This window comes from Neopelma chrysocephalum, unplaced genomic scaffold (genome assembly GCF_003984885.1).
Source record: "Neopelma chrysocephalum unplaced genomic scaffold, ASM398488v2 Primary Assembly neopelma1_138, whole genome shotgun sequence".
Classification (NCBI taxonomy): domain Eukaryota; kingdom Metazoa; phylum Chordata; class Aves; order Passeriformes; family Pipridae; genus Neopelma; species Neopelma chrysocephalum.
In genome coordinates, this window is record NW_020897800.1 from 1,598,160 (window position 1) to 1,666,810 (window position 68,651).

Here is a 68,651-nt window from a genome sequence, read left to right on the forward strand (position 1 = left end):
CATTAAGTTCAGAATCAGTGCCCAGTGTGAGGGCTGGGGTCCATTTGCATCCCCGTTTCCCCTCAATTATAATATAACAATTAACAATTTTATATATAGATATATATATTATAGAACAATTATAATGCTTGGGAAACACCACCAAGCAACAAGAGCAGAGAGGGCACAGCTCCTGAGCTCACTGACCAAAAACCAGCAGCTGGTCACTGAACGTGGCCAATCTTATTCCTCTGGTGCCAATAACTGATTATCTCAACCCAGCAACACAAACATCTCGGGCTGGATTTCAATCTCTGTTTAATACATCTCTTTACTGGGGCTGTTTGAGAGCCATTACACGGGAATTTCATGGCTTTTTAAAGGCAGGACAAGGTACCCCGGAGGGATTTGCTGCCAGTGAAACACTGGCCTGAGGAGGCTGAATTTAGTGAGTGAGTTCTGCTGGCCTGGAACTCTGTGGAAGAGCCATCGCCTCAGCAACAGTGTTCCCTCAAAGTTCATAAAAAAAATTATGATTGCAATAAAAGCCAATGACTAAATATCATCTGCCATAAAAAAAAATAAAATTAAAGAATAAAAAAGGGTGGTTTGGGGAAGGACACTCAAAACTCGCAGCTGCCAAAAGAACACTGCAAAGGAGAGACAACATTTTGGCCTGAACTCACCATTTTTGCTGAAGAAAGGAGAGTGTCAGCTTTGCCAGCAGATGAATATTAGCCCTTCCTGTTGCAGGTTTGACCTAAAAACCCAGTATTTGGTCAGAATTGAGCCATGGCCTTTGATTTAAAGCTGAGGCACTTGAGCTGCTTCAACTCCTGGACTTTGAGGGAATAATGAGGGAGAATATGAGAAAATGAGAGAATAACTGTGAATAGCCCTAATATTGGAGCCAGCCCTGAGAAAACAAGGATGAGGCAGAGGGGGCAGAGGAGGGAGAGGGAATTTGCTGGCAGGTAGGACTGGCAGGAGCAGCAGTTCCCTCCCTGACTCTCAGCCCTGCCCCTCACCTTCAGAGCTGTCCTGGGCTGCCTTGGGTCTCAAACTCCATTCTTGGGACTTAGAAGGGGTTGGATTTTTTTCTGAGGTCCATCCTTAGGAATTCTGGGACATTGTGGCCCCATCCTCTCCTTCAGGGCTGGCTTGGGAGGCTCTGTGTGAGCACTCAGGGCAGTAACTCCCTGCCTTGGTCCTGCTCAGGGCTTGGGGAGGTTCATTCCCGCTGGGGCTTTCCTGGAGGGAAGGAATTTGCTGCTGACTCAGCCCTTGCAGGTGAGGAAGGGGAGGATGCCACAGCAGGGTCGTTCCTGGGTGGTGAATTTGGGGCACTCACCTCACCCACCACCCCCCTGCCCCTCAGAGCTGCTGCTCAGCCAGGGCTGCCCCCCTGACAGGTTTTATGGATTAGAAGGCATTTAATAAACTCTGAGTGCAGGTCACCGAGAAACACAAAGGGCACTGCTTTCCAGAGGCTGCCCCAGTTTGTTCCAGGCTTTTCCCAGGAAAATCAGGCCCTGCCTTTCCCGGGCTCAGCTCCAGGCAGCTCCCTGCACCCCTGCACACCATGAGCAGCTCTTGCTGATCTCCCAGCCCTCGGTTCTGAACCCCCTACAAACCACCCCAGCCCCAGAGCAGGTCCCTGCTCGGGGTTTCCCGAGGAGGCAGAGGCTGATGGGGCTCAGCAGCAGCTCCTGCACGTTCCCCTGTGCTCCCAGAGAGCAGGGAAGGAGGGAGCTGTGCCCGGGGAGGGGGGGGGGGGCCGCTCCAGAGGTGAGGGCAGGGGATGCTGCTGCACCATCGTGGTGTTGCTTAGCAACTCTGCACCTGCAGTTCGTGGAATTGGGATGTGTCTGAGGCTCTGATGAGGATGGAAAGGTCGCTCCTGGTCCTGCTCCAGTCCCACCCACTCCAGGCTCCAGAGCTGGGGGTGAAGCAGCTACAGAGCTCCCCTGCCCAGAGCTGGGCTCACACAGGAGCACAGCACAGTGTCCCTGCAGCCAGGCAGCAGCCAGGGCTGTTCAGCACTGCTGCTGTTCAGCTCCACATCTGGAGAACTGCTCCAGGCTTCTCCTTTTCTCTGGAGGGCAATTACTGCTCTCAACTGCAGAGCTGCCTTCCCACAGCAACTTCCAGAGCAGGGCAGAATAAAACCTCTGAGCTGCTCTAACCCTGGCCAGCAAACCGTCCTGGACAGACCAGCCCTATCCACCACTGCTCCCACCTTCCAGCAGGTTTTGGGATCCCCTGGGAGGCCCTGGCTGGAGGATGCCCCTCCCTGTCCCAGCACATCTGCAGCACGGGCAGGAACAGCTCACCTCACCCACGCACTGTCACACACTCCAGATGGATAGGCAGTCACTCCCACTCCTCAGGAATGATCCAGATTACTCTCCCCTTCTGGGTTTAATGCTTAATCCCAAACATTTATCATATTCTACTCCAAGCCTCCTACTTGTGTGCGTGTTCATTCTTCCCCAAAGCTGCTTTTTCTTTCCAATCTCTTTAATTATCTCCTCTGCAGCAGCGTCTCCAGCTGGTTCCTTCTGCTCTGCTGTCCTGGGGATTGAGCATTCCTCCAAGGGGGGCACCAGACCTCTGGAGCAAGAACTCTTCCCTTCCTGGGGCAGTGGGAAAGGATAATTATGACATCCTTGAAAACACAACGTGCCTCGAGCTGCATCCTGGCAGGTCCCACATTTCAAACGGATGCAAAGGAGACTCCCCTGTTGAGGGGGTGTAAAGGGACTACCATGAAGAGCTGACTTAGCCACCCACCTCCCACCCCAGCCCCCCTTGCAGGCTGGAGGGCAGGGAAAGGAAGATCTGCTGGCACAGCCACCCAGGGCTCCCCATTCTGTGCCAACCCCAGAACACCTTGTTTTGACCTCACTCTCAAAGATTTTCCACTCTTTTCCTTGCTTTTGGGGCCATTTCCCCCAGGAGAAGCAATAAGAATCTGGTAAGAGCAGGGAGTGGTGTTTTGTGACAGTTTGAATCACTCTGACCCTGCAGGAACAGGCTCAGGCAAGGACACGCTTCCCGTTCCTTTACCAGGAGCAGCAACACAGAACAAATCTGCTCTTTTGCTTTCAGGACAACACAGCTCCATGTAACCACTGCCTGCTTGGGTTCCCTGCAGTTTTATTGCTGCTCTGCCCAGGGTTTCTTAATACAGAGGCTGAAAATCGGGAAAATCCAAGCCTTTTGTGAAGGAATAACTGCAGAAATAACCAGCTGTAGCTGCAAAAGCAAACCTGCAGGATGCTGGGACAAATTTGGGCTACTGAGCCCATCCTTACCCAGTGTGGAGAAGCCCCCAGGATCCCTATTCCATTTTCTTTCCAGCCTGTACCAGAAAGGGGCCGAACACGGTGCTCCGGGGGGTTGCCATGGTTACAGCACGGTGTTGCATAGCAACAAGCTAAGCTGAGCATCACCGAGGCATTTTTCCTTTCTAAATTCCTTCCCCTTGTGGATTCATCCAAGTGAGTTAGATTGATCTGCAGCCCCAGCACAAACACACAGCAGGGAACAGGCACCGATTGATTTCGTGGCAGGACCGTCCCTGAGGGGTGGGACAGAACGAGGGATGTGCCCCAGGCACAGGGAAAAGCTCCTCTGCCCGGTGCCTCTGCCCAGGTGGGACACACCTGGATGGGGGGGAGAGGCTGGCACGGCCTCAGGGGGGTGGGGATGGGAATTCCATGGGGAATTTCTGCAAATAGAGACTGGAAATCCTGCGTGCAACAGAGCATTTACACCTCCCAGCACAGCTCTAGCAGTCAGGGCTCAGGGGCTCACTGGCACTGGGCAGTGCCAGTGCCAACCTCCCCAGCACAAACAGGCATCCAGCACCTCCAAAGCACTTTCCTTCAAGCCCAGAAAATTTTTCCCCGTGCTTTTCAGGCTGCAGAGCTTTCCAGCATCACCATTTCTGGCACGGGAAACATCTGTCCTCCTCCTGCTCCAGAAGGGAGCTGGCAGAGCCTGGCTGGCACTCAGGAATGCAGCTCCGGCTCCTCCGTGCCAGGGGAGGAGTTTCTTTTCTCTCCAAGGCTTGTGCCCACCCCGTTCCCTGCTCTGACACCCCCAGACCCATCCCCACACTCTGCACCCCTCATTCCTGCACTTCACCCGTCCTCAGACATTCCCAGGAGTCCTGCTGGGCACATCTGCACTCCTGCCATCCTCTGCCCGAGCACAGGAACATTCCTGCCTGCATTTCTTCACCTCTGGGCACATCTGGAGCCTCTGGCTGCCAGCCTGCCCCCCCTGCCATTCCCGGGATGGGGAGCATGTTACACACACATCCCAGCTCAGTCACTTGTTATCTTGGTCAAGAAGCTGCTGTGGCAGAGGTTTTTACTCCATTCTCCTGTTAGTTCTGCTGCTGTGAGGGGCTGTCTAACCAGATATAACTCAAGAATAATGGTGAGCATTTCCAGGGATTATTTCCTCTGCCATGCCAGAGCTCACCTCTGCTGACCCCCAGCCCTGTCCCCTCAGCCAGGGCTATGCTTTGCTTTCCCTCTGTGCTGTATTGACTCTTTCCACCTGCCTTCTGTTCCCTGGGGAAAAAAAAAAAGGAGGATAAGACTTCCTTCTGCAAGCCTGACATGGAGAATCAGCTGAGTTTCTTCATGTTGGTGTGAGGGGGGCACATCAGGGCTGAAGTTCTGGGTCCCTGTTGCTGATGGGATCCATGTGCAGATAAAGCCCTCCCTGTCCCAAAGCACCCACCTCTTTGCTGTGCCAGTCCAGTGCTGGGTGGGTAAAACCACCCCAAATTTCCAGCTGTAACTGAGACAACAGGGTTTGCTTTGTGCTTCCTCTGATGGATCATTTTTTCCCAGATTAAAAAAAACAAAACAAAACACCACAAGATGACAAACAAATTGTTATAATCCGACAAACAGGTGGCAAGGAAACAGCTTGCCTTAAATTCTTATTTGTAACTAAGTAAATCTCCTGGGATTGGGTTTATTCTTGCCAATATGAGAAGTTTATCTGTGATTTTCCATCCTCGGGGAGACTGAGCTGCATGGAGACCAAACCACAGCTATTGTTTAGTGCTCCCAGCCCCAACTCCTCCAGAAATCAGCAGGGCCAATCTCCTGATTGCACAGATTAGCTGAGACTGAGCACTGCACAGAGCCCTGTGCTGACCCCAGAGCCCTTGGATGTGCTGGATTCGGGGGCCATCACCAGGCTCCAGCCCAGCAGAGCCACTTGAGGGGAGCAAACAACCCACCAGGCAGCTCAGTGAGAGCAGATTGCCCGGGCAGCAGCAAAGGATGAGCAAAAAAAGGAGCAAAAACCAAGCTGTGCTTTCCTGAGGGCTGTGCTAAAACCCCAGCACAGTCAGGGCTTGAATCACAGCTAGTGGGACTCGGGGGGAATGTTCAGAGATAATTTTTGAGGGTCTGCTGTGGGTGTTTGGAGCAGGGGAGCACATCACGGGCATCCTGGAGGGCTCCTGTCCTGCACGCCTGTCCAGGGGTGCACTGGGATGCTCCGAGTTCCCACTCCCACCTCCCCGCAGATGATCCCGGCTGCTTCAGCCCCTCCTACATCCCGGCTTCTCTCCTCCTCCTGCGGGCTGAAATCCAGCTCCTCTGCCCCGCTGTCCCCGGGAGGGGCCGGGTGTGAAGTGAATAATCCATCCTGCGGGGATGGAACAACGCACCGCCCGTGACGCGCCTTCATTCCCAGGGATTCCCTCTCCAGCACTGCCCTGCTCGCTTTCCCTCGGCTATTTTCAGCCTCTTCCTTCTCCCCTCGGGGTAAATTAAAGGCAGCTTCTCTCAGCCTCCTCCCAGCCCTGACACAAACACTCCCGCTCTGCGGGGAAAGCTGGAATTCTATCGAGAGGTGACGCGTGCCTTCAGTCACCTCTGCACAACATCCTTCAGCCACCTCTGCACAACCTCCCGTCACTCAGGGCACGGTCCCAGGGCTCTGCCATCGCTCCCACACCTCCCAGCTGGGCTGGTTTGCTCCGCTTTTGGGCACGGCAGCGCACAGCACGCTCTGCTGGCGGGCGCAGCATCCTTCAGGGCACGACCTCCGAGGTCATTCCGTGCCAAGCAGCGCTAAAAGCTCCACGCCCTGCAGGTTTCCCCCTCCTGGAAATCAGAAGGTTTAACACAAGGTGCTCGTCTGGCCCTGCTCTGACCTCAGTGCATTAACACAGCATCCATCCGAGCAGTGGCACTGAGCATTTGCCTCCTATAAATTATTGGAGAACAGCAATAAACCCACCACAGGTTTAATGTTCTGCCCTCCCTCCCGCCCAGTGGTTACTAAAATATTTATTGCAAGCATTCACACACAACTATTAAGAAGTATTTCCTAATGAAGGGGCTTTATAATGCACAGCTTTGGCCCTGTTCCCTTTCTTCATCACCTGCAATGCAGGACGAGATTCCAAGCAATCCTGGGAGCCTTTAGTTAAAATGGGATTGGTTTCTTCAAGCTCAAATGTTGCTGCATCCAGGCTTTTAAAGAGAAACTTTCCTGTTACCATCTTCAACCTAAGGCAGCAAAATCTAATGCAGCTCCAAGGAGGGACCAGCTCAGGGCAGGGGCCCTATTTTTTACCAGACTGTTGGTGACTGAAAAAAAATCTTTACAGTTCATAGTGAACCTTATTTTGGAGCAAATGAGGACTTCTTGAGGGAAGCTGCATAATTGCTGACAGAGAAAAGCTGGGCCTGCCTGTAATACCTTCTAGAAACAAGCTGTCACTGAAAGCTGTCTGACACTGCCAAAACTGTGATTTCTTAGAGCTCTTCACTTCATCACATCATCAGGATATTGTGCAGGTTCCTGATGGTTGGTTTCCATTGCTGATTACTGGGGAATAAAAGGCAATAAAGTAAATCCAGTGACAGGTTCCAGCACCAGGCAAACACAGCACGAGAAAAACTGATTAATCAGGTTGTTGGGGGAAGACAAATAATTGCTGCATGAATTTATTTGAGACTCCTGGAGCACTTGGCTAATTCTCCCTTTTTATCAACAGCAGTTTCTCTTCCCTTCAAAAGCTCTTACAGGGGTTTACCCTCATGGAAACACTCTCTAAACACTCCAGCTCCTGCCTTTCCCATGCACTTACTCATCCTCCATCAGCCTCAGTGGGTTTTGTTAACTGTTTTTGTGTCTGGTGTGCACCAAACCCCAGGAGGTGAAGCTGTGCAGGCTCAGATCAGGGATTCCTCATTGCTGGGACAATATTCAATGCACAGAACCCAAAGCTTATATTCCATTTGGCTCAGAAAGCCAAAGGACTCTGTACATCCACCTGCCCACATTTTACACCCAAGTTCCTGCTCATGTCTTACATCATTTGGAGCAGAGTGTTCCAAATGCTCAGCAGAGCAGAGCTCATGCTATTCAGAAAACCAAATTGCTCACTTGGCCCTGCTTTTTCTTGTCCCCCAGGTCTCAGGACCTTTGCAACCCCGATGGGATTAACCCAGGTTAAACAAAACACGCCCTGAGTCCCAGTTGTGTTTGGCAGGTTAAACCCCAAACCCAACCTCTCTTCCCTGGGACTGTGTCAGAGTTAAATAATAACACATCAGCACGTGGGATTAAGCAGAGGTTAAACAATCGGGGTTTTGTGCCAGTTTAGCTTTTCTGACTGATGTGTGATCTCTGTCACCCCTCCACACCCACCTCTGCAGGAGGGACACAGCCTGGGCTGCAAACACCAAGGCATTTTCTTCCAGAACAAGTTGGAAACCCCCAGAGAGTTCCCTGAGCAACGGCCCTGATGTGATATTTATGCTCCATATTTGTGTCATTTACACAGAGATGGCACTGAAACAAACTCTCACACTTCGGTTCCAGAGGCTTTCCTGCTCTCCAGCCCTCTGGGCAGCTGGGATTCATCCTGGTTCAGCTGGGATTCATCCAGGAGGGAACACCCCACTCATTCCCTGGGTTTGCTGTTGGTCCTGTTTGACATCCCCACTGCACAGCCCAGGGACACTCTGCACTGAAGGAGCTCTGCTCCAGCTCTTTGCTTTCCTCTGGCTCCATCAGGAGCTGGATCCTCCACCCCTTCAGTCTATTTTGGGTGTTCCTCTGGCATCTGATGCTGTTGCTCAACAGCTGCTCCATTGCAAGTGCCGACCTGGGCTATTTTTATCTGTATTATAGTGAGAGGGAGCTCAGAGGAGGCAACTGTCTTCATTACAGTCTCAAGAGCAATTCCCAGGCATCAGCCATTGTCTACATCAATACTTTTATTAATTTGAGTGCAGCATTCAGAGCAGGGAATGTGTGCAGGCACTCTTACTGCATGCTGGCCTCAGCTTAGAGCCATTTAATTACCTCCATTAATAAGCAATAAGGCTCTTAAGAGTAACAATTTCCTTCTCGGGCTCCAAGACAGAAAATGCTGTCTTTTAACTGGTCTGAGAGGATATAAAAAAAAAAAACCAAAGCTTTTCAAAGCTGTGGATCATGGAGGAAATTGCAAGTGTTTTAATGGGCAGGATATTTTTAATGCAAATTCTGATGCACTTTGCCGTTTTAATTGCACGAGAAATGTGCATAATCAAGCTCAGAGTGGGAGACTGTGATGAAGGGGGACTGTCATCATCACCAGAGCACGTGCACTGCTGACAGGGGCCATCCCAAACAGTGACAGAGAGGAAAAGGTGTGGAGGTGGAGTCTGTGGCACTGACAGCAAAAGAAAAATCCCATCCCGGGGGCCCAAACCTGGACAAGCCTTGGGGGGATTCTCATCAGAAGGAATTTACCCAAGACATCTGTAATTATACAATATCTGCTCCCTTTTAAATTATAATGGCACCAGGAGTGGTTGATCTGCAGCTCATACAGCCTCTGGAAAATGTTTTTAATGGAACAAGACAAGAAAGGTTTCAGTTACTGTAAAATTCATGAGTGTTTTCGAGGCATAAGAGAGTTCAATGGCTTTTAAGTCAATTTAAAACTATACTGGTTTTCATGGCAGTGAAGAATCTCTCTCCATGATGGAGAGCACATAAACCCAGATAAAACAGAACTCAAAATGCTCCTGTTGGAATTTATCTCTTTTGTGAAGCCGAGAAAACACGAAGCATTGGCTCAAATTAGATTTCTAGGGCGTGTTTGTGTCTGTACCAAGGCTGCTCAAAAAAGCAGCCAGTGCTGCTCCTCTGGACCCCTGAGCAACTCTGAAGAATTTGGGGTATCCTGTGTGACAGTGGAAGAGCCTCGGGGCTCCCGGGAGACGGAGCTTCCCTGGAACTCCCAAGTGTGTGGATTTGAGGGCTCCCAGACCCACCTGTGTGCCAGCAAAGTGAGTCCTGGCAGGAGAGGGAAACCTCCTGCTTCAAGGGAGGTTTTCAGAGACAAAACAACTGCAGGGCTTGGGGCTTTGTGCCCCCGGGGAAGGTGCCCGTGCGTGGCCAACGCCGCCGGATTCACGCTCGGCTGCGGGAGTTCAGCAGCAGCCACTGGAGCAGCAGCTCCTTCATTTGTTGCCCTGTGTTTTCATTTAGTTTTCCCAGCAACGACAGCACCGAGTATCGGGGCAGTGGCCCGTGAAGGAACACAACAAATGGTGAGGGAGGAAAGCAGAACGGATTCCCCCAGCCCCGCTGGTGCCGGGGAAGGGAGGGGAGGGATGGTGGGAGGAGGGATGTGGGCTGAGCACTGGTGGGTGTCCCACTCCAAAAGCACTGTTCACAGGGAACTCAGAGCACTCCTTGGCACTGCAGCCAGGAAAGGGACACAAAGGCTTAGGGATTTGACCAAAGGCTGTGTCAGAGCAGTGTTCCCAAGTTAGCACATTCCCAGTCCTACTGGAGGTGCTCTCTCTCTCTTGGCTGCCTGTACTGGAGCTGTTCCTCTCCTCAGTGGTGAATTCTGTGTACAAAGTCTCCTCAAATGTCTGCAGATATTCTGGCACCTTGTTTGCCTCCTCTCCCAGTTTATTAACCTCAGCTCTGTCCCTTTAAAGGCTCCTGCCCAAGGCATACGAGAAGAGCAAAAAAAAAACACCACCAGCATTTCTTCCCTTCAAATTAATGTTTCAAAGCCAACTGACTTGGAGTCAGTGCAGCAGAGCTGTGAATTATGCATGGCAGGGAACCTGTGCATCCCCCCTTGGAGTAGGAGCAGGAGCAGGAGGAGGGGGAGGATTTTGGTGGAGTCTCTCCCCCAAAAAACCATCCCATGCCTCTCTCAGAGCCCCCTCTTTCCAGGCTCCTTCTCACTCCTTGGGACCCACCAAACCCTTTTCTTGGGAGCTGCTGGAAGCTCCAGGTGCTGGATCTGGGTCGTCTCGTCGTGGGCGGGGGCTGGGGGTGGATTTCCAGCTGCACTTCCAGGAGCACCTCCGGACCCTCGGGAGCTGCGCGGGCAGGGAAGGGGGAGCTCCGGAGGAGCCCGAGCAGTGCCTGGGCAGGGATTGCCATCTGCTGGCACCGAAGGGAAGCCCCGGAGCCCTGGAGCGGGGCTGCGGACGAGGAGAAACCGTGGAATCACCCTTTGGGTGGGGGAGAGACCTTCGGGCGTCATCCAGGGAAGTTCCAAGTGAACACGAGGAAGAACTGTACTGGGAGGGTGGCTGAGCACTGGGACAGGCTGCCCGGAGGGCAGATATTCCGAAGCCAGCTGGACACAACCCTGAGTGACCCTGCTGGGGCAGGAAGGGGGGATTTGGGGACCTCCAATGGTCCCTTCCATCCTGTGATGCTCCATTCCAGCCTCAGCAGTGCTGGGCTGGAACAAGGACCTCCAGCTCTCCAGGCTCCTCCAGTGCTTCCTTCAGCAGGAGGGACTGAGCTCCCACTGAATCAATCCCACCCACAGAAACAGAGGGAGCCATGTAAACCATTCCTCCCCTTCATCAGTGGTTCCCAAAGCAGCTGAGAGGGCTGAGAGAGCTGGATCCATCTGTTTTACAAAAGGGGAAACTGGGACATGTTGCTCAGCTGGGCAGGGTGGGCCTTGGGGCTGCTCCCAGCTCCTACTGTACCCCCAAAACCCCAAACCCCTGAGCCTCTCTGGGCTCCTCACCCTCCAAACCACCCCCCAGGGGGGCAGGGAACAGCTGGGAGTGAACCCATGGATGTGGATGGAAGCAGGTTGCCATGGTGATCCTCTGGCAGCCAGGACACAGAGGGGCAGTGGAAATGGCCGTAATTAATTTAAGGCATTAAGAACAATTAGCGTGTATTAAACGGGGCTTATTGAAATCAGCACAAAGCAAACAAATCAGATTCTTTAACCCATAAAATAATGAAATCTGCTCTTTACAGTGCAGGTCATGTTCAGTGGGGGAAGTGGTCCACGGGGAGAATAAACTGTACTAACAACCATAAACAAACAGCAAATCTCATTCCTCGGCATAACAATTTATCTCCTGTTCATCTGAAGTGAAAACCACGGCCTGTTAATCCATTTCATCCACACCAGGCATTCCTGAAGATTAAGAGGCTGAGGAGTGAGTTAGTGCAGATAAACTGCCTTGGATCGTGGCCATAAGCGACGATCCCCGTGGTCAGGATTGACAAAGTGTTCCCAAGGAGCAGGAAATCCATCTGTCACTCTCTCAGTCGTCAGGAACTATTAGAGGCAGGGTCTGGAGGTGCCCTCCAGCACAGGGAAGTCCTTAAGACACCGAGTGTGACAGCAGCACAGCACAGACCCTGCTCTGCATCCACCACTAAACATTCTCTGTTCGTTGCCAGATCAGGGGGGAGATCCAGTGCAGAAGTTCTGAGCACTGTCTGCTCATCCCCTGGGTTTAAGCTGGGTTTAACAGCACCATTTCTCTGCAGAGGGTGTGATGGTGGAGTGGGTGCCAGGCTCACTGTGAGTCACCTCAAAGGGATTCACTTGGAGCAGCTCCTGTTTAACCACCCCATGGGCCTGTGCACAGAGAGGGCTCAGCACAGGAGCATCAAACCCAGCCCAGCCCAACTCCAGAGCTGGAATGGCTCGTCCTCAGTGCTCTGCACACACGTGGGGGCTGGAAAATCCCACCCCCCTGAGCCAGAGGGATGGACATGTCCCGGGGGGGGCTCAGCTGGACAGCAGCTCTTCCTTGTAGCACCTTCCAGTGGGCAGCAAACCACCCCTGCAACACTTTGGAGAAGGTTTGTGCTGCTTTATTCCCCAAATCCTCTTCTTGGGGCCTCCCTGGGCTTCACCAAAGGGGATATTTTCCCACCACTCTGATGCCTCAAAAGCAGAAATCCGAGTGTCCAGTCCCAGCATAAACTGGAATTGGATTGGGTCGCTCCCTGGGTACGTCAACCACAGATGTCCAGATTCCAGAGATTACAGATTTATTGGGCATTGATTAAATGAAAAAAAAAAATCCCATAAGGGCTGGGAGAGTCACAGATGAGTGCTGCAGCCATGTGCCAGCTCTCCCTGAGGGCATCTGAAGCAGGCTATAATTAATATTACACAGCCCTGACAGGCAAGATAAAAGTCCTGGCCGGGCCAGGGTGTAATTTAGGATCTATTTATTCCCCAGCATAATTCATGAACTCGAACAAACGCAGTGCAGGGCAGATTTGTGGCTGGTACCTTGTGGCAAAAGTCCCACAGAGCCCAGTGAGCCGGAATTCCAGCCTGGTTCCCAAAACCTGGTGCTGCAGCATCTGCAGCTCTGCCCCAGCCCAGCTCTGCTGCTCCCAGTGCAGCCTTGGAGCCCCATCCACGATGGATGTGGGCTGCAGGGAGCTGGGATAAATCACCAGGAATACCTGGACAGGAAAAGGAAGCAATTCCCAGCCAGCTTTCCTGCCCTTTTGGGACAGATCCCATTTCTTCTGTGTCATTCCAGAGGCATCAATTAGTCTGAATCCTGCCACAGGTGCCACCTGCATTTAAAAAATGACAAGTCAGTGATGCACATCCCTGAGGAGTCATGAAGTGAAATGAAAAATGTAATGTAAAAAGAAAAAGGCTGTTAATATGGGGGAAAAAATTAGGTAGATTTCACTGGTTTGCCTGCAAAAAATCACCAGACAGTAACTCAATCTTTTTTTTCCCCTCACAGAAGATGGTAGGACAAATTTAGCCAGATATTTGTGTTAAAAATACAAACTGGCCAATGACACTTCCTTCAAACAGAACTCAGGGATAAGATGACTGAAGGCAGCAACGTGCTCCCTCAACAGTTGTATTTTTATTTAGGAGAAATAAAACCAGCACATTATTTTTACACCTCTGAGGTGGGGATCGGGCACAGCTTGGACTCGATGGTCTGGGAGGTCTTTTCCAACCTCAGTAATTCTCTGATTCTGTGGAAAGAACTCTAAAGATCATCAAATTCCAACCCCCAAATGCTCCTGGTCGTTTTAATACCAATTCTCCCTGAGCTCACAGTGAGTTACTGCCTGGAGTTACCCCAGAGAAGACTTGGCTGCAGGAGGGATGTTGGGTTTTGTCTCCAGAACAAAGAAAGGCATGTTTGGCAGGGGTGATGAAAACATTTCTCAGCATCCTGCCTTACCTGGGCACGGGGTAAACGTGTGTTCACCTCCCAGTGACACCTTGGCAGGGTTACAAGGCACACAACTGGCACAGCCAAGGGTTGTTCCCCGCTCCCATCAAACCCTTTGTGAGCTGATAAGGAAGAACTGGATGCCAAGGAGCAATAAAGAAAGCTTGTTGAGACAGGACTGAGCAGGAGGTCTCTGATGAAACGGGCTCCTGCCAACACCCCCTCCCTCGGGCTGTGCTGCAAAGCTGCAGCTGAAGGGGCTGGGCAGGGCAGGGCCAGAGCTCCCAGCCACGGACTGGGCTGGAAATGATGGCATTTATTTCAGTGCCCAGTGCCTGCTCGTTCCCAGCAGCTGGAGCACCTTCTGCCACCCCACAGCCAGCCAGGCAGCCCTGCCCTGGGCCAGGCAACAATGAAGGGGTTAATCAGCAACCCCGACATTGCTGCTGCTGGGACATGAAGTCCTGGGAGCTGCTGAGTGAGGCAACAGGGAGCAAAAAGGTTGGGAAGGTCCCTGTGAGCAGTGTGAGTGAGCTGCTGAGAGAAGCTCCATCCCTGTCTCTGCCTCAGAGTTCCCAGGGTTTTCCCTGCTGTTCCCATCCCTGGTTTTCCAGGGCTCTGCCTGCAGAGACACAGACCAGAGGCAGGGGCAGCCCAGGGAGGCTCCAGCACAGTTCCCTCCTCCTGCAGACATCCTTTAGTCCACCCAGTAACCACCACACTGGGCTTTAAAGCTCTTTGGGGTGTTTGCTCCATCCCTGGCTCCCATTGCCATCGATTTCCAAGTGGAAGCAGAACATAAGGGCACAGGAAAAGTGATGGTGAAGAGAACAAGAGTGTGTGTGTGTGGGTGTTTAAGGGGCATTTTGTGGCTCTTCCCCTGCACTGAGCTTTAAGGGGGTGGGCAGGGCCAGCACTCCCAGCCACGGACTGGGCTGGAAATGATGGCATTTATTTCAGTGCCCAGTTCCTGCTCATTCCCAGCAGCTGGAGCACCTTCTGCCACCCCACAGGCAGCCAGGCAGCCCTGCCCTGGGCCAGGGGCAGTGCCCTGGCACAGGGGGGCACTGAGCACACAGGCTGTGTGAACAGGGGCACTGCACCCAGGAGGGAGGGTTTGGACACTCCAGGTGTTCCCTGGGCTCCTGCACACAGGATGTTTGTTTGCTCCTGGCCTTGGCACTGCTCAGGCTGTTCGTTGCTGGGTTTGAATTCCACTCATCCACGGACACTCCAAGGTCTCCAGGGCTGGAAATGTCTCCTCTGGTGGCTTTATCCATGAATTAAAAAAACCAGGCTTATGCCTTTCTCGATCTGGGACATAAAAGGAGGTATCTTAGCAGTAAAGGTGCTACTCCTGAAGAATATTCCTGAAGAAATGCCTCAGGGGAGCACGAGGGCTGGCCTCAGGCACCCAAGAGACCCGACAGAGCATCAGTGTGTTGTCATCCCCGTGTTCCAGCCTTCCCACTGCTTCCCCGAGCTGAGCTGAGCTGATCCCGGGGTGGGAGGAGCAGGGCTGTGCCTCTGGGTTGGTCTGTGCCTGGGGGAGCTGAACCACCAATTACACGAGCTTCACTGCTGATAACAACAACAACAATAATTATCATTTACAGGCGTCTTTGCGTTTCCAGAGCTCTTTAAAACCATTAACTAATTAACACCGTTAAAACCTTTGCTTAGTTTAGAGCATCTTCAGATGGAGGTCGTGCCTCCAGCACACAACTGCTGACATGGGATGGCTCTGAGAGCAGCTCTGCTCATTTATTTATGGGCATTTATTTATGTTCCCACCCCCTTCTCCCCTTGGGAGAGCAGGAGGAAAGGTGCCAAACAGATTCAGATACAGCTGAGACCACAACTGCCTTTGCTGGTTTTCTGTGGGCTCCACGCTCGCTGAGGAACTGTTAAAGTGGGGGTTTTTTTAGAGTAAACTGATGCTTTTATGATGTATTTAGCTGAAAAAGAAAAGAAATCTCCCAAATAATTTAAGCTGTTCTAAGGAACACGAGCCAAGCCAGGCTGTTCTGTGGGAATGTGGGTTAACTCACAGGAGCACAAACGTGCTGACTCAACCCTTTCCTGCTTCAGCAAAGAGTTTGGAGCCGGTCAAAAAAAATCCTTACATTGGAGTGGCACCTTCCTCCATCCACCAGATCTCCTCATACTCCTCCTCCTCTCCCACAGTCACCTCAGGTAGTTTTATCAGTTTTATACTGATAAAACTGATCAGTGTGTGTATATATATATATATACACTGTATATATACACACACATATACATATATACACATATATATGTATATATATAAAAATATATACACACTGTATATATTTATACAGTATTATAATGTATTTAATGTATTTATGTATTTAATGTATTTAATAATGTATTATAATGTATTCAATGTATTTAATAATGTATTATAATGTATTTAATGTATTTGTACATTTATATATGTATATACAGTATATATACTGTGTGTTTATATATATATGTATCTGTATATATATGTGTATATATATATATGTATATATATATGTGTGTGTGTGTGTATATATATATATAAAATATATATATATATTATAGCAGGGCCCACTTCCCTCCCCTGGTGGCTCCTGGGGATCCTCAGCCTGGCACTGGATCCCAAGTGACATTTCCTGGCCCAGGAGCTGCCTCTGCTCTCACCTGCCTGGTGTGCACAGGGCACAGAGGGAGCAACCCCTGGATCTGCAAAGGATGCAGGATCCTTGGAAACCTCGGGTATAATCCAAGGAAATCCCCCATCTCTTCTTGCCACGCAGCACTGGGGTGAGCCTTCCAACCACTGCAAAGAACAGGGGTTACTCCCACTCAGGGCGGGTCCTGGGGAGCTTGGACAGCCCAGGATGGGATGTAGGGATGGGGAATCCTCTGCCCAGCACGGGGAGCTTTGGGACAGCAGCTGAGGGAGCTGGGCAGGAGCAATGGGATGGAGCAGCAAACTGAGTGCTCTGAAAATCAAAGTATTTAATTTAGGGTTAGGGTTAGGAGCACTTTGTCACACACTCTGACTCCATGCCTGGTTTTCCTGCTGGTCAGGCATCCCTGCCAGCCACCCCTTGCACACACATCCTCCCCTGGCTCCGTCCTGCATGATTCATGCAGCATTTAAATAATAAATCGCATGGACATTGTGGATTTTACACCACTCAGGGAAGGCTGTTAACTAAATCACTGGATAATTCATATAAATGAACCTGGATCTTGCAGTGGGAGGATTTCATTAGGGAGAAAAAAAAAAACAACAGCCCACAGAGTTTATAAAATGAAAGGATTGTCAGGGATTTGCAATATTTAAGCACTGTGTATAGTTAGAGTAAGAAAATGAGGGTGATTTATTCAGGATGACACCTTGGCTTGCACTGTCTCAGCTGGATGTCCCTGGCTCTGTCCCCCAGCCTGAAGGAGTCTCATCTGGACAAATCTGAGGGAAACAAACCCTTCCTCCCTAAATCCTCCAGCAGGAATCTTACAGTGGCCTTTCCTAGAGCTGCACAGGGACAGCAAGGCACAGGAAATTGGGATTTTGTCAGGGAGCTCCCCCCGGGCTGTGCCTTCACTGGGAGCCCATGGGGTGGGAAACTCCAACAAATAACTCAGAAAAGGGTCAGAACAGGTGCCAGGGAGGGCAGGCCAGGAGGGAGGGACAGGTTGCCTCCAAGATCAGGGCAAAAAGTCACAAAGCACTCAACAAAACTCCTGAGGAATGAGCTTGCAGCTCACAGCAGCTCAGGAATGATCACTGGAACATAAAGAAATGGCAAGAGCTGAAGTTTAAATAAGCATGTCTGGTCAGAAAGAACTGCTTTACCTGCACACCCCCAGGTCAAAGCAATCAGGAAAGAAAACCCAGGACAAGGCAAACTCCCCTTTCCTCTAGGACATGACAGCAAGTCAGAAATGCCTCCCAGGGAACAGGAGCCAGCACCTGCACCCTGCACAGCCAGGCTGGGAGAGCTTCATGTCACATTAATAGAATCCTTGGTACATAAACAACTCTGGGCCCTCTTCAGCTTTGATAAATGGAGAACTGGTGCCCACCCATGCTCTCCAAATAGCACCATTCATTAGTTTGTCATTCCTGGATGCTTCCAGAGGAGATGCTAAATCTTACCCACAGGCAGGAGGCTCAGCCCAGCCAGCTCTGAGCGGCCAGAGCTGCTCAGCTGGAGCAGAGGGATCCCACTGTGCCAGGAAAAGCACAGGAGAGGGACCAGAGCAAGTCTCAGAGCTCTTCCTTCTTCTCTTCCCCCCACTCTTCTCCATCCTAACAGAGTTTTAAACTCCATCTAAACGATCCTTAATCAGCAGTGATGGAAGCCCCAGCTGGTGGGAGGGCTGGGCACTGAAAGGGCAGCTGTGCCTGGGGGCACTGGAGGTATTTGGGTAACATTTCATGGTGCACCCTGCAAACATCCCGCTGCAGCCTCGCCTCAGAAATGTCACAGCCTCCTCTGCAGGGGCCCCTGGGTGGGTGGGCATTGGTTACCAAACAAATAACTCCATTTCCCAAAGGACTGGGGCGTGAGCAAATTGGGGTTTGCTCAGAACCAGTGTAAGGTTTCCCACCGAGTCTTAGAGCTCCTCCCACAGCATCGTCCTTCTCCTGGTTCCCACACACCTGTCCAGCTCAAGCTGCTCCAGTGCCACTGGTATCCTGCTGGAAAAGCCCCTGTAGCCCCTCACTCCACTGCTGTGGCTCTTCCTTGGCTCCCCCTGCCCTGGGTGGCACCGAGGACACACAAACTCCCTGGCAGAGGGGGCAGGTGGGTCTGTAGGTGCTGATGCCTCTTCCCTTCGAGCAGATCCCCAGGAAATCTGTTCTGTCCGTGGCCTCATCCTTCCTGTTCTCTGTTGATGTGCCAGTGTGAGCAGTCCCACCCATCCCAGCAAACATTTCCCTGGCAGTGCCAGCTGCTGCCACCCCTGGGACAGAGGTCCCTGTCACTTTGAGGATCCCAGCTGTTTGACTGCTCTGAATTCATTTGTTTAATGAACCTCAGGGGGGCCAACTGCACCAAAGCATCCCCAAACAAGTTCAGAGCTCTGCAGTTTCTCCACTAATTAGGGACTCCTCTGGGGCTGAACACGAGAGGTTCTGCACCGTGTCTGGAGCTGGCAGTGAGCCCAGGCAGTGCTGGAGCTCCAGCTCAGCCCCAGCATTTTTAATGCTTTCCCTCCTGTATTTTTTTGCCCTCTCCCCAGCCAGTGCAGAGTTGCCAGGCACAAGCACAAACCACCAGGTCAAGGTGCTCTGAGAGGGGGGGAAGCATTTTATCCAAGCATGAACAAACCAGCCAAGCTCTGCAGGGTTCCCCTGCACGTCTGCACTTCTCTCTGCAGACACCACACACCCCTCTCTTCCTCTTCCACAGGCCCTTTCCTCAGTGCCTGTTAACCTACTTACTATTAAAGGCTCCTGGAGCTCCAACTCCAGCTCAGCTTATTCATTAGTGGCTGTCCAGGAACGGGCCAAGCTCAGTTCAAGGTCAGAGCATGGCCAATCCCAGGCACAGGCCACACACTGCATGATTTCCAAGGGCTCAGGGTGGGAAAACAGGGGGGAAATCTCCTGTTCAAGTGCCTTGAGGATGTAGAAGTCTTCTGGCTGAGAGATGCAAGGCAAAATCCACTCATAGTAGCTTTTCTTAATGCAAGAGTTTTCTCTTTCCCTTCTTTCCTCTGTGGTGCCTTGTCCTTGTCCAAAAAGTGGCCTGGTTTAAAAAAAAAAGTGATTCATGCTAATCAGGAGGAACAGGAAATAAATTGATATCTTTTGCAATCCATTAGAGCAACTTTATTACTTCTCTGAATTTCCCCAAAGTGAGGGCCACAGAATCCACTCCGCAGTGCTCAGGGCACCGAGAGTCCTGCAGAATTAATTGCCAGGCACATTAATTACTGATTAAATAGGAAATCCCCCAATACCACTAGAAAGGGACGATTAAACATGCACCACTGATTGGGCACCTCCTCCCTCCCTCCCAGTCTCACTGTAAGTCACCTTCCTGTTGGTCAGGTTCCGAAGGACAAATGTCTAACAGGAGGCAGCAGTGGTAAATAAAGAGAGCTGGAAACACCTTCCTGGATTAAAGCTGCAGAAACCTCGTCCAGAACCCCACATACTGGTGGGAGCTGATCTGAAGCCAAGAAAATTGCTGACTGCCCACCTTGGGTTTGGCAGCTGGGTTGGCAGCATCAGGAATTCTTCCAGGTGCTGCTCCTGCCTCAGGCATCAGCTTTTGCCACGTCCCATCTGCTCCTGGCACCAGGCAGAAAAACCCGCCAGGTTCTGAACGTTCCTGTGCCCGGCAGGAGCTGTGGATGGGCTCAGAGCCGGGGCTGGTGTTTGGGAGCACAATTCCTGCCCTGGGATGTCGCTGCTGGCAGGGAAGGCAGGGGCTTGCTTGCACAGCTCCTCCCGAGGCAGATCAAGGGGATCCAAGAGGGATCGGTGGTTGGTGCTGGAGCTGGAGAACTTTCTCTCCCCCTAAGCAGGCTCTCCATCCACCTGATGGATGCAGGACAGGACAACCCACATTCCCAGGAATGCCGGGCTGAGCTGGGGTGGTTGCTGAACCCCTCTCCTTGTCCCGGTGCCAGAACCAGGACAGCAAACCCTGGCACACCCCGGGAAGCTGCTGCCATCTCCTGGGCAGCCTGGCATCACCGAGAACCCTTTTCCCAAGGGCTGCTGCTCCCTCCTGTCCCAAATCCCTGCCCCCGGGGCTCCCTGCTTTGCCCTGCCAGCCCCCCCGTGCCCGTGGCACCGGGGCAGAGCCACCCCCCTGCCGCAGACGGGGCTGTGCCCGTGCCTGGGTGACAACACCCCTGTGCAAACACGGGGGCAAACAAACCGTGGGACACCGTGCTCTGGGCGTGCAGGGCTCCAGTCCCACCCGGGGAAATCTGTTCCCCGAGGCATCCCAAGTGTTTGCAGCCCGGTGCCGGGGTCTGTCCTCGCTCCAGGGACGGCAGAGAAACACCGGCACCGCTCCGGGCACGTCCCTCTGCCTTCCCCGGGGACAGGTCTGGGGACAGAGGGGTTGCAGAGCACCCTGGAGGGAGTGCAGGACGATCTGCACAGCTTTCTCGGCAGAAAGGCTCGGCACACGTAAAAACAGGACAGGGATGACTCTGGTCCAGGCAGTGCCAGCAGAGAGCTCGGCTCTGTTTGGGGGAGAGGAGGCAGAGAAAGCAGGTGAAGGCAGGCACTGCCCTGCAGACCTTCAGGCTCCTGGCTGCTGTTTCTCCTCACTCTGGAGGTGAAGGACAGTTTTGGGACCGAACTCCTCGGGCTGTTCCATGGTGCAAAGCAGGGGATGTGCAGTGTCCTCTGCCAGGACAGCCCTGGGGCTGCCTCCCCCTTCTGCTCTGGGCGGGGCTTTGCATGAGCAAACAGTGCCCATTTGCATGAGGATGGGACAAACCTGCTGCTCCAGAGGTTCCATCTGCCCAGGGGCCACACAAGCCCTTCCAGCACCACGGGATGGAACTCGGGGCACGTTTGGTCTCTCAAGGTCTCCAGTCCCACCCTCCCTGGTGCAGCATCACCTCCCAAAGGAGGCACCTCCTGGGGTCAGGGCAGGGGGAGCTGAGGAGGTGGCCCAGGGTCAATGGGATGGGAAGCTGCAGCTGGAAAACCCACTGGAGGAGGGGACAATGGCTGGGGCTGACCTGAGACAGCCCAGAGCAGAGACAGCCCAGAGCAGAGACAGCCCAGAGCAGAGACAGTCCAGAGCAGCTGTGGAGGTCGGGCAGGAAAACCCCCTCATTAAACTGCCCACTTTGGGGAAGTGCCTTTTTGCAGAATGTTTGTCCTTCAAACCAGAGTCCTCCCTTGCCACCCTGCCCTCCCTCTCCCTGCAACCCTCTGGTGTGAATTATTAGGGGGCTTTTAGGACCTTGTCCCTGCAGGGAACAATCCACCTTTTCTTACTCAAGCCTGGATAAAACCCCTTCAGGGCTGACAGGTTGGGGTAAAACCCTTCAAGCTGAAGATTCCTTCTGCTGCCTGTGGGGAATCCCATGCCATGCCATGCCAGAGCCTCGCTGGCACAGGCCCAGGGCTGAGGTGTTTCCCTGCACACGGGTGGGGACTGGCAGCCTCCCAGCTCCCCGTGCTGCAGAAGGCATTTCTCACCTCACCTGCAGCCCCACTGAGCCACAGGGCCCTGCCTGCCCTGCTCCCTGCCTGCCCTGCTCCCTGCCTGCCCTGCTCCCTGCCTGCCCTGCTCCCTGCCTGCCCTGCTCCCAGCCCTCTCTGCTCTTCTCTCCTGTCCTGCCTGGGGGCAGGGGATGGTGTGGCAGGGCCCCCATCCCAGCAGAGGTGACTCACCCCACCCCACGAGCAGGACCAGGGATCTCTCCAAGCCAGCTCAGCAATTGGAGCAGTAAAACACCTTCATCCCACACCTACAAAACTCACTATTTGCAAAACAGTCCTGTAAAATCTCAACTGCCCTGCGTTCTTCACCCAAAGCAAACAATGCAATGAACCCCTGCAGAGCAGCTCAGAGCAAACACACCTTGCCCTGAGCTGGGCAGAGTCCACTCGGTGCCAGGCAGGGCCAGCAGCCAGTGGAGAGGATGCCCTGGTGTGCAGGGTGATTGCAGCACAGACCAGACTGTCCCATCCAGCACCAGGAGAGGGGACACAGAGAACTCTGTGTCCTTGCTTTCCTCAGCACCCTGCCCTGGCCCTGCCTTCACCTCTGCTCGACCCAGAGGGCTTTGCCTGCTGGAGCCACAGTGCCAGGGAGAGCCTGATCCAGCTCACTGGGATACACATTTCCAGCTTGCCTGTCTTTCTTATTTCCAGCTCCCACTTCCCTGCTCCGAGACAGGTGGTTTTGTGCAACTGTTTCTTCCCTGTGACTGCTGCATTGTGCCAAAAAGACACCCCCTCCCTTGCCATCCCCTCCTGGTGGGAGGAGGTTTGGTTTTCCTGGGTTTCCCCGGAATAATCACTCTCGGCCAACATGCTGGAGGATTTCACTTCCATTCCTGAAGCAGAGCCCGGGATTCCAAGTGCTGCTGTTTCTCTTGGGGGCTCCACTCCTCCACCCACCAACAGGAATATTCATTTAACTCATTCCTTTCACAGATTCACAAGAAGACAAGGCAGGGGAGGAACCACACGCTGGTGCTAAGCAAGGAGAGGCAGACAGGGAGATAACTGCTGTCTGCTTGCCAGGAGAGAATAAAAGCCCAAGTCATTCCATCTGCTGTAACACTGGTAGCGTGGGTGGGAGCCAGGGAAACACCCCTACAGCCTTTCCAGAGCATCCCTGGGTGCCTGGGGAGCCTCTCGTTACCCAGGGGGTCTGTTTACTTTGGCACCTGCCAGCCAGACTCTGGAGCTGCCAGGGCCAGATCCCAAATTCCCCACCCTGCCTCTGATCCCGTTCCAGCCCGAGGAGACACGGGGTGTGCCAGGCTCCTGTTGGCACCACCAGGGTCCCCACAGCTCCCTGGGGTGTTTTTGGGTGCTGCTCTGAGCACAGCTGAGCAGTCTCAGCCCTGTCAGCTCCTGCTCCACCCATCCTGGTGCTCTCTCCAAGGATTTTGGGCGCTCTGGGAGCTCAGGCTCCTTGTGAGCCCCGTGACTCAAACGCTCCTGTAACACATGTGGGTGTCCCTCAGTAATTTCTGCTTCCTGCCCTCCCTCCACAGTCTTCACACCCCTTTGATTTGCTTCATTACGTGGGCTCATCCCTGGATAAATTAAGGACTGTGAAGTCACCTTATGGGGTAAAAATATTAAATTTATTGCGTCACCGACCCCTCCTTTTGACAGTTTTCTGGCTGGATCCCCTCCCCACGTCAGGCTCTCACTTTCCCACAGAAGTTCAGCCTCTCCAAGAACCGATGAGGAGCAAACCTGAAAGGCCCCAGGGAGCAGCTCCTGTAACAAACACTGTCACTGCACCAGCCCTTACAAGGATCTCTTTGGCCCTGGGTGACTTTCTGTTGTATTGGTGACATGGTCCCATCCTGCCTTTTCCTCCCCAGGCTGAATTCTCCCCGAGAGTCCAACGCATCCAGCTTGAACCCTGTCCCAGTGACGTGCCTTTGAGTCACCCCCACCACCCAAAGGATGGCACAGGTGCCCTTTTGCAAGGAGCCTTTATGTGAAACTGCCCCGGGCAGCAGCGTCACCAGGGAGGCTGGGCTTGCAAAACCCTTGGTTTCCCTTGCCATTGGCTTTTCTTTTCCCTGTTCCCTTTGCTTTTCCCCGTTCCATTTGCTTTTCCCCCTTCCATTTCCTTTTCTTTTCCCCGCTCCATTTGCTCTCAACCCTCTGCTTCCATTTCCATCTGCTCTCACATTGCTGATTTGCTTTCTCGTGGTGCTTCCAGGGAAGGTTGTTCAGCAGGTGGGGAGGAGCATTCCCTGTTTCCAGGGGTCCCTTGGAGGAACCCTCTCCTGCTCCCCTGGGCTGGGGGGGATGTGCAGAGCCCTGAGCTCAGCCCTGAGCTCACCCTGGGCATCAGAGGAGCTGCAGCACTGCCCAGGGAAGCTCCCAGTGGGGCAGAAGGCAAGGGCAGAACCACAAGGAAATGAGGCTCTGCGGGAGCATCTGATTCTGTGAACTTGGCACATCAGAAAATCTCCCTTTCTCGTTTTCTCCACACTCTCTGCCTCAGGGTTGAGTTTACCTCTGACCAGTGTCAGCACCACTGAGCAGGTACCAGCTCTTCCAGCACATCCTCTCTTTCCCTGGCATCTTTCCTGCTGCTCTCCTCTCACTCTGCCTGTCCTGAACTCACTTATTCCTCTTCTTGCCCTTGCCCTTTTTCTCCCACTCCTGTTCAACTTTTATTTGAAGCATTTAACACACCAGTTTCTTTCTAAACCTTGGCAGGGAGCTGAAACCTGCCTGGGTGAGGTGCTTTGGGGCTGGACCAAGGGAAGATGAGCACAGGGAGGGAAACCCAGCCCTCCCCCTCAGCCAGCACGGGTGACTCAGCAGAGCCAGGGAGGGGGTGGTTGGAGTGGGTTTGGCAAGACTGCAGCGTGAGGACACCAAAAACACCCCCAGGAGTTCCTGTGTGCCCCCAGTGATGCACCCCCCTCACCAGGGCAGGTCCAGATCAGGCTTTAAGAAACAATTTTTCACTGGAAGAGGGTTAAACATCGGGAAAAGTTGCCCAGGGAGGTGGTGGAGTCACGGGCTGGACGTGGCCCTTGGGGACGTGGTGGGGCTGGGGTGGTGCTTGGACCTAACGATCTTGAAGGTCTCATCCATCCTTGATCCTGTGATTCTGTGATCTGCAAGTGTAAGGGGGGGAAGGAAGACCTTTCCCTTCTCCTTTCTGGGGGTGCAGCTCCTCTGCAGTCCCCGTGCACTCAGCGTGGGGCTCGTTTTCATTGCTGGAGGTGACTCCCCTCAGCACAGTCACTGCTGGGAACAGGCTCTGGAGTGATCCCTATTTCAGGGAACCCAGTTCAGGGCCATCCCCTGTAATTACTGGGTGTCACACTCCCTGGTTTCGCTCTGCCCTGTCCCTGTTCCTTTCCCAAGGAGGGATGAGCCCCTCCTGCCTTCAGGAACAGGGAAGTGCTCCCGGTGTCCCAGTGTCCCCAGAGTTCACCCCACAGCTCTGCCCCAACAGCTCGGGGAGCACTTGCACAATCAGCCTCACAATCAGCCAGTGGTGGGTGGGGAAAATGGGGAAATCCAGGCAAGAGGAAGGAGAGAAAAGAGAAACTCGATCTTCTTTTTTTCACGTTATTATTTGAGGGGTAGAGCCAAAGGGACTTGAGAAGAACCACCCAAGGGATCTGTCAGGAGAAAATGTTGTGTGCATCAGTGAAGGGCTGTGAAAGGGGGTCATCAGAGACCATCCTCTTGGCCCTTCACAATCCAGCTCTCTCCAGGCACGAGTAGAAGCTGTATGTGAACATTTCTACAAGGATGTGCCCTGCCTGGGTTTTCCACACTTTCTGGAACTGTTTGGCCTTCAAGAAAAGCCTGGACCAGAGCTGGAAACAGGGCTGGATGCTCCTCCACAGTTCCAGAACTACAAGAAGTCCTGTAAGAAGTTCCAGGACCATGAACCTGCAACCATGATCACCATACAAAGGCAGCTCAGGGGATACACACTTGATTTCCATCCTCAGTGTTGTGCCCACTGTCTATTTTAACCCTGGTCACCCCTTTATTTTCACTGGTTGCCCCTGAGGATTTCAGGTAGGAGGAAGTGCTCTGTGTCAGTGAAATCTCCCCCTGGGGTGTGTGCCCTGATGGGGAGGAGGAAACATTTGCATTGACCTCATCAAAATCCGGGGTATAAATAGGCTGGGGAGTGTGAGGCTTCCTCAGCTCCCAGGTGCAGGTGTGGGAAGCAGAGACACCAGGGTGGATCATGGCAACCTCATTCCTCTTGGCACAGCTCCTGTTCCTGGGGACACTGGTTGTCCCAGCACAAGCACAGACGGAATCCAAGTGTGACCAGCTCGGGAATGCGACCCAAGGCAACTTCTCTGTGACAGTGACCCCTGGGATGTACCAGGCAAACACCACCTACCTGGGTAAGGCATCTCTCCTGCAGCTCAGAGACCTCCCACTGCACAGAAATGTGTCCCCTCTGTCCCCAACCCTCTGCTTTCTTGAGTCTCGTGGTGTTCTTAGACATGTTTAAACTGTGGGAGCTCTGACACTCTTTTTCTATTTTATTTTCTTTTGTTTCAGGCAGGAGATAGATAAACAGCACTAGTTGTTACCTCTGTGTTCCTATTTCGTGTTCATGCCTACAGGGTCAATCCTAAATTCTCTTTCCTTCCTCAGAGTGCTTTTTTCTCCCTTTTTGCCTCAGTTTGCCCAGAAGGACCTGAACGCTCTTGGAAACACAGAATTTGGGGGGAAGTTGTTCTATGGGTATTTTCCCTTTCCTTCTCCCCGACAATTTGCCCTCCTCAGTGGTGATGGCTGTAAAGACAAAGGGGAAGAGGTTACTTTGATGCTGACAAATATTCAGCATCAATCACAGAAAATGGCTTTTCATGCTGTGAAGTGGAGTAAATGGCAGCCTGACCCTGTCAGTTCCCTGCCAGCAGATCTCCCTTCGCCCTGAGGTCCAGCAGAACCTAAATGCTGAGAAAACAGTGGAGGAGAGACACCCTGAGCCCTTCCTGCTGCTGTGAATTGGCACAGACTCCCTCAGAGCTCCCCCGAGGAGCCCCCACTGCAGTTGGTTGGTTTTTTCATGGAGAAGTGTTTTGTTCCCTGCTGTTGTTCACCCGGGACAGCAGGGGCTGAACCTGGGACTGAGCAGTTCCTCTTACTCTATTCCTGCACGGGGAGGGGGCAGACAAGGGGTTTCTTCCTCCTGTGCCTGGGGGGGGGCTGTGGTGAGTCCCCCTCTCTTTGCAGGGGTCACCTCGTGCATCTGTCCCAGAGAGGGACACAGAGACCAGTGGGAGGGCTGGACACCATGGGGGCTTCCAGAACACACAGCTCACTTTGTCCACCTTGCTCTGTTCCCCAGTGACAATCGAGGCCAACAACAGCACTGACAACAAACCCACACAGTTCGTGCTGCAAGCCCTGTCCCCGAGGAACGAGTCCCTGGGGAAATGGGAGGGGATAACCCGGGAGAACTGCAGCTCTGTGGACTCAGCAATATTGAGCAGCACCCAGAACGAAGCCAACTGGACATCTCCAGGCACAAACGTGTCCTCTGTGCAGATAAGGTGAGGCTGAGCTCCACCCAGCTGGGACAGTGCCTGGGGGAGCTCTGGGCAACACCTGGAACCAGGAACCCACCTCTGGAGCAGGGGCTGGAACAAACCTCCAGATTTTCCTCTTAAAAATACCAGGGGGACATTTTTGCAAAGCCAATATCTATCTAGAGGCCAGTTTTGGTGTCCAGGATCTGGTTTCAAGACTTGCTCCCATCAGCAGGGATGCAGATTAGTCCTATGGAAATGAGGGCATTGAACAGCCCTCATTTCCATGAACACTAATGGGGTTGCATCAGGGGGAAGTGTTTGTCAAAGGAAACCAGAGCCATTAGTCTGATGGAAGGAAGGAGGCAAGAGTTCCTGACAAGAGTGGCTCTAATTACAAGGAGCAGATGGTCACAGTTAATTGCCACCCTGTTACAAGGCATCCCTATCCCATCCAAAGGAGAGCAGGAAAGCAGCCAAAGTGGGATAAAGAAACAGTTTCAGATGTTAAAAGTACCAAAAAAAAAGTGCACTATGGCTGGAGGGCAACATAAGTGAGCTCAGGATGACTCCAGAGTTCCTGTGTCTTCATCTGCTTTTAATGTCTCCTTTCTATCCCTGCGTGGGTCGACATGAGACACTCAGCTTCTCTCCTTTGAGTTTGTTCTCCTCTCTCTTCCCTCCTTCCACAGGGCATACATCATCTTCACTGATAAACCCACCCAGTTCAAGACTGTGACTCTCACCAGAGGTAACTAATCTTCAGCTGGGCAGTTCCAACAATCTGGGGGAAGGACACACCAAGCAAGGACTTCACTTGTGCTCTGGGGCTCGGGGAGAGGGGAAGGAGGGACTCAGGGTACCTCCAGCTGGAGAATACCTCCTATTCCCAATAGTCAGGCAAGGACATGGAGTGGCAGAGGGTTTTCAGGTCATAATGTTGAACTCAGAACCTTTTCAAGCTTCCTTTTTGCTTTAAGGGGCATCAAAGGGATACAAACCAGAGGACAGGCTTATTTATTTCTGCACAGGCCTCACCCCCTGTTTGCTCTGCTGTGCAGATGCAAAGTGGAAGCTGGGGCTTTGCTCCCACAGATGGTGTTTCTGGTACTCCAGAGAATCCCCATCCAGAGGCTGATGATGCCCCACTGATGTCAGGGGATAAATTCAGACCTCCCGCTCCCTTGCCGTGGGTTTGACCCCTAATTCCTGAGATCAGAGTTGAACACAGACTCTGGAGCAGGTCTGTAGCTCAGCTGGTTCCTTTGCCCTTCTAATCAACCCCGGGGGGGGGTTTCCTTTCATTCCAGCAGCAGAAACAACCACGTCACCACCCACCACCACCCCCAGCTCCGTGTCCACGGTCCGGGGCAGCTCCCTGTTCATCGCTGTGCTCCAGCTGCCCCTGCTCCTGGCCACGGGCAAGCTGCTCTCCTAGAGGCCAGGAGAGAAGATGGCATGGGCTGTGCTGCCCTTTCCCTCCCTGGGGGCGGGAGGGCAGGCAGCTGATCGACTCAGGAAATGTGTTAGGATGGTAACTGCACTCCAAACATTAAATTATGAAGGTCTGTTCGAGCACCAGGCTGATCCTCCCCTCACTCCCCTCGCCCAGGGCCAGCAACCTCAGCCAGGTGAGATGTTCCAGAGCAGGGCAGAGATCCCTCTGCCCCTGGGTTTTCAGCCAGAAAAGCACAATGTGGGCAAGAGCAGCCCCTGTGTCACAGGGGGCACTGCAGGAATCGACCCCTCCCTCATCCCCTGGGATTCTGTGAAGCACAAACCAGCAGGAAAACACCTGGAGAGGGAACAGGTCCCTTCCTCCTCAGGGTACCAGATCTGCTGAGAAGCTCCAGGAAGGGGGAAGCAGAATTGAGCCTGGGAAGGGAAATTCTGGGTGTAGGATTCACATGTCTCAGCCAGTTTAAAGCCCCTGGAGGAGACCCCCTGGGCAGGACAAGCTGGAGATCCTGCTGGCAGGGCATCGTCCAGAAAGACCCAGCCCTTGGGAATTTATGTTCTGTATTTGGTCCAGCACCCCTTAAATTTTTTTTATTTCAGTGGATGACATAAAGTTTTCTCTGGTTTTTGTTTTTTTGGTTTTTTTTTTTCTCCCCCTGGCTTTCTGGAATGGCAGAGTGGGTGTTTTTTGTTCTTGTTTTTTTAATCAAACAGCTGATTTTGCTGTAGGGCAAGATTGTAAAGGCCACCAAATGTCTTGATTTTATTGTTATTGTTTGTATTTTTATATGGAGAATGTTTATTGAGAAATTTTCAGCAATTTGTTTCTTAAACTAATCTAAATAAATTAAGGAATGAAGGTTGGTTCTTGCACCTTCCATTATTTCCTGGCTCCGTGTGAAGGGGGTGGGAGGGCTTGAAATTATTCTGATACTGTGAAATATTTGGCTTTGATCCCATAGATGCACATGAAGAAACAAATAAAGGTGAGGCCTATTTCTGCTGAACAAATATGACAATAAATTCTAACTCCCAGGCAGTGGAGGGTTTGCTCCTGAGCACTGAGGGCTTGGCAGTAAAGGAGCCTGAAAGCTTCACACAGGATCTGGGCACCCCAGGAAATCATGATGTATTTCTCAGACATCAAGTGTGGATTAAGAGGGATTTTTATTTCTAATTCCTACAGAATTTTCTGAAATATTAACAGCTGAAACTAAAAGATTCATACCTGCTGAGGCTGCTTTTGCTATGAAGTGGGAGCACCTCACTCAACTCTGTTGCCTGTTCAGATTGTCTCTATCTCCCAAAGCCATGGTTTGCACAAAAAATAAAGCTCTTCCTCCCTCTCACACCCTCAGGGATCTCAGTGCAGGTGGAAATTTCCCTCGTTTCATACAAATTCCCCCCCATTTTCCTGTTTGCTGAGGGGTTTCTGAGGGGTTGGTTTGTCAAGCCAGAAGTGCCGAGCACAATCCCACAGATGGAATTTTAACCACCCGGTGCCTGGAGTGAGGCACCGATGGAATGTTCCTGCAGAATTTAGAGGGAATAAAGTTTTAGGGTCCAGCCACTAAAACTGGCATCTGTTTAGCAGGGAGGGTAATGAGCAGAGATGGGGATGTGGTTTATCTGCTGCTGCTGCAGAGCACAACACACAATAAAACCCTAATTAGTGCCGTAAATTACTGCTCAATTTGGGTCTCACTGTTGACCCATCTATCAGCCGTGGGTAATACATAGGAAATTACTTTTAAATATCCTCGTGGCAACTCCCATTTGCCAGATTATCTGAGAGCTCAGGACGTGCAGAGATGCCCCAGAGAGGGGGGTCCTGCTGCTTTGCCCCATTGCTGGAGCCTCATCAGTGGCCTTTTCATTAAATTCCACATTGCTCAGCAGCAAACATGAACATTTCCTTTCACAGCCCTGTCTGATTTCCCTGCTAAAAGTTTATTTCACCATCATCACCAGGAAAAGGAGTGTAAAGGGGAATGAGCTGTAACTGGGAATTTGAAGCCAACATATGGAAATTCTCTGGCTTCAGCAGGAAGGGAAATAAGAGTGGGGCCTGCAGCTCCCAAGAAGCTGAAATGAAATCAGTGGGTGAAAGACGTTGCTGAGACTAAAACATGTGAGAATGAAAAACAGGAATGGAATGTGACAGAGACTTTGCCTGCAGAGGCAGGGAAGTGGCTCTGAGATCTACCAGATGAGTTCTGAAGCCCAATTCTTCAGGCCACATCTGTGAAATCCTGAGCTGACCATGAGCACAAAGCGGTTACTGGGAGTACTGAGCTTTAAAACAGTGATTAATCATTAATAGGGTGATTACAGATACACAGAGCTCCATTAAAAAGGTTTCCACCCTTCCACTGACTCATTTTTAATAGCTCCTGTGCCATCCCAGCTGATGCAAACCACCCCAAAAATCAGCAGAGCAACCCCAAGCTTTTGGGGTACAGGTTTCACCTCTCATTACCATGATACCCTGGGTGTCAGGGGAGGAAGGGCATCGTTCATCCTGGGAGTCACACAAAAATCAGGACTAAATGTTCTCAATTTGCACCACAGCAGTTGGTGCATTCACAGATATTTAAATGTTGCTCTCAGAGCAGACCCTGAGTTTTCCAAAGAGTGTCTCAGCAGCGTGGGAATAAAAAAAATCCCACCCCTGGCACAGCACCAGCCTGTTCTCCCTCCCATCCTAATGACTCTATTGCACTCCCAGACACCCACACCCACTCCAATAAAAGGAACACTGGAGTGGACAAAGCACACAAAGCCCTGAGATCACTGGAGCCAGGGCTTTGCCATAAACCAGGGATGTGATCACACCCTCCTCCCTCCCTGAGCACACAGGACAAATTAATGCTCAGAGCAGGGGAAGAGCCACAAAATGCCCCTTAAACACCCCCCACACACACTTGTTCTCTTCACCATCACTTTTCCTGTGCCCTTTTGTTCTGCTTCCACTTGGAAGTCGATGGCAATGGGAGCCAGGGATGGAGCAAACACCCCAAAGAGCTTTAAAGCCCAGTGTGGTAGTTACTGGGTGGACTAAAGGATGTCTGCAGGAGGAGGGAACTGTGCTGGAGCCTCCCTGGGCTGTCCCTGCCTCTGGTCTGTGTCTCTGCAGGCAGAGCCCTGGAAAACCAGGGATGGGAACAGCAGGGAAAACCCTGGGAACTCTGAGGCAGAGACAGGGATGGAGCTTCTCTCAGCAGCTCACTCACACCTCTCACAGGGACCTTCCCAACCTTTTTGCTCCCTGTTGCCTCACTCAAACCCTTGTTGCCTCCCAAGGCACTGCCAGTGCTTGGCCCCAAATTGGGCAGGGGGCCTGTGACCCCCCTGGAGCCTTCCCTGCCTTCCAGGCACTGCCTGGAGCCAAACTCCAAACTCTGGGGTCAAACTCCAGCTGGGGACTGTGAGATCCCCCTGGCTGGGTGAGCTCAGCACAGCAGCTCCCAGGACTTCATGTCCCAGCAGCAGCAATGTCTGGGTTGTTGATTAACCCCTTCATTGCTGGGGCTACAACGAGCTAAAAAAAGCAGCCCAGGGAGTGGCAGCTGAGCCTGAGTGGCAGAGCTTGGCTCAGTGTCCCCCTCTGTGACCGTGTCCCTCCTGCCCTGTGCTCCTCCAGAGCTGCAGAGCTGATGGGAACAGCATCAATCCCTGCTGCCCACCAGCTGCAGCTGAACCCACAGTGCTCCCCTGGCCACGGGGCTTCAGGCACAGAGAGCAGAGTGAGCCTTTTTCTCCCTGAAACCAGGCAGAATGACGAAAAGCTCCCTAAAAAAAAATTAAGTAAAAATGAAAGCTGATGCTGAGCAGATTCCCTTTGAAGCTGGGCAGCCTCAAACTTTGCTTTGCCTCTAGTTTACAGAACCAAATGGTCACACTGGCTGATATGTTAAACACAAACTTTCTATAAAACCTGATGATTTACCTTTCCATGTGCCAGGAAGGCAGAACCGGCTCTTTCCTCTCAGTCCCTCCTAAACCCAGCCCAGCACATTGCTGCTCTTCCTGGCATTACACTGCTGTTTACATTTATAGGCACTAGAGCTGGAAGTCCTGCCCTCTCCTGGGATCAGCTCTGACCTTCAAATTGCTGTCTTGGGCCCCACTGTCACCTGAACAGTTCTCCTTCAAACAGTTCCATCACTCAGTAACTAAGTTATAGCACAAAGGTGCTTATTGTTTAATTATGCGAGTTCCTTCTCTCCCTGTAAAACCCTCCCTCCCTAAGGTGGGAATTTGGAGGGTGGTTCCTGCAGAGAATTCCCTGCCTGGAGCTCACACACACCTCCAAAGATCAAGACCCCTCTAAGCAGGAGAAGGGACATAATATACTGTCATTTCAATGACAATTCCAACTCTGACGTTGCCAACCCTTCCACCCAAGCCACCAATTTATTTCCATCTCCCCACATCTGCTGATGTTTAAATCAGAGAGATCAGAAGAGTTTGTATTAGGAGATCTCCAGGATGCACACAGCAATAAATACAAATACCCAGGCTGTGTTGCACTGGAAAAGAACAGGAATTTGGTCTGTTTTTTCCTGGCCTAGCACCCAACTCCATGCCAATAACAGCCCTGGGCTGGGCCACACAGATGTAACCATTTGTTTGCTTGGTTTTTTTGTCAACAGTTGAATTTCTCCTCTGATAAAGGCACCACATGACATGTCCTCGTCTTCATGACTCACTGAAGACACCAAATGCTCTGTGAATCACCATCAGCAGCTCTCATCCAGCCTGATTTACATCATCTCAGCAAACCACAGTGACACACCACCCCAGGGAGCAGCAGGAGGGCTCAGATAAGCTGCAAAAACCTCCCTGGCCAGAGCCCAACTGAAGAAAAGCTGAGTGGTTCCACATCTGGGGGGAAAAAAAGGGGGGAGAGGGGGGCCAGTGAGTCACCAGTGTGATCCCTCTACCTGAGCACTCTCTGCTTGGGTGACTCTGCAGCCAACTACTCACCAAAGCAGCACCTTTGGGGAGGGGGAAAACCCCCAGTGCTGGAGCTGCCGTGGCAGAGGGAAGGTTGGAATATCCCTCATCTCCAGCCCTTTCTTACTCTTCCCTTTTTGAAGCTCATCCAGAAAGTTTGAGCGAAGGTGACTCGAGGCAGGAGACAGCCCAGACCTGTCCTCGTGTAAACACTCAGAATTAAAAGAAGAAAAAAAAAAGCAAACCAAGTGTTTCTTGAGAGTGTAAATCCCACTTTCCAGCAGAACTGGTGGCTGCAGAAGGACACTCTACCCTCAGCCTGCAGCAGAGTGTGGCAAGGTTAACTATTAGGCAAGCTTCATTAAACCTTTCTAAATGCTGCTGTTTGCTCCCATTATTCAAATGCCTCATTTCCTTGTAAAGCAAGGGAATTACTACCCTGGATGTCATTTTTTTAATGGTGTGCATTCAGTTATTCCTCATGGCCACAGCTGATCACTCCTCAGGACGTTGCCCGTGGGGCGAAGAGAATCACCCCCAGCACAATCACTTCTGCCTCTGGACAGACCCCGTGACCTCACGGCTCTTAACCACAGGAACTGTACAATCACCATTCCCTGGCTGCTTTTCCATGCACTTGGCTTTCACAGCGTGCCTCCAGTTCCAGGGATATTCAGAACAATTGGGTTGGTGTTCATTTAAACCCATCTCACGGCCTCAGCCCTCTGTACCAACCCACGCTGCTGCACCTCCCAGCCTGATGGCTGGTGCATACCAAGTGCTTCTTTTGGCTACAAAACCCTCCCAGGATGGGATTCTGGTGGTGCAAACACCAAAGCAGCTGTTGCTCACAGCAGCCAGGAGCAGGAGCTGGCTGCTTTCTCCATGAAGTTCAATTCAGTTCCTACAGAACTCTGTAAAAATTTCCCTGAGAGAACAACACTTGTTGTGGCTGCCAAGAAGCTTCCAGAGGGGGTTCTGTGGGTATGGACTCAAGGTTTCCCAGCTCCTGCCCTGCTATTCCAGCTGTCCATGCCCAGCTGCAGTGTGGGAAGTGTCCTGAGGCAGGGATGAGCCCTCAGCAAGGGGAGGGTCGTGTCTGTGATTCCCTGAGCTGACACAGGGAACCGAAGCAGTGAGGAACTCGCACTCCAGTGAGGGAAATTCAGCCAGAATTTTCTAAGATGAAGAGCTTTCTCCCAGCAAAACCCCCTCAAGAGGGGCATCTTTGGGGTGATTTAAGGGTTTGCTCTCACCTACTCACACTTCCACCCATCCAACAGGGCACTGACACCACGGGGGCAGAACTTTGTGGTTCCTCAGCTTCTCCTGATGATTCACATGGACACAGTGCTCCCTTTGGCTCTTCAGCTGGGATTAGGAAGTGCTTTGTGAATAACTATGGTGCTCCCTATACCAGTTCCTTAGGCAGAGAAAACCCTGCCAGCCATGGGAAGGAAGGAGCCTGTAACACAGGAAATAAAGAGATAAGAAGAAAAGAGATAATCAGACAGTCCTCATTCTCAAAAATGCTTCTCTATTTCATCAAGGAGCAAAACAACACCAAAGCCCACATTATTAAATGTAATAAATTAATTCAACATTTAATGAGAGAAAAATCAAAGCTTTTTGTGACCAGACACAACATACGTTTTGCCAAAAATACATTTTGCCCAAAAGCTGCTTTATTTCACGTGGCACAATTGCAGATTTCACATCAGCCCTGGTGGTTCGGGTTTGCAAAAACAGGAACATCTTGAGAAAAAAATGAACAAATTCTGAGAAGCAGGGCGGCTGGATTGCTGCAAGAATTCTTGCAGGACCACACAGGAGCAAGGTCCAGGTGTGGGAAACACAGTGAGCGGGGTGGAAATAATCCACTGATCTGACTGTGACCAGCTGAGCTGAGGCTCCTTTCACTCCCCAGCCGTCGTTTCTTCTCCTTTATAAACGACAACGTTCTGCTCTGTCTCGTGCACCTTCACCTTGTAGAGGATTCCCGGGGGCAGGAGCCTCTGGAGGCTCTCCCAGATGAACACGGCGACGTTCTCCGTGGTGCTGGGGGGGAAAGGGGGGGACAGTCAGAGCCCACGGCAATATCTGAGCTGGGGGGGGACAGGGGAGGCCACGGGGAGCCAGGTGGGCACCTGATGGTGCAGGACTGAGCCTTGGAGACTGTTCAGTGTCCGTGACCCACCTCACCATCTCGGCGAAGTATGGAACATCCTTATCCAGGTTTTTGTGGTCCAGCGGCTCCATGATCGCCTCCTGCAGAGAGGGGAGGGAGAGTCTTGTCCCAGCCAGACCTGGGGTTCAGATAACCATGCACAAGGGACTGGAAGGTATGTACAAAAAAGAGGGTGAGAGCCCTACACCCAGCTGTGAAATTCCTTGTACTGCTGAAGCGTTTTAGTCGAAAACCATTCCTTAATTTTTTCTTTATTTCCTGCCATCATCATCTCACCATGTCTCTCCACAGATTGCTGAGCTCTAACCAGTTCTCCCAGGGGACATGTGGGAAAACAGTGCCATTACCTGCATGAATTCCTTCAGGTCTGTCAGGTTCATAACCATTCCTGAGACTGGGTCAATCTGCAGGGAAACCCAAAGGGAGATCAGCAGCCTGGCCTCACATCCTTATTACCTGCACAAATCAGACATAAATATCTGTGCTCAGGTCATCTGAGCCACGAGAGAAATAACTTTCTGCTGTCACAGAGTTCCAGCTCTACTCCTGTGATGGTCCCAAAGGCTTGGTACAGCCTACAAACAACTCCAGTGGTTCCACTCTCTCATAAAAGCTGACTCCAGGGAGGAACAATTCACTGAAAGAGTCTTCAAGCAACAATCTGGGGTGATGATAAGCAGGAAAACAGGCATTAAACTGCTCTGTTGAACAAGCAGGGACAAAACAGAGCCCAGTCTGAGGTCAGGGCATTCTCCCTTCCAGCAAATCCTCCTTAGAGACAAGGTGAACAGGACAGTGATTATGGAAAACCTCCTACAGTGATAAACACAGTTCCCACAAACACTCTGGGAAATGCAGCCCCTGGGGCAAGGGGACAAATCCATCCTGCCCCCCTCAGGAAGGGAAAAAAATGCTGATTGCACTTACCTGTCCACGCACTGTGACTGTCACTGAAAACAGAGAGAGGATCAGGTCAGCAGGAGCCCAGGAACCCAAACCCAACCCTGCTGCTGGGGGGACAGAGAGCCCACCCACTGCTCACCCCAGGGACTGGGGCAGGGCTTTATGAGATGTGGGGGCAGCTTCTAAGTCTTCTGACGTAATGGAATAGCAGAGAATGAAATTAAGGGATGAAGTGTTTGCCACTTCTCCCGGGACTGGAATTGTTGTGCCTGTAAATCAGCTTTAAATTGAGGGACAGATCCTCATTTCAGCACCCTTTAACTTATCTTCCCTGGCAAAGCAAGGAGCTCTGGAGCAGAGGTTTTGGGGCACCAGTCTAGGAACTGGGGACATCGAATTCTGTGTGCTGAGGGTACAGAGAGGAGGAGAAGGACTTGTGAAAACAACATTCAAATAACGTTTACAGGCTGTTTAATTTGCATGTCTTTTGCTTAGAAAAATCCTCACTCAAACCACAATGATTTTGCAGAGTGTAAACAAGCAGATTTGATTTATGAAGTGACATTCTGAGATAAATATTTATTATCTATTCAACTGAATATACTGCAGAGCTATTCTTCACCCCCCTGCTGCTGAGGTTTCCTTCTAATTCTTAAAAAGACACAAAACCAGCCACTAAAAACTGTCAGACTGGGCCATGAGTGGCCCAGCTCTCCCGTGGGTTATTCACACCCTGAGAGCAGCCTCTGCCCATCCCCACAGAAGGAGGATGGAAGTCAGCTCCTTGCCTTTGTAGTTGTGTCCGTGGCCATTTGGGTTGTTGCATTTCCCAAACAGCTTCAGGTTTTCTTCATCACTCAGTGATTTACTGTGAGAGAGGCAGACATGGCATGTCAGGGTCCATTCGTGGCTTCACTTCAGCCCCCGTTGCTTTTCAGCTCTCCATCTATTCCCCCTCCCAAATTTAACCCACCAGTTTTTCCTGCTCAGGTGGCAGAAAAAAAACCAAACCAAAAAACCACCACCAGAATAGTGTTTGGCCCATATTGCTGAAAGCAGTGAGGGGATTTTTTTGCTGTGTTTTTTTTCATCTGTTTCATTACATCTGCCAAACTGCTGTAAATGTTCCAGATATGAAGTATGGCCCAAAATCACTCCCAGAAGGAAGTGCCTGAGCAAACTGTGCACATCAGTAGTTACCACTGATGAACAAAGCTTAGGGAGCTTCTCCAAGGAGTACAAAGCGTGACCTCCCCTTCTGAATCTTCCCTTTGAAGCAACTCAAGTGCCTGCTCTGAGGAGCGTTTCAGGTCAAGGCATGCTTCAGGAACAGCACAGAATCCCAGAATCAGTTAGGCTGGAAAAGATCTCTGAGATCATCCAGTCCAACCTATGACCCATCCCCACCTTGTCCCCCAGCCCAGAGCACTGAGGGCCACATCCAGTCATTCCTTGGACACCTCCAGGGATGGGGACTCCACCACCTCCCTGGGCAGCCCCTTCCAGTGCCTGAGCACTGTTTCTGTGAAGAAATTCTTCCTTATGTCCAACCTAAACCTCCCCTGGTGCAGCCTAAGCCTGTGTGCTCCCATCCTGTCGCCGCTTCCCTGGGAGCAGGGAACTGTCAGGGACTTCCAGGTCACAGGAACACAGAATATGCCGAGTTGGAAGGGACCCACAAGGATCATCGAGCCCAACCCCTAGGTCTGCACAGGATCTACATCCCCACGAGTCACACCGTGTGCCTGAGAGCATCATCCAAACGCTCCTTGAGCTCGGCCGAGGCGCTCTTTAGGAACACGTAAATTTCGAGGAAAAACCCCAACAGATTAAGAGAGATGTTTACAAACTGGGAGATGTTTATAAACTGGGAGATGTTTACAAACTGCGAGACCCACGCGTCTTGTGTAAAAACAAAGAGCTCCAGTTCTCGCTAAGCCCAGCCGGGCACGGACGGGCGGGATCAGGGAAGGGGCTGAACCGAGAAGAGCCCGGCCCGGTGCCCGCGGCTCCGCCGGGCGCTACCGCGGGCTTTGGGGTGGCTTTGGAGCCTCCTGCCAGGGCAGAAGGAGCGGGGCCGTGCCGGGGCCGCTCACCTGTGCAGGCGGTGGCAGGCGCTGAAGGTGACCGAGCGCGACAGCCGCGCCAGGCGGGCGGAGCGCGGCGACATCGCGGGGCCGGACAGGGGCTGGACCGGGGCTGGATCCGGGGCTGGGAACGGGGCTGGGAACGGGGCTGGACACGGGCGGCTCCATCCCGGCCCCGGGGCGGGGCGGGAGCGGCGGCACCGCCCGCGGGACCCGCCCGCCGAGCGCCGGGGATGCTCCGAGTGCCGGGGATGCTCCGGGTCCCGGGGATGCTCCGAGCGCCGGGGATGCTCCGGGTCCCGGGGATGCTCCGAGCGCCGGGGATGCTCCGGGTCCCGGGGTTCCTCGCAGGGCTCGGACCCCACTCTGCCCCTCGATCTCTGCCCCTCGGTGCCCGCCCGCAGCCCGCGGTGCGGTGATACAAAGGATCATGGAATGTTAACGTGTTGGAATGGAGATTAAACTTCATCCAGGTTGCTCAAGGCTCTGCCCAGCCCGGCCTTGGACGCTGCCAGGGATGGGGCATCCACAGCCTCCCTGGGCAACCTGTGCCAGCTCTGGCTGGTTGCAGTTAGCACAGGGTTGTACATGAAGCTCTGATGCCTCCTTTCCGCTTCCTTCCTCACCAAGAAAAAATAAAAGAGTTTGAAAGGAGCAGCGGTGGTGCCCGAGCTCCGTGAAATGCTTCCTTGGCACCGTTCTGCTGCCGGGGCTGGGCATGTGGCCTCGCTGGGAGCTGTTCCCTGCCCATGGGTGACAGGATACAGCGGGGCGGTTCCACTGGTGACATGGAAGTGACACGGAGAGGAGGGAGGAGGACACAGGGCTGGAGCACCAGCAACGGGAGGTGTTTGCCATCTAGTGGCTTTGACCAGCTCTGGTCTGAGCCTCTCTCTGCCTCTCCCAGGACAGCAGACCCGGGGTACAACCCTTTTTCTTGTCCTTGTCTTTTCTCAAGACCTGTTAGGAAGGTGAAGAACGGTCTGAAGAGATAAAGCCCCTGGAGCACAAGAGCTCATATTTTGCTGGAGGAAAATGGTTCGAATCATTCTCCGGGCTTCTCACAATGAAGAAATATAAGAAGTCTTTAAGCCAGGAGGGGAATCCAGTCCCCTGAAGCCTTCCCTCTTCACAGGGTACTTACAGACAGAGCCTGCACGTGAGCTGCTGCCCAGGGCTTCCCCTGGCACACCTACCCACCTCCAACAGCAGGAGGAGCCTGGATTAGAGCTGGAATTTGATCTGCTCTACTTACAGCCAAAGGGATACCAAGGCCACAGGGGAGTTCTACATGTTTCATACTGGTGTTTCATACTGGTTGAACTGGGAGGAGGGCAGGAACCCTGAGCCAGCAGAGCCATCCAGCTCTGCTGTTAAAGCAGGAGTGTAGTGATGTGTCATGGATGTGACCAGGTGAGGGCAGGGAGAGAGAGGAAGAGACTTCACCAGGTTTTATTTGAGGGCACTGCCAGTGTACAGAGAAAAGCACAAGTACAGCTGCTGTGAGCACCTGCATCTACCTCCTGGAGTCCACTGAAGGCAACCTGTCTGCAGTGGGGGTGGAATTACACCCCTTCACTGGGCCCATCCAGTGCAGGTTGGTTTTACTCCTCTCCTCTGCCTTCAGCCAAAGTCACTGCCCCCAGCACCAATGTTCCCTCCCCTTCAGAGCACACTGCTGCCAAAGAAGATTTCCATTTTCTCCCTTGCAACCTTTGTGAACTGCTGCTAGCTGGTCTATCAAAATAGTAAAAAAATTAAGATAAAGCAGTGGGGCTGCTGAATGAAGGGGCTCTGCCTCCCTCATCCCCTTGGCTGGGTATCGTTAGGAACACAGGAGTAACTCAGAGGTTATGGTAGAGAAAAAGCAGTTCCCTCATCCCCGACATGATGCAAAAGTGAGAGGTAAAAGCAGCAGAGGTTTCTTTCTGAGCCTGGCTTGGCCCTGAGTGACAGGAGGTGCTGAGGTGTGTGGTCAGTGGGCAGTGAAGATGCCGTGGAATCCATAAGGCATTTGCACCGGGACCTCTGCTCGCCCCAGCTCTCGGAAGGTCTCTGCATCCAGGACAAGCAGGAAAGCACTTTGGTTCTGCAGGAGGAGAAGAAAGGCAGAATGAATGGCCGGGCTGAACCTCATTTCACTCTGCAGCCCAAATGTCCCACCAGGCCACACAGCTCAAGCTGGCCAGGAGCACTGGCAGTCACAGGAGCCACTCAAGAAGCACTGACATTCCAAGGAACACTCCTGGGGAGCAAGGAACTATCTGCCAGGGAGCCTCCAGCTGGGTTCTGGGGTTTAAAAAGTTAACTAATGCTTTGTGACTTTGAAAAACTACCAACAGTAAGTTACCTCAGTGGGGGAGACCACAACAGACAAGATGACTCCACTGTCCTCTGCTGTGGCATTAGGCACTGGCACAAACACAGGCTCTGAGGGGTAGGATCCATCCTCCTGCCAAATCTAGCAAGCACAGGGACATATGGATGAGCTTCATTTCATTAATACTTGTCTGCTACAGTTAGCAGAGCTGCGAGTTAGAGTGCTCCCCACAAAGATACCCAGGCACACTCTGTGCTCCAAGAAACTTAAGAGTTCAACCTTTGAATTAATCCCTTGGATTGCAGCACTATGATGGTGCCATCCTCTCCTGTTGGGTAAGTGTGTCACATTCACAGGGTAGGAGAGGAAATTAGGAATCTCATCCCAGACCCGCCAGGACAAAGACCCCCAAAGCCCCCGGTAAATGACATATTTTCAAAGCCAATTCAGTAGAACTGAAAAAGGATAATCTGACTCCAATTCACCTTGAAATTCTTGGTCTCCACATCAACCTTCATCAAGGAATCTCCGACCAAATGCCCGAATCCACACCCGTAGAAGTAGCGGTACCTCCTCCCGTTGGACCGGGAGTAGTTGATGTGGGGGAACTCCAAACCCCCGACCTTTTCAAAGCCCTCAGGGTGGAGATTTTCATGTGTGCACCAGACCTAGAAGAAATATGCATTACACAGGTGTTGGTTTAGCTCTGACAGGGCAGAAGACCTGACTGGTCCCACCACCATCGTGGGGAAGAAACGTTCTGGGAACGGGGACGAAAAAAGATCTGGGAAGACAATGGCACGGGATGACAACTGGTGCAGGCAATCTCCCCACAGTTCTGTGGGTCTTCAATACACACCTTTCCATCTGCATCTTTCACAGCCCTTGCCAGGGTATAAGGCAGTGGGTTCAGGTTTTTGCCCACGGGTGTGTCTGGATCCACGTGCAGAGGGAGCACAAAGCGGCGAGGGAAAGCTCGGGGGAGCGAGGCATAAACCTGTCACAGAGACAGCAAGTCATGGGCATGGAGAGAGCAGAGACATTGAAGGCTAAATGCATTTTTGGGGAACAATTCAGAAGTTTGAGACATTCCTCCCAGCCCTAAAATCATTGTCTTCTTTCTGCTGTGTGTTTTACCCAGTTCTGGCAAGGTAAAACATCATAGAAAGAAGTTCTCTGCACCTTCCAGCATTAGAGTAGAAAACAAAAAGACAAGCAATTGAAAGGGTCAGCATTGCTTTCACAGGATTAATTAATTAATTAATACTGAGTTGGGTATGCAAATCCCTCCATTATCTTCCAAATTCAGCACTGGGACACACACTGCACTATATTTATTTGGAACACTTACATTGCTCTCCATCACTCTCTGGATAAGTCTCCTTCTCCTCCAGATGGTAAGGCAAGCAGGAGACTGCTGTACCTCAGTTCAAAGCCTGAAGTTATCCTGCAGGATTTCCCTCTTCCATTCTCAGGTACACAAGGATTCATGTTTGGAAGTCCAGGGGAAGGATGGATGTACTTGGGGAGCAAAGGGGAGAGCAAACCAGCAGCCCCCAGTGAGACAGACATCCAGGGGGTTGCACGAGAGGAATGATTCCACCATTGCCACTGAAGTTCTGTCCAAGCCAAGTTTAGAACCCATCATATTCCCATATATTAAGCCTTCTAAATAAAACAGGTGACAAGGGCCCTACTTGGGTGGTTTTCGGTTATTTCAGTCTGTAACTCACCAGTGCAACGTGAAACTTCACCTTAATCATATGTGTTAATCCTGAAACCCTGTTTTCAAAGCTTTTATGGTTCATGTAACCCCAGTAAGTCGGCTGAGGAACTCTGCCAGATAAATTATGGTTTAGTGAGCAAGCAAAAGCACTAAAGCATGGCTCAGGGGCAAGTCATGCTCAGTCATGCCTTGGGCTTCTGAGGAGCTGTGAGTTTAAGGCTCTGTTCTGAAATGACTTGCACTCCCCTGTGTGTGTGTGTGTGTACAGTTTAATGGTTATGTGCTTGTCAGTTAGAGAATGTGGGTGTTGGAAACAGGGACACCTTCAGCCAGATCCAACCCTGGCTGGTTTGTGCTCAGGGAAGGAGGGACAAAAGCTGGGATCAGTTTGCAAAGCACGAGGTCGTATTAACTTCATGTTCAAGACATGCTTGAAAAAGAAAACCAACCAAACAAAGGAAAGCAGAACGAAATGACCTGGCAGGGAGACAGCTGTAGTGTTCTCAGGTCAGATCTGACTGGGTTCTAGACAGCTCAGAACGCAGCGGGAGGAAGTTCAGACCTGCCCGGGCATGCAGGGCACGGCGGGTTTCCACCCAGCACATCTGCAGTGTGAGACACTGAGAGCACCCCTGCCTCCCCCACGTGTGACCTATGCAAAATAATGCCTCCAGCACGGCCTCAAATGGGGCTTGTGACAGAGCTGGGTAAAATAAGTAATTTATTAGAACGTGCTGTTGTGAGGTGACAACGCCGGGGCTTCCGTGGGGTTGGTGTTTCTCTGATTTTCCTAATCAATGCCACTTCTGTGAAGTAATGCCTTTAAAGAACAGGGTGCCTTCTTCCCTTTTTGAAGCCGTGCAAAAACTTGCCTTGCATAATTTCTTGGGGGAAAAATATTATTACACTGAGATGAGGAAAACGAATATGATTAAAAGCAAGGTTTTAAACCAGGAGGACGTTTGGCAGGTTCTGGGGCTCTGTGTCACACACTAGTTTGAAATGTTTCAAGGGAACACTCCATGGAGATTATCTGCTAAGAGATTTATAAAGAAGGAAACCAGCAGATCATTAGATCCCCATTTTAGTTTTTATACAGCTGTGGGTCCTTTCCCCAGGTCCCATCCTTGGCCTCGTGGTGCTCTCCATTCCAGCAGCCTGAGCCTTGCTGCAGAAAAGGAACTGGCCCAGCATCAGAGCCTGGGGAAACAGAGGCAGAGGTCTCACCTGGTCCAGAGCCTCCCCAGCCCTCCTCAGGTTCTGCAGTTTGTACATGGCCAGGCTGGTGCCATCGTCCTGGCAGCACAGATCCAGCACCACGCAGCCACAGTCCTCAAAGGCATTGATTTGGTGGAAGGTGACAAAGGGCTTCGTGTACCACTGCCCTGGCAGCACCTGCAGGGACACAGGGCAGGCTCAGGCTCCTCTCTAAAGCTCCCAGCCACCCCTCAAAGGCTTTCACACTCTCATTTCATCCCCCATGCCTTGGGATCTGCCTCGTGTTGCTACAGAATGGCTGCTTTAAGACAGTAACTAGGCAAAAACAGATGAAGAAAAGCCAAAATCAGGCCAGGCCAGGCCCCTTGATGTCCTGACTCCCTCCCTAGAGCATCTGTCCCAGGCTGGGACTGACCTTTTATACCCCTGCATTTGAGTCTCATGAGCCCCAAGCTGCTTATTTCTGCCTGTTCTTTTAGGGCTGGCAAAGAAATGAATCAACAGAGAGGGATCTGCAGGAAGTAATCCCATTTCTAATGAATTTACACCCATGCTTTAAAGCCTGTATTGCAGTACCTCCTGGACTGATTCATCCAGCTCCCTGTGGCTGCTGCCAGGCACTCTCCTCTTGGGATCTAAGGTTCCAGAGCAGCTGCTGCAGAGGCCAGAGATGCACCTACCTCCCCAGTGTGCTTGTTCACCACGTGGAAGTAGGTGTTGTACTGAGGCTCCCAGCTTATCCCATCACAAATGGTTTTGCCACAGAGCTTGGAAGTGACAATCTGGAACAGGTTCAGCTTGAGGGGTTGCTCAATGAAAATGATGTAGTTTTCAGTCATTCCTGAAAAGAGAAAGGAAGGAGAAATCCAGGTATGAGATGGGAAAACACCCCAGGGGCAGAGGGCAGTGGGCAGCCCTTTCTGCCTCCCAGCAGCCCAAACCCCCAGAGTCTGAGATGGAAAGGTTTCTCACCAAAGCTGTGATAGTAGGATGGTTTTGCCCTGTCCATGGGAGGGATGGAGCACAGCACTTTTGCTCCCTCCAACGTGTCAGTGCAGCTTGAGCTCTGTGGAGGGACCCGGATGATGTTATAGCTGGACCCTGGAGGGGACAAAGGGTGTTCAGCACCACTGAGACTGTTCACAGGCAGAAAACCAAAGTCAGGCTCTGTCCTTCCCATTTCCCAAGAGCACTGGAAACCACAGTCATAGTTTCACTGAGTAGAAAAATCAACAGCCTGTCATCAAGTCAATAAAACAATCTACAGAGGATTATTTAGCAAAACAAAACAAAAGACTGAAAAAAGAAGGATCTTCTCAGGCTGGTAGAGTGCCAGCTCATTTTACTGTCTGCAGTGCATTCCTTAGGTTATCCCATAATAGCAGGATCAAGAACAAAACCAAGTTCATAGCTTGGGTATCACAGGAAATGAAAACTCTGAGCCTTGGTGATGCTCAGTTAATAAATCTGAGCACGTGGGCAGGAAAGAATGGCATGTTTGAATAATCTAGAGTTTGGTCTCTCCAGCTGAAAAAAAAGCATGTGCTACAAAGCTGGAGATTGCTCAGGGCAAAAGGAAATGAAAGCAGCATGAATGAAAAATGATCAAAACTGGGAAACTGTGGAGTGAACTGAAACCAGCCTGAGGAATCACAATAAAGGGCAGTGGCTGTTTTCAGAGACCTCAGGCACCTGCAAAAGCAGGATTTCACATCACCAGCAGTGAATGCCAGCCCTGGGCAGCCACGGCAATGGAATTAGGTCCCAACTAGATGCTCATTGTTTTGAGAAGAAGAGAAATATCCCATAAAATTCAGCTTTGCTGTAGTGTAGCCAGGTGACTAATAAATTCCACCTTCTCTCCTGCATGAACCTGTGTGGTGCTCATCAAAAGCCAGTCACTGTAAGTGAAGATGGGACTCAAAAAATCATTCTCCCTTTTCCCAGCAAAGCTCAGGAGAGGAGAACCTGTTGGATATTCACAGGCCAAAGTCAGATGGAGCTGAAACTAAATGCTGAGAGAGGCCACTGTTGTGGGACTGACTGGCACTGCAAAACAGAACCCACCTGGCTCCTCACCCCTTTGACCCAAAGAGAAACAGCAACTTCAGGGCCTCTTCAGATGTTTCTTCCACAACTGCTCCTTGGAACAGCACCAAGGAGTGTCCTGTGCCCCCTGCCCCCCAGGCAGGCCCAGCTTACCATGTTTCCCATAGGAATTGCCCATGTTGTAGGTTGTCCCATCAGACTCGTAGTGAGGATGAGCAGTGGCCCCATTCACTGCAATGAACTGGCTCCAGTCCACCTGCAAATGCCAAGGATTTTCAGTCAGTGCAGAACTCCCCTGCTGCTCTGGAGAGAGCCACAGGCTTCCATGGAAGCCTGAGGAAGAAAAGCAGACTTTATTCATTGCTAATAATGTGGGAGTTGGACTTAACTCTTCAATTTGCCTGTAGCCTTCCTGAAATCCTTGAAAATTAATGATATTTCTCTCTGTGTTAGTCCTGCCAGCACAAGCCATTCCTTGGGAGACACGAACATTCCAACTGGCACAAGTGACACAGTGGGAATGTTCCCATGTAAGCAGTTTAGCTGGGAGCCCATGCAATAAGCACAGACAGACATGTGTGAAGAGACAGTCACTGCCCCAAAGAATCACCAAGTTTTCTAACACCAGAAGCTTAGAAAACCAGGTCCCATCTCAGATTGGAGAGTTTAGATGTGAAATCATCCCTTCCATTTCTTCACTTAGCCCAAAAATAACAGTCTGCATTTAAAAAAAGCAGCTAAAGGGGATTTTTTTTTTCTTTAATGGCAAGATGGCTCAACAGAGCTGAACACTCAACCTAAAAATCCCCACGTGTCTTCCCATCACTGCACTCTGGTTTACAAACCAGATCAAACCAATCACCCAACTCTTCATTTCAGTGTGTAAACTGAGTTTCCTCATGACTCACTGCTGATCCTGGAGGAAGAGAGGGACTCCTGGAATGCTTCCCTCAGGACCTGAGGGTGCACTGAGCATTTTGTGGTATTGAGCAGTCCGTGGTTAACACACAGGCACAGGAGTTAATCCTGATTTAGGAAGGCAGAATCCTTCTCACAATTAAACACCCAAATCCCCTCTAAGGGTGCAGCCAGGGGGACACAGAGCTTATGCTGCCAAATGCAGCCACAGTCCTGGGAGATGATGCTCAGGACACGGGGAAAAGCTGCTCTGACTTTCTGTTCATTTGCTATCAGGGGAGAAAATAAAGGGGCAGCTGAACTTTGAGTTGACTTTACATTGAATTAACTCATTTGCAAGAGGGTTTTAGCCCAGACCTTGAAGGGCAGTTCTGCAGTGTTTAAACAGACGTGAAAGGCAGAAAAAGGGAAGGGAGATGAAGTGACAGGGAGGAGTGCAGGTCTGAGATCAGTGATGACCTTTTTCCTGGGTGCACTTTTCACACACTGGTGGGTGCAGACAAGCCCAGACATGCAGTGAGAGCACAGGAAGAGTGGAGCTGTGCCCAGACCTGCATCTGTGTCTCCCCTTCCTTGCCACAGTGGGCAGTGACTGCATCTCAGCCACGAGAGCTGCCTGCCTGCTGAGCAGATTTTTCAGGGCCTCAGGCACGAAGAGATGCTCATGGCTGTGGCCCAGACAAAATCTTTTGGAATCTAAGCTGCTCTTAGAAGCAGCAGATTCTGTCCCACCAGCTAAGGGTTCTGTGCCACAGTCCCCTCATCCCACCTGCCCACACCTTTTCCTTCGTTTCAAGCGTTTCTGGGTCCACCTTGTACATGAAGATGTTCTCACTGCTGATGTAATAATCTCCTTTATACAGCACGTAGTTCACATTGGCATTGTCACTGGGTCCTGAAACAGAATCCTGGGGTTGGGCACAGCTCTGCTCGAGCTCATGTCACATTATCTCAAGTTACACATGTTTAAACAATAAACCCATTTGCAATGACATTAATTCCTCTGTGGCTGATTAGAAATACCTCACTAATCTACAAAGGCACTCAGGGAACTGTCTGTGCAGGTGAACTCGGGTTAAAGGGACAAGGAGTAGTCCTCACAGAAATCACTGCAGTGAAGCCAAGGTGATCTTCCTATTTCTCTATGCCCTTAGCTCCTGACCTCTTATTTGTTCATATTCTTATTTCTCCCTCCCCAGCCAAAGTCCCCTCCTCTAAAAGCCACATGAAGAGTGCCACGTTTGATTTATAGCACTGGAAACAAGAGGCAGGACTTGAAGCTACAACCTGGGCTGAGGGGAAGGCAGGGATGCTCTTTGTGTGGGACAAGGAAAGCTTCTGCTTCCCTATTCCCTTTCTTTCTAAAACTGAGTCAGGGAGATGCCTTTTGAGAGCTACAGACACACAGAGCCACCAGAGCTGCTCCTGCTGCTCCAAGGGGAGATGGGATTCACTACCAGGGGGCTGGGAAGAGCTGAGGGAAAAGCTGTTCCCACAGCTGAATGCTGTGTGTGTGCTGAACACACAGCCTGAGGCTGGGAGAGGAAAAACCCAGAGGACAGCTCTTCTTGGAGTGAGGAATTCCCTCTAAGTGTGTGAAGAGTCCAACAGGCAAGGAGGGGGGTGGGAACAACCTGCTGGAGCTTGGAAAAGGAAAGGGGGATGTAGATAGTTCTGAAATGTACTGAGAGAGCTGGGCTGGGGAGCTGGGGAGCTTCACTCGAGAACAGATGATATGTCAGGATGGGGTCCATCTCCTCAGGGAAGGTAAGAAGCAGAAAATGGTCACACCATGAGCAAAAAGCTGCAAACTTCAGGTCCATTCTGGTTTTAGTGGGAAGTCCTCTGCTCCATTAAGCCAATTTCTTCCCTGACACACATAGGATCCTACAGGCAATGGAACTTCCTCTCCTGTGCAATACCACCTCTCACCCTACTCATATAATCTGCACCTTAGTCTAGGAAGGGGAGGATTAGCCCACTTACCCTACGAGCTTAGCAAGGCAAAGCGTTTTAAGGGCAAAGCTGTGTCCCAGGTAGAGCACCAGGTTGTAATGCTCATTACCAGCACTGCACAGGCTGTTCTTTGGAAGCAGATTTCTGCTGGAAACTCGCAACAAACTGGAAGCAGGTGACCCGAGGTGGCACACTGAACTGAACGTGCCTCTGCCAGCCCAGCCTGACACCCACTTCCATCATTTTTGCTGTCGTTATTCCCATGGGGGCACACGCTGAGGAAAACCACGGGCTCACAATAAGCCCACCAAGCTTCCTCACTCCTCCCTTCACAAACAACCACAGGCTCCCCCAGATAATTTCTTTTTTTAGAGACCCCCTTACGTGGCATCTCGAAGCGTGACATGAAGCGCCCGAAGAGGCTCTTGCAGGGGTCTGGCATTGCCAAGGTCCCGAATTCCGAGAGCACGATGCGGTTGTGCTGCCTGTTGGTCAGGTAGGAATTGCTCTGCAGGAATCTGCTCCTGTAGGACACCCTGCCATCCCTCAGCTGGAACTGGTGCAGCAGAGCCATGCCATCAAACCAGTGGTTAAAGCTTCCAGAAGTTACGAGCGATGGATAAAAAAAGAGATAAGTGAGATAACGAAGAGGTTTTAAAGAGGGATAAGAGATAAGAAAACAGAGAGAAACAAATATTAAAAAGAGATCAAAAAGAGATAAAAATATGTATTTAGAGGTTATTAGCAATTAGAGGTTAATAAGAGATAAGAGGTGAGTAAGAAGTCAGTAAGACCACTGGAATTAGGCACTACATGAAGTTCTGATCTACTGTTCCCTCTTGCCTTTAGGCTTTTATTATTTGTAAAAGGTAATGCCCAGATCCCATGAACACTGAACCAGGTGCAGCTTTGTTTGGGAAAACATTTGAACTGAGTGAAACAAAACAAGTGTATTTGCAGCTGTGGGAGGTGAAGTCTGAAATTGGTTTGTGTATGTTTGGGGGGAAATACTCTGTACTGGCAAAGCAATCACCCTGCAAAGACTCCTGCACAGGGAAGAGAATGTCCAATAGAAATTCCTGCTGAAAGCCCAACAGCACAAGGAGAAGCCTTTAGCTCTCAGCTGGCAGTTCCCAAATGAGGGAGCTCCTGTTCTCAAAAGAATGAGATAAGTATTTCTTCCTCCCCTTGCTGAAAAAGAAATGTCAAGGTGCTCCAAATAGTGGTGAGACATTCTGGGATCCCCTTTAGGTTCAGGCAGAGCTCAGGCCAGAACAATTTCACAGACTCACTCGAAGGAGACTCACCTGTCATTGCCAAACTCGAACTTCCCAGGGCCAGTTCTCAGGAGATTGCCACTGATCCATTTGGGAATGTGCCCTTTGACCTTGGCTGGGATGGGCTCAGGGGTCTCCTCCATGCTCTGCACTAAGGGGGAGATGCATTGCAGCCCCCTGGGTCTGTGGCAGAGGATTTGCTCTTTGGGTGGGCTGGGAAGGTAATTCTTGAAACCTGCAACAAAAACAAAACTAAAGAAATTAGGATTTTCCCTGTAATAAGGTGACAATTGCTAGAGGTTGAGTTTGGAACAGCATTCAGCAGCCAGGCTGGAGTGGATGCTCAGGGTGAAGCTGTGTTCCCACAATAACCCCACACATCCTCAGGGAGCTCAAAATCCAGTGGATTTAACTCTACTGTAGTTAACCCATGAGAGAGACACCAAAGGAGGTAATAAAATATACAATGATAACTTTTAACTGCAGAAACTTCTATTTGCAATTGATTTCGTAAATAACTGAAAGAAAAGGGGGGGAAAAAAAAGGAAAAAAGAAAAATAACTGCAATCCCCCCCAAAAATGGCAATCAGGAAGAACACAAATGCAACTGAGCTGAAGGACATTTACAGGACAGGACAAAAGATTTGGTTTGGCAAGTAAATAAGCAGTAGCAGAAAGGGATAATTTCTGATGGAGCCTCTTGTTTGACTGCAATAACCCCCTGGTTGGTCACAGTTCCAGGACAAAAGCACCAGGAAAGCATGAACTGATTGGAATGCTGTGAACTCACAGTGATGTCAGTCATTGGCTCCAACGGCCTGGTTTGCAAAGCCTCATCAACACAAGGATTGTTTGAGCAATCCATTTAGCTGCAGAGGTGGATTTACCTGTTGCCTTTCCTGCCAAGGCTCCCTGTCCACAGGGCACTGGAGCTGCTTTGCCTCTGTCCCTAAGACCACTGAACTAACCTTGAACTGAGCTCTAAGTGGAATCCTGACCAAAAGGACAGCGTGGCACAGAAATCCAAGCCTGAGCAGCTCTGGTACAGACAACTCCACACACTGCAGGAATTCCAGACCATTTACTGAACTTGCAACAGCAATTAGTTCTGGTTTTACCAGCCACCTTCACCACTGCTGCTTCCAGCCTCCACTCCTCAGCCCAGGTGACTAAGAGGAGCCCTGCCCAATTTACCTGTCAGCCTCTGAAACTGGAAGGAATAAGGGGGTGTTCCTGCAAAGGCTGTAGCACAAAGTTGGAAGCAAAAGGAAAATGCCCAAGGGTGGCAAAAGGTCAGTGCCCAAGGAGGGGCAAAAAGCCAGATAGGGGATCTGCCAAAAAGGGTGACAGTTCTTGTATTCCTCCAGATGGCTCAAGATTTAAGAATAATTAACAAAATAGTTAAGCCCAGACACCCAACAGCTCCTGGTCCTCATACTTTTCTGAATCAAATTCCCTCTTCTCACTGTTCTTATTCTGTACCACACTGAAAGGATGCATTTTGGAGTTGTCCAATTACCGATGGTAGAAAACCATCCTCTGCCTTTGAGTGGGAACAAGAAGGAGGGAAAGCAATTAAGCAACAACTTCCTTGGACTGTTGCCACAGGGATACACTGAATCCCTTGTTTGATTTGGACAAACCTCACAAAAACCTTTAAATGAGTTCTCATTACCTCCACAAGGTTGTTTCAGGATGTGGATGATTAATTTATCTCAGGGAAGGACAGAGAACCAGTAGAAGACTCCACTGAGAACTTTTTAGCCAAAAAAGGATTGAGAGTCTCTAAAAACAAAGCTCAAATGGTAGAGACTGAAGTTAAGTATTTAGGACATATTTTTAAAGCATGGGTCATGATGTATAAATCCAGAAAGGGTTAAGGGAATCTTGGAAATTCCTCTACCAAAAATGAAGAAAGAATTACATCAATTTTTAGGATTAGTAGGATTTTGTAGGGCTCGGATAGAGGATTTTCCAACAATATCCAGACAATTGCATGATTTATTGACTCGGGGAAATCCAGAAGTAATTATTTGGATGCCTGAAGGGAAAAGGAGTTTTCAGAAACTAAAAGAGTAAATTAATTCAAAACAAATAAACCAAAAAATTGCCCTAGACTTGGCTTTTACTCACAGCTTTAGCAAGGATAAGAGCCAAACCCCAAGAGTCTTCACTTGTCTCCATATGAAATAACATTTGGAATCCCCTGTCTGGTTAGTTTGCAAAAGGAGACACCACACAGAGATAAGAATCTCTAAAGCCCCAGAAGTCTGGGTTTCCCAGCTAGAGGAGAAAGAAGGAAAACCTGAAGTTATGCTACGTAGAAATCGGGCCCCAAACTTCTGCTAAACTTCTGCTCAGATGATCCTCCCAATTTCCAGTGACCAACAAACAGTCAAATGGAGATGATGAAACTTTTGATCCTGTTTCTTTGTTGTCACCCGTGTAGCAGTCAGGAAGAAGGCAAGATATTTTTGGCATTAGGAGAAGAAGCTGCAAAGGTTTTTAACCTGGTCTAGGGAGGGTCAAGAGGCTCAGAGAGCTGGCCCTGGGTGGCTGAGCCAGCACAGCCAAAAGGGTGGCTCAGTAATCCTGGGGAAGTTCCTCACGGCACAGGATATTGGGAAGAAGAAAACAGCCCTTGGAATTACATCTCTCCCTTTTATTCCAATAAAAGCTTATTTTTTTTAGTTAGCTCCTCTGTCTCCTGGCTTTTTGTGCAGCTCTCAGCACCTGGATTTTTGGAATGAAACTATTTGCTCCCATCTACATCTTGCTGTTTCAGACAGAATATCTGCAAAAGAGCCCAGCTGGCACACAGCATTTTTCTGAGCTTGCTTCTTTAGAACAGCCACGAACAGGGTGGGGGTCAGGCCTGCAGGAAGGCAAACTGCCAGATTCCTTCCAGGTATTTCTTCAATTTGCCAATACCCAAATCCTTCTTTAGCTCTCTAATACGATAATAATATAATTATTGTAAGAGGTAATTAAGATTTTTAAAAAAGAGATAAGAAAAGAGATAAGAAAACAGATGGAAAAAGATTAAAAATCTAAGAATTCAGTCTGTGTAGCTAAAGCAATTAACCTCCAACCTCTTCCATCCTCCCCCTCGTGGAATTCAATTAAGCTCTGATTAAATCCTTTATCAAGCACTCAATCTGATCCCAACACTGGTGCCACAGAATATTTTCTTGTACAGAAGTAGAAGATTTTCATGTCAACCCACCCCTGGCAGGTTCAGTGACTGCCATCAGAGTTTGCAGAAATGCAGCCTCAGTTTTTGCTGAGCTGCAGCTTGCAAAGATGCCAAATATGCATTTAAAAATGAGAGCAACATGTCCCTAAAGAGACATTTTGCATCCAAGCAGGAACAAAGATGGCATGACTGAGGACGGCACTACATCAAAAGATACACTGTAAATGGGAATTTTGGAAAGGTGCTTCACAGAAGAGCCTGACCAGGACTGGAAAAAAGACCCCCTGAGTCATCCCCTCCCAGCTGCTGTCCCACAAATTCATATATATGAACTCTATCTTAAGAATGACTGTGTTTTCTGGCACTTATCCCCTCTTTGGATAACTGCTCATTGTCCAGCTGATTAGAAAAATGCTTTCAATTTACAGAAGGACTTTATTCATGGGACAGTTTATCCCCCTCGTTTTTCTGGCAGAGCTTTGGTGGTTTGTGTTTGCCACGGGTTGTATTTAGAGTGAAGAAAAGTATCACTTCCTAACCTAAATAAGCCAAGGTTTTTGTTTTCCTTGTCCTGTGATAACCATTCATGTGCTCATCTTCTTGAAACCTGCTCTAGTAAGAATTCATCTTAGAATTCATTCCAAGACAATGTCTACAAAAGAATGGACTATATACAAGAATATGGAAGTGAACACCCCGTCCTATCAGACCAGAGAGAGAGAAAGAAGCACAGCAAGAAAATGGATTATTTTTCCTTCTGGAAACCACTCAAACGAACTCCAGACCCTGAGAGAATTGCATGCAAGTTGTAATCAAATCATGACATCCAGATGAGGCAATACACAAGTTTTCAGAAACATGACAAGTTATCACAGGATAATTCTGAAGAGCCAGGAGGAAGGGAGGGTGCAAGGATTTAAAAAAAATTAATCCTGCACTTCTGATTAAAAAAAATTAATCTGAATAATAAACCTAAAATCTATTTCATTTCATTGCACCCCATCTGGATGCACTGAGCATGGAACAGAACAAAAATGATTGTGCACAGAACACAAATAATTCCTATTTTAACGTAATTTTCCTGAACAATTGCAAAAAAGGTGTATCACCTTCAGTCATAAATCATAATTGACTGTAACCTCCAGCTACCCAAGAAAGGATCAATCTCTGCAAAAGACAGAAGACAGACTCGTTTGCAATGTTACACAACATGTAATTAAAACTATCTATGGCTTCCATTCTGGCTGCACTTCAAGCTGGCAGAACTTTAATACACAATAAAAGCTCTACAGTCGCAATGGGGCTCACTGAACACAACAAGTGAAAATCAGCACAGTATTACAACCTGCCCTCTCAGAAATCTCATTTCTTGACTACGGTTTCCATCCTACCGCCAGCATTTAAAAATACCTCAAGCATTTAAAAATAAACTTTAAAACTAAAAATCAGCACAATATCACGACCTGCCCTCTCAGAAATCTCATTTTTTTTTAACTGCAGTCTTCATCCTACCTTAATGGTTTAAAAATAAGCTTAAAGCTAAACTTCCTTTGGCACAGCAGAGCAGAGGCAGTGCCAAAGACGGACCTGTACATTTTCCTCAATTCTTTTCTAAACATTGCGAGCAATTATTCCAGAGTTATCCTAACCTGGCAGTTCTTCGGGTGCTGTTTCTGTTCCCAGCAAACTGACATCCCAACACTGAGTTACATCCAGAAAAAGTGGGATGAAGGACGAGGCTCTTGAAAAAGTTCCTCTAGAGAAGAAACCACCCCAGATCAGACATTAAATTGCACTTAAACAAAAGTGGGCAAATCAGAAAATCTCTCCTGGTGGATGGAGGAAACACGGAAGCCATTTGCTGACTGGAAAATTGGAATCATGTCGCAGGGAGCAAATCCACCTGGATTTTAACCTACAGATTCAACTCCAGGGCACAGGGACACCTCCATTTTGTCTCCACCTGCAACTGCACAGTTTAATTGCTCAGCCTTTCCAACTCCATATTCTGTGATTCTGGGCATTAAGTCTGGTAAATACAGTGCTCAGGGTATTCTTCAAGCAGGGAGGGTGAAGCAAAAAAATTCTTCTTTCCCCGAGAATCATTTTCATTCGGGAGAATCCTCTGGCACAAGCCACGACTGGCATTATATTCCCTGTAAAACACAGGCTGGCACAGCACGGGAAGCAAAAGGATTTTCCCCATCGACCCAGCCCGAAGTGAAGTTGCTGTGCCTTGCAGGCTCCAACCCTCCCTCTCTGCCTTTCCCCAGCTCAGCTGAGTGTCCCACGCTGGTTTCTGCACTGGAGGGGTTGCACTTGCCTGGTGGGCGCCGGGAGGTCCCCGTGCTGGGCTCCTTGTCCTGTCTGGCTGCTCGGTTTCCCATGGTCAGGGGCTCAGCCACCCACTGCCTCGCTACCAGCCAAGGAAGCAGAGAAGAACACAAAACAAGTGACAGGAAACACAGGGGAAAAGAAATGGAGGAAAGGAGCAGGGAAAGGCCTGGCCAAGGGAGGAGAGCGTCAGTGCACGCTCCTGAACATGAAATACCTGCTCATTTCCCAAAGGCACCAATAGAAATGGATCTTACACTCTGGGGTGTTCTGGTGGCACAACGAGGCAGATTGGAGAACTTTTCAGATCTTTGGATACACCAGGAGCAACGCTTTGAATTTAAAGGGCAGGAAAACACCACCACCACCACCACCTAACCCCAGAAATTTTGGTGAATTAAGTTGCGATCTTTACTGGTTCCTATTTTCTGGAAGCAGGTCTCGGACCAAAACAAAACAAAACGAAGCAAAAACAAAACAAAAACACCAAAGAAAAACCCCAAACCAAACCGACAAAACCCAAAACAAACGAAATCAACGAAAAAAAAAACCCAAACAAAACCAACTCAGGCAGTGCAGTGATAACACAAATTGCCGGGTTTGGTTGTGATGCAAGATCCCTTGGGGTAGTTTCCAACTTGTAGGTTCAGGTGGAAGCTCCACCAATGGTCCTGCTCCAAACCACCCCCTCGCAGCCCACTTAGAGCTGCCTCCCGTGCGCAGGGAATCTGCTGTGCACTGCTCTTCCAGCTCGAAACCATCCGTGCCCGCTGTAATCCTCGCCCCTCCGTTTATCTATTCAATAAATGACAGAGAATTTCTAGCATCTAACAAAGCCCTTCAGGTCGCTCAGCTCCGAATTTCTGATGGATGGAGGTGAGATCGCTCCACCGACCCTTGCCAGCAGCAGCAGCAGCAGCAGCAGCAGCAGGAGCAGCAACCCTCCTCCCAACGCGACAGCACAGAAGGGTTCGGTTGTTTATGCGTTTTTTACCTGGGATGAATTGCATCAAACAGCAGAGGAAATACTGCAAATGCGCAAGCAGGAGGCTGACGGCGGGCAAAAGGATTTGGGCTAACATATTCCGGCGGGCAGAAGGCATCGGCTCGGAGGTGGTGGAGCGGAGGTAGCGGTGCCAGGGCGGTGAGCGGGAGCAGAGATGTGTCGGGAGATGAGAGAGAGCTGCCTGACATCATCCTTTCACAATAAGAGCCGGGGCGCTGTGTCCCGGCAGGGCTGCCAAGGATTCCTTGATCCATCCAGCTGCCCACGCTCCGCTCCGCGGCTCCGGCCGGGCCGGGACCTGCCGCCGGTCCTGGATGCCGCCCCGGCCCCCGATGGCGGCCGCACCTGGGCCAGGTGAGCTCGGAGCTGGCGGGGCGGTGCCGCCGGTGGGAAAACGCTCTAGCGCTACGTGCCTTTTGTACCTGGGGAGCGGGAAGAGAAAGGGGAGATGTAGCAACGGATCAGCGCAGCCGGGATTTAAGGCGGTTCTTTCGAGGGTTCCCGTCGCCTTGTCTTCTTGTTCGCGCGTAAAAAAACACCCGTCTTGTTTTGCTGCGAGACCCGAGTGAGCATTTTGCAGCTCAGTGAATCTCGAGGCTTTAGGAATGTTGGCTGCCACGCCAGATTAGCCCGTCGAATCCGACGGGGAAGGACCGGGCTGTGCCCTGCTGTTCCGAGCTAAGCCGGACCTAGGACAGAGCCTTCCTCCGGGATGCGGGGAGGAAGCTGCCAGCGCTCTGCAAATGCGCCGAGATGAAACCTTTGTTTCGCGGCATTAAGCAGCTCTTTAAAGCTGCCCTGTGCCCTGACAGGGAGCAGAGCAGCACGCACAGCACTCCAAGGACCCCACTGCACAGACAGATTAATACTCATCCTAAATCTTCTGCTGCAAAATAAGCTCATTTCTTCCTGTCCTTTCTGCGAGATCCAGGGAACACCTGGCAGCACCGGGTGCTTTTTGTACCCCCTCTCTGACCGTGCCCTCCCCTGAGCTGTGCTTTCCTAAACAAACCCAACTGCTTCAGCCTTTCCTCACCAGTCACTTTCCTTCACTTTTTATTACTTTTGACTCCCACTTTCTTTTAAGTAAGACCAAACTACCGCAGAGAGAAGGAGAACGACTATGTTTCCTTGTCTTACTTGCTGTGCTGTACCAAACACATTTCAGTATTTCACCACACAACACCACCAAACAAACTCTAGCTATTGTTCTGGTTTGTAAGAAACATGGATGACACCCCTTGTCCTTTTTAAATTTTATTTAGATTTCAGCTCAACCCTTTGTCTTATTGAGATTACAATGAATTTTTCAATGACTTCTCCTAGTTTGCCACTATTTGAAAAATTAACTGTATTCTCTAATGTCCTTCTTCTAAACCATTCAGGTTAATGTGGAATAAGCAAGGCTGGAAGCAGATCTCTATAGGATAAGCTGACCTATCAGAAAAAAAATGAGTATTCACTGACTTTTTAAGTAGCCCTACTCCTGACTGCTCTGATTTTATATAATATCATACAGAATGGTGCCAATTGCTTTACACCAAGCTACGCCCATCTGTTATTTTTCCACAGTAAGTCAGCTTTCTGCTCAAGGATTTTTTTTTTTAATTTATTGTTCCCCAAGTCATAGTTCAGAAGCTTCCTTCAGCCCCTCTCCAGGCTGGGAGTTGCACTGACTGTATTTTCTGGCTGTTCTCCCACAATGATGCAAAACGATGCCCTCTGGCTCTGCTCTCTTCCAGTGCCACCCCAGTCAGCAGGGGTTCCAAGCCAATTCAAAGATCCTGTGATTAGCAAACCTGCATTCTGATTAGTTCTACACGAGGCTTAAACACATCTATGACCTGCTCTTTTTCTATTCTGACCCCCCATTCCTACCCCTGTGCTAAAAGGCAGTCTCATTTTCAGTAAACAGTCACAACCAGCCTTTTCTCAGGGAAGAATTCTTGTTGCTATCTAAACTCTCTCTGCATTATCTGTTATTTCCCATTTTCAGCTTTTAAATAGAAGAGCAATCAGAAGAACCAAGTTTTTAATCACTTACATTTTCCAGCCTGTGGAGGTATTCACAGCAAGCTCAGAACTGCAAAAGACTCAGTGCCAAAATCCCCCTGACTTCAAGAGGGTCGGGACTTTGTCTAGGCTGTTTCCAGGTTTAAAAAAAAATCCATTTATATTGGGTTACTGATCTGTAATCTTAGACGTTCGTGTTAATTTACAGGCACTGGAGCTTAAACAAGGAGGGGAGAAGCTTAAAGAAAACGTAGTTACCAGCTGAGCTTCGCTGATCAGATTTTGCAGCTTTAAAGCCAATTAATTTTCTGTCCAAACCTCCTTCAGTAAAACGGGAAAGCGGATAGTGGTGGGATGGGTGCCAGTGGGGCTTCACGTGGAGCTCCCTCCTCGGGGACAGGATGAATGAGCTTTTAGTGTCATAGCAGAAAGGAGAGAGACAACTTGCTTTGTTTCTCCCAATAAACACCAAAATATGTAAGAGGAGGCAGAAGCGTCATTAGTGCGGTAGGTGAATTGTAGACAAGTAGGAAAACAGCAAAAAGCTATTTTCTAATGCTTAGAAGCAAAACAGTGTACTGTTTTGTAAATGAGTACTCCCAAATATTAGATATTGAGTGGAACACTGAAGGGCAGCCAACAGAAAAACACTCTCTATTTTTGGCCCGCACAATAATTAAGGAAAGCTCCCTTTAATCAGGAAGGGATTAATGTATGATTGATCAATTGCCATTGGTGACATGTTAATTAACTTCAGAAGAGGAGAGGCTGGTTTATTTTCAATGGATGTTTTAAGTTTTCCATTTCAAGCCAAAACGTTAGAAAAACTCCCTATTTAATTCATTTTACTTGGTTTACTTATACACATATCCTCACATATATTCATGCGGCAAAATCAGAGGTTTTGTTGCTGTTGGCAATTTTAAAACTTTAATAAGCACAACCACACTGTTCATATGCTCACCTAGGTTACTGTGGCCATACTTCCTGAATTTACTTTCAATACCTCTTCAAATTCCCCTTACTACTTCTTATATTCCATGTTATTATATTATAACATTAAATGACAACCAATTGTTTAAGAAATCACTGTAGAAAAACAAGAGTCATCATCCAGAGAGTTATGGCTTGGATTTAACTGCACTTTTATGCCAGACTAAGCAGTTCTTAATTGTCCTAAGAAGTGGAGCTTTACTAATTTTTATTGGATTTTATGAATTTTTTTTATAAATAGAGCAAATTGCTGCAACAGTAACACTTGATCCCTTGAGGGAGGAAATTTATAGAAGTATTGGATCACATAATCTAAGTTCTGTTTCTTAGTAATACTTGGACATATTTGCCACAGAAACTAAATCCAGGTAATCTAAAAAGGCTGCATAATTTTCCCAAGCACAAGCAGATAAAAATGCAAGTAACAGGCAGACATTTGTCAGTAATGAAACTTGTGTAGTTTTTCTTTAAAGGCTTGGATAAGTAACTGTGGGTAAATGTCTAAATTCAGACACTTTAGAGATGTCAATTTAAAACTCTGGGGTTTGTCATTGCTGTAGATGAGCGTAGATTTTAGAAGCCCTTAGCACAATATACTAGAAAGTTTCACTTCCCAAATCATCTTCTCTTTTTCCTCCCACATTTTTCTGTTTAAACAGCACTACCAAGAGCGACTACAAGGTGAGATTACTAGGAAAAAGAAAAAAAACTAGGAGACTGGTAAATATGATGCAGCCCATTGGCCAGACTTTTGAAGGTCTTAAAGATGCAGATAGGCACCTTACGGGATTTTTCAAAATTCCTAAGCATGTAAGACGCTTACACCATGATTAGGCACTTTGAAAATCCTGCTCAGGACATATCTTGTATCTTTAGGTATCTAAATCTCACCCTCCATGTCCAGTTCCTCTCATGATTTGTTCTAAATCGTGTCACTTTTGACATGTAGCACGTTTGCTTGTGACTTTTAGTTCATAAAAGGGGGGGAAGGAGGATGGATTAAGTCTGAAATGATTTTAAGAGAAAATTAATACTCAGTCCTGTATATGTATATATGTAAATATATCTTATTCTAGCACCAGGACTTTCTGGCACTTTTCTTTATTAAATAAGCCTCATAATTTGTACATGATTCTCTATACATTCTGTGTTTCATCTTTTTTAACAGAGTTTAGTGACAAGAGAGGAAAACTGCTCGAAAAAAACTCCATGAACATCCTTAAATAAAGTGAATATACAGCAAACAATACTCATGTATCCAAAATAAAAGAGCATTTTAGACCACGTTATTATTGTCTGGTTATTTATTGACATCACAGCAAAGTTTTGATTGTGTGCTTTAATGTTTATATCAAAATGGCCATGAAAAGCTGTACAAGTATTAAATGCATTTTCAATTTAAGACTTTATACATTTCCCAAAGTATTTTTCTTAATAGAACTCTCCTATTTCTAAGCTGATCTCTTCAACCTATTTGTATTCTGAGACAAAATTGAAATAAGATTCCAAGTACATTCTACAAAGACTTTAGCACCAAAACATTTTCTAAAGTAGAAAGGAAAAACCCCCAAAACTAACACAAACCCAGAAAATGATTAGAAGTAAATAATCTGAGGTCCTTTTCCACTTAAAAAATTTTATGTTTCATAGGAAACTTTCTGTACTATGTTCAGTGGGTTAACAAGTAAAATCCTTACGTTTCAGTGTTTGAAAACCTTGGAGTCACAGGATTTAAAACAGATATTAAGAACTGGTTTTACTAACTATGAATAAGTCGCTGCTTAAGTTGTTGAAGGTTTCCTGAAATGCCATAAATATTTACCTAAGAACCAGACATCACAACACTCATCACGGTTTGTTTGAATACACGAAATGTATTGAGTTTGGCTCTGCACTTCTGCAGCTGAACGAACTCCATTTATCCTTGCAGGGTGTTTGCCATGACAGTGAATCTCTGTTTCAGACTCTCCCTTTTCTGCTTTAAGTCATCGTCTATGTCCCTCGCTTCTTTTAAGATTCCTTCCAGTTCTTGGACACAAGAAGCCTCCATCGCTGCTGTCTCACTTAAGTGAAAAAAATCTGTTGTTAAAATCAACACTAATGCCATGAACTTTCTCACTACTTAAAGCTGCTTTTATGCTTTTCTTAAAAACATCTTGTCCATTAATACTCAGTTCCACCTTGTCTAGAGAAGTTAGAAAGATGCTGTACAAATAGTACAAATAGTTAACTTGCCTTATAATGTTAGCATATTTTGATAACAAGGTCATAATTTCTTTGCTCATATCTGGTAAAAGAAAAAAAAAGCAATTTTATTTAAATATCTGCGTGGATCTCAACATAAATTAGGCAATTACATACTTACTTTCAGTATATTTAATACGTCACCGTTTAAAACCTTTTCCAGTGGTTCAGTGTTGTAAAGGGACTGCGAGTCCTCAGAAAGAGCCAAATCTGTTTTGTCAAGGAAGGACAACTGAGGATTTTCTGACGCTTCATTCTAATAACAGAGCACATTAAAAAAAATACAGCTTCTAGGACTTAAAACGAGCTTAGCACGGAGGGAAAGAAGAGATTTAAAAAGATCTTGAGAGAACTGTATTTAGAGAAAATGCAAGCGGTGTTGGCTTCAGGGCATCGCGAACGGGCACAGCATCTCAGGTGGGAAGTACCAGCTTGAGATCTCTGTAAATATATACATATTTTTTTATACATACACTGATATATATACTGTATATATGTGTGAGTGTGTGTATATGTATATCTATGTATTTATATATATATATATATATATATATATATCAGTAAAAGGCAGTGTATTTCAGCAGCTCACTCTCAGAACGTTCCACATAACTATGTCTCAGTGCACGCCCGATTTTGTTGGTCTTCAAACACGAAGGGAAGCTGCGGTTTCCTCATACAAGAAAGTCATATCTGGTTCCCCAAACCTCCATGAAATTACGTGGAGCTCTGTGCCCTCCCTGCGTGCCAGGAATCCAGAGCAGGACACGGAATGGGGATCCACGTCCTCCCTCCCTCCCTCAGCACCGCTCACCTCCATCCTTTGACGTTTACTCCCACTCTCATCAGATTTTTGCGCGTTGCTCGCCATCGCTGCCTGACAAAGAGCACGGGGGGTTCGCTAAGCCGTCACCTCGTGCGGCTGGGGGGGATATTTATGTAAAATCGTGTAAAACCTGCAGCGTTCACCTCTGCGAAGGAGCTCTCCTCCCCGCCGAGGGGCAGCGCCTCAGGGCGCCCTGAGGGGCTGGAAGCGGCCGGGGCAGGTCCGGGGGTGTCCCGGCACAGCCTGGGGTTCCTGGAATCCATATCCAAGGGGATTTATCCCTTTCCCGGTGCCCTCCTGCTCAGGAGGACAACGGGGACCCTCAGACCGGTGCCTTCCCCTCAGGCTCTGGGCGGGCCCTGGGCGGGGAATGGCTCTGAGGGGCCGGCCGTGAGGGGACGGGGGTCGAGGGACAGGGGATGGGGACAAGGACAGGGGACAAGGGATGGGGACAGGGGACGGGGACAAGGACAGGGGACAAGGGATGGGAACAGGGGACGGGGACAAGGATAGGGGACAGGGACAGGAGATGGGGACAAGGACAGGGGACAAGGGATGGGCACAGGGGATGCCCCGCTCCCCTCAGAGCACCCCCAGAGCTCCTGCCCAGGCTCCGGAGCGGCTCCTGCCTCCCCCAGCCCGGGAAGAGCCGTCCCCATCCCTGCCGAGTTAAAGATTATTCCTTAACTCACTAAAACATCGAGCTGTCCCCCCCAGATAACGTGTTTCGTCTCCCCTAACCCGGTCCCAAGTCCCCGAAACGCCGGACGGACCATCCGCCGCTGGATCCGCCTCAAAACTCAAGCCATAGATCAGTAAAACCTGAGATATCAGTCACTAAAATGAGCAACTCCGCCAAAAATGCACAACTGCTGAGACCAGCTTTTTTCTTCTTCAAAGGGTTTCTCTTCAGTGAAAGAAATTATTTAAGGATTTGAAGCCATGTTGGAGTGAAGTAAATTCTGCCTCTGGGTTGTTTTGCTGTCTGTGGGGGTTTTTTATTTTTTTTTAATCTTCTCTAATTTCTTTTTTTAAGAGGAGAAAGGATCTTAATCTCACACATGTTATTGGATTAGGCTCTGAAATTAAAACCTCAGTACAAGATATTAAACTGCTGAAAGAACGAGAACTAAATACTTCCCCAAAGTAGAAACAATATTCGAAATGCTGACACAGCCCAACTCATTTATTCTCAAACATTTAATGGATATTTATGTTATTAGCGATACTATCTAAACATCATGAAATAGATATGATAGATTAGTCTTGGAATTTGCCCTTAAGGTGTTTATTTAACTGGGTTATCATTAGTAGGTTAAGATATTTTTATTAACAGACCATGTGAATTAGAAGAAATGAAACATCTGAATTTTCTTTACCACTCTCAGTATGTTATGGATGTGACAGTCTATGGAGAAGCCTCAGTCTAAATATAAAATAAATTTAAAAATTATCTAAGGTGTGAGAGTTAACTCTTACTGGAGTTCCACATCCTTTAAGACTGGAGAAAAATTATGGAAGCGATTACTCTAAAAATGGTTCCAGTTCTTTTATTATTGGAGATATTAAATGCCAGGAGAAATGAAAGCTTAAATCTTATCACAGAAGCCATTGTATGAGTTAGAGTCTGGTCCTTAATAAATGCAAATATTTACAGAGGAAGAGAAGGGAACGCCTTTTATTCAATGTGCTAAATGACCTAATTGATTTTTAGACTCTCAAAGGCTGAGAAGAAAGACCAAATCCTCCTTCCTGATAGTTTTGTATGTAATATCAATAGACCAAAAATATTAGTGCCAGCAGTTAATACAAAGTAAATAATATTGGCTGACTGGCATTGGTTTTGCCAAGTATAATATTATTTAATGTTTCATTAGTTATCTGAATGTGTATTTAAACTTAATGAGAAAAAAAAAGGCTAAATGATAAATTATTAATACAGCATCATTTTTTTTTATTCTTTTGCAGTGAAATGAAAAGTATCTGGGAACAAGAATCACCCAAATGGGGAACTCCCCTGAATAAAGCTCTGGTGCCCAAATTTTTGAAAAATATTAAAAGTCAATTAGAGTGAATAAAAGAGACGTGAATATTAATTTGAAGCAGAAAAAATTAGTCAGAGAAGGAAACTTAAACGGGCTGAACTGTTTATTTTAGTTGAAAAAGGCCAAGAGGCATCTTGATCCTACTTGCAGAAAGGAACTATTTGTTACGAAATGTCTATCGGGAAAAAGTACAGAAATGGGTGACCAGAAACAGAAGTCAGTTAAATTTAGAAAGATATATATTTTTTTTTCTTGTTAGAACTAACCATTCAAACAACACACCAAGGGGTATAGTGGAATTACAGCTGCTGTATATAGAAATCAGCTAATTGAGGTGTTTAAATTAAATTTGGATCTCTCTGGGATACAGATTTAGGTAAACACAACTGGAACAAAACAGGAGCTCGAAATGGGATGATACAACTTTGATGTCCTGCTGGAATTCAGTGAGTGGCTGTAAACAGGGATATATATTTATTATTTGAAACAGCAGTTACCAAAAATGTATTTTTCTTTGTTTGTCTCTGGCAAACAGGAGGTTTTACTCCGTTGCGGAATTCCTCTGCTTTTTAAAATCCTTTGGAATTAATGTCATCAGTTTCTTGGACCAAGTTTAAGGAAAGCATGTCAGTTCTGTAGCACATGGTTTTTATTCCAGCATGGCAGTGACGTGCTGGAGGGTAAACCTGTCCAAACCCACAGTTATTAGTAAAACAGCATTTTAATCTTTATGGTTATCATTTCAGATGAGATTGGAAGCGTGCCTTTGACCTCAAAATTACCTGCCTGTTTTTATCAGATGGATATTAAAGCATTCCTACCTTTCTTTTTCCCCTCTCCAAGGGCAGTAACAGGCACGTGGGCAGGTGAGGGAGTGTCTTGGGGTCTTAGCTACATAAGTAGCTCCAAGGGAGGAATTTAGGCGCCTCTTCTGGGATAATCCCTCGTTTCCCTCCATCACTCGCTGCCTTTGGGGGCTTTGTGTGTTTTTCTCATCCCTACAAGTTCAGCCTCTCCCATTTACCCACCGAGCTGCACACTGAACGCCCTCCTGCCTTGCTAATAATCATCATTGCAAACAGAAAAAATCGAGGCACGGGGATTTCCACTAGCGCCACCAAGTTCTACAAACTTAAAAACACCAAAAAATATCGGTTAATTATTCATTCCCAAAGCTGCGTTTCCTGGTTTTTTAGGGTCTTAATTATCCCATCACCAGAATGCAGTTACAGCAGCGTTTGTTGCATTAAACGCTCCAGAGCCCCCCAGGGGCAGCACGTAAGGGGGGACAAGGAGGGGTTATCCCTAAACAGGGTGTTTAGGGAACCGAACTCCTCCTCTGGAGCTGCTTCTGTCCGAAGGGATGCGGGGCGAGGTGCCCGCGGTGGCGATGTTACCCAGAGCCAGCACACGCAATGTTCCCAATCCCAGACTGGATTCCCGCCAGGGCGTTTCCGGGCATCGTGCGGGGAAGGGGAAGCGGGAATGGGGACGGGCGGTACCTGTTTCCAAACCTCACGGACCGGCCGGTGCAGGTCTGACATCACGGGAGCGCATCCCAGCCTTCCCCAGCACCCACATTTGCATATGTGCCGCGTCTCCGGCGAGGGGAAATGCCGCGCCACAAACGCAGACGTCGGCAGATATCCTGGGAACGCGCCCAGATCTCCTCTGCCGCAGAGCCGCTATAAGATCCTCCCCTCCCGGCACCGCTGCTCAGCCACCGCTTCCCCGCGGGCTCGGGCATCCCCCGCGGGCGGCGGGGCGGTGACACCGGGTGGCCTCGGGAGAGCCCCGACCCTGGTCCCGACCCCGGTCCCGGCTGCGCTCCCCGCCCTCCGTCCGCCTGTCCGGCTCCCATCATTCGCCTGCAGCTCGCCGAGGAGACGGCAAGGACCACCGCGGGCTCTGCTCCCACCCACTTCGAGCTTCTCCCGCCCCGCAATCCCGCTTTTCCACAGGGTGAGTCATTCCGCGCCACCTCGAACGGTCAGCTAAAAACTTTCAGCCTCTGCCGTCCCTTTCAAGCCTGCTCTTTTTATTGCGTCAGAGTTGGACTTGACGATGCCAGCGGTCTTTTCCAACCTTAATGATTGTGTGATTCTGTGATTCAGTGATCGAGGGAAGAAGCACAGTCACTTCATGTGTTCTACCCATTAAACCAAGGGCCTCAAATCCCTAAATCCTGCCTTCCCCTCCGCTCCAGAACAAAGCAGTCCTTGGCTTGGTGGTTAATTTGCTGTGGGTGAGGCTTGCAGGGTTTGGTGTTGGGGTGTCTCGTTTGGTGTTTGCAAACAAAGCTGCAGTGAACCCTGGGTGTCTCTTCTGCACAAACTATAGACCATTAGGGTTTTTTATAAGAAGTAGGATGAGAAAAAAATCACTCTCAAATACATACTTTAAAGTGCTTTACTGAACGGACAAGGAAATTCCCCACCCCAGTCCCTGTGGCTGCTGGGTGTGTGCAAGTTAATATTGCTCGGCTTCTTTGTATAGAAAATCTTTCTGGAGTGATGAAAAAGCTTTGGAAGGACGCCGGATATTCCGATTGCACAATGAAATGCCAGTGCAAGAGCTGGATCTTCCTACTGTTCACTTGGTTTTAATGCATTTATTTAGTGCAAGGGATATGAATAAAGCTAAAACCGATGCTGAGGAATGCATCTGGTGCAGGGAGGTTTGCAAGCAGCAGGTTGGGGTGCAGGTTGAAGTGGAGGTTGAGCTCTGGGTGGGAGCCCAAGATAAGAGGCTGTGAATTGCCACACCTTTGGTTGACAAAGGGCTTGAAGAAGGTGAGAACAGCCAGGGATGGTCTCAGCAGTGAAGTCTCTGGCCTGGGGAATGTGACTGCCAGGGAATCTCCTGAATGGTCAGACTGAGTCATTTCGTTAACACCAATTATTCTTGCAGAGTCCCTGGTTGTATGTTGGCATTAGAGGCAGAGTGCAGCCCTGGATCAGTTCTAATTACCCCTGAAGTGTTTAGAAGAAGGGCTGGAACCTCTCAGGTGCAGAAGTTGACTGGTCTTCAATGATTAGTTCAGGCTTTGTTGGATTTTGGTGTTTTGTTTCTGTTTTTTTAATAAAATAATTGTTGTTATTCCTAAGGGAAATATATTCTTTCTTCTTCCCTCTTCTCTGTGTCACTCTTGAAAGAGAATAGCTGTGAAATCAAGATCAGAATTCAAGTTGAGATAAAACACCATAAGCAAATCAATGTTACTGCAAAATAAATTCCATCCAAACTTCCCTAAGAACCTCCACAATTCCAACTCCAGGTGCCAAAGACACAGGCCTTTGTAGGGGCAGTCAGAGGGGAAACTAAGTTTTGGGTATTTTGGAAGTTTGGTCTTTCATAGGGGAAGTCTGTGTGGATTTAGGTTTATTAAGAAGCACTGTGCTTAACTCTGAACCCTCTCCCTGCACCTCTGGCAGGGTGAAGATGAGTGCTGATCCTGGTGATGAGATCCTGGTGTGTGCAGTAAAACTTGGAAAAAACTTGTGCCTCTATTTTGAAGGTAATTATGATCTGGGAAGCATTGAATAACCTTTCCTGTTTGAATACTGATTTAATGCAAGTTATTTGTTGGTCTGATTTCAACTAATTTTGCCATAAGCTTCAGTTTTAAGTGTTGTAAAGGACACTCAGAAAATTGGAATACTGTGGGGTGGGCTTGGAGTAAGGGAATAAATTCCAATTTTATAAAGTTAGTTAGAAAACAGTTTCTTCTTTATAAGCAATTAG

The 68,651-nt window shown here is 49.4% G+C and overlaps 4 protein-coding genes across 10 annotated transcripts in view; 1 reads left to right on the forward strand and 3 right to left on the reverse strand.

Annotated features, from left to right (window-relative positions):
- Nucleotides 1-25,025: 25,025 nt before the first annotated feature.
- Nucleotides 25,026-38,922, reverse strand: PTS (6-pyruvoyltetrahydropterin synthase). 2 transcript variants are annotated; one of them, XR_003536829.1, is made up of 7 exons: nucleotides 38,799-38,922; nucleotides 37,491-37,570; nucleotides 36,727-36,749; nucleotides 36,147-36,203; nucleotides 35,809-35,879; nucleotides 35,435-35,669; nucleotides 25,026-25,037 (listed from the first exon to the last, which is right to left on the reverse strand). XR_003536829.1 is itself a non-coding variant. In XM_027699488.1 (6 exons), exons 1-6 carry the CDS (start codon nucleotides 38,870-38,872, stop codon nucleotides 35,528-35,530), a joined length of 447 nt encoding a protein of 148 aa, XP_027555289.1. In that variant the 5' UTR covers nucleotides 38,873-38,922; the 3' UTR covers nucleotides 35,200-35,527. The 2 variants fall into 2 exon arrangements, 1 of the variants encoding a protein (XP_027555289.1); XM_027699488.1 differs by lacking the exon at nucleotides 25,026-25,037 and having other exon boundaries at nucleotides 35,200-35,669.
- A 1,303-nt stretch (nucleotides 38,923-40,225) lies between these two features.
- On the reverse strand, nucleotides 40,226-57,078 carry BCO2 (beta-carotene oxygenase 2). 5 transcript variants are annotated; one of them, XM_027699405.1, is made up of 13 exons: nucleotides 56,778-57,078; nucleotides 55,773-55,865; nucleotides 50,284-50,488; nucleotides 49,361-49,572; nucleotides 47,800-47,915; nucleotides 46,256-46,358; nucleotides 45,026-45,154; nucleotides 44,734-44,894; nucleotides 44,063-44,230; nucleotides 41,969-42,106; nucleotides 41,595-41,777; nucleotides 41,140-41,250; nucleotides 40,226-40,878 (listed from the first exon to the last, which is right to left on the reverse strand). In XM_027699405.1, the coding sequence occupies exons 1-13, from the start codon at nucleotides 56,884-56,886 to the stop codon at nucleotides 40,765-40,767; spliced, it is 1,842 nt and encodes a 613-aa protein (XP_027555206.1). In that variant the 5' UTR covers nucleotides 56,887-57,078; the 3' UTR covers nucleotides 40,226-40,764. The 5 variants fall into 5 exon arrangements, with proteins under 5 accessions (XP_027555206.1, XP_027555209.1, XP_027555207.1 ...); XM_027699408.1 differs by lacking the exon at nucleotides 56,778-57,078 and adding an exon at nucleotides 56,679-56,694; XM_027699406.1 differs by lacking the exon at nucleotides 56,778-57,078 and adding an exon at nucleotides 56,484-56,679.
- Nucleotides 57,079-61,084: 4,006 nt separating this feature from the next.
- TEX12 (testis expressed 12) lies at nucleotides 61,085-63,682 on the reverse strand. Of its 2 annotated transcripts, XM_027699411.1 has the most exons (6): nucleotides 63,548-63,682; nucleotides 63,006-63,117; nucleotides 62,851-62,913; nucleotides 62,184-62,295; nucleotides 62,031-62,082; nucleotides 61,085-61,858 (listed from the first exon to the last, which is right to left on the reverse strand). In XM_027699411.1, the coding sequence occupies exons 3-6, from the start codon at nucleotides 62,905-62,907 to the stop codon at nucleotides 61,714-61,716; spliced, it is 366 nt and encodes a 121-aa protein (XP_027555212.1). In that variant the 5' UTR covers nucleotides 62,908-62,913; nucleotides 63,006-63,117; nucleotides 63,548-63,682; the 3' UTR covers nucleotides 61,085-61,713. The 2 variants fall into 2 exon arrangements, with proteins under 2 accessions (XP_027555212.1, XP_027555211.1); XM_027699410.1 differs by lacking the exon at nucleotides 63,548-63,682 and having other exon boundaries at nucleotides 63,006-63,321.
- Nucleotides 63,683-66,739: 3,057 nt separating this feature from the next.
- The window catches only part of IL18 (interleukin 18), a 4,331-nt gene continuing 2,419 nt past the window's right edge, over nucleotides 66,740-68,651 (forward strand). The window contains exons 1-2 of the mRNA XM_027699358.1: nucleotides 66,740-66,869; nucleotides 68,342-68,424. Of these exons, the coding sequence (XP_027555159.1) occupies nucleotides 68,349-68,424 (76 nt within the window). The 5' untranslated portion in view covers nucleotides 66,740-66,869; nucleotides 68,342-68,348. The remainder of the gene's footprint in view (nucleotides 66,870-68,341; nucleotides 68,425-68,651) is intronic.

Bases quoted from the DNA above. Each gene is read 5' to 3' on its own strand.
- TEX12 (XM_027699410.1), bottom strand. From the start codon at position 63,125: ATGGATTCCAGGAACCCCAGGCTGTGCCGGGACACCCCCGGACCTGCC. The intron at 62,914-63,005 runs GTGAACGCTGCA...GCTCTTTGTCAG, and splicing joins AGGAGAGCTCCTTCGCAGAG to GCAGCGATGGCGAGCAACGC. The intron at 62,083-62,183 runs GTGACGTATTAA...TTCTTTTACCAG, and splicing joins ACTGGAAAAGGTTTTAAACG to ATATGAGCAAAGAAATTATG.
- BCO2 (XM_027699405.1), bottom strand. From the start codon at position 56,886: ATGCCTTCTGCCCGCCGGAATATGTTAGCCCAAATCCTTTTGCCCGCC. The intron at 45,155-46,255 runs GTAAGCTGGGCC...TGTCCCCTCCAG, and splicing joins CAATTCCTATGGGAAACATG to GGTCCAGCTATAACATCATC. The intron at 41,251-41,594 runs GTGAATTGGAGT...TGTGCTTGCTAG, and splicing joins TGGAGACCAAGAATTTCAAG to ATTTGGCAGGAGGATGGATC.
- PTS (XM_027699488.1), bottom strand. From the start codon at position 38,872: ATGTCGCCGCGCTCCGCCCGCCTGGCGCGGCTGTCGCGCTCGGTCACC. The intron at 36,750-37,490 runs GCAAGGAGCTGA...CTCTGTTTTCAG, and splicing joins CCACGGACACAACTACAAAG to TGACAGTCACAGTGCGTGGA. The intron at 35,880-36,146 runs GTAATGGCACTG...CCCTCTCTGCAG, and splicing joins ACCTGAAGGAATTCATGCAG to GAGGCGATCATGGAGCCGCT.